General features: G+C 39.9%; 1 protein-coding gene and 1 pseudogene across 1 annotated transcript; one reads left to right on the top strand and one right to left on the bottom strand.

Annotated features, from left to right (window-relative positions):
- The first annotated feature begins 28,571 nt into the window (after positions 1-28,571).
- Positions 28,572-48,743, top strand: cnpy1 (canopy FGF signaling regulator 1). The gene is made up of 6 exons (XM_054596051.1): positions 28,572-28,678; positions 32,390-32,492; positions 33,997-34,112; positions 45,854-46,066; positions 47,901-47,997; positions 48,564-48,743. Exons 2-6 carry the CDS (start codon positions 32,399-32,401, stop codon positions 48,602-48,604), a joined length of 561 nt encoding a protein of 186 aa, XP_054452026.1. The 5' UTR covers positions 28,572-28,678; positions 32,390-32,398; the 3' UTR covers positions 48,605-48,743.
- Positions 48,744-60,631: 11,888 nt separating this feature from the next.
- On the bottom strand, positions 60,632-63,964 carry LOC129089222 (homeobox protein engrailed-2b-like; annotated as a pseudogene).
- Positions 63,965-72,089: the final 8,125 nt, after the last annotated feature.

The raw sequence follows: 72,089 nt of genomic DNA, 5'->3' as shown, positions 1-72,089 counted from the left end.
AAGTCTTATTTTTGGTTTTCCAAGATGTTTTAAAGCTGTCGCAACATCCTTTAGACTTTTTCCAACTCTGAGTGTCTCTTCTTTTTTCTTTGTGCGTTGCCTCACGGAAGGCCATGTTACTCTAAAGAGTTAAAGAGAGAACGGGGAAATGTGAAAGTAACGTTCCTGTAAATGTAATTGTGTGTGTATGTTTCTCTCTGTGTGTGCGTGTGTGTGTGTGTGTGTGTGTGTGTGTGTGTGTGTGTGTGTGTGTGTGTGTGTGTGTGTGTGTGTGTGTGTGTGTATACAGGCCTTTGTCTGATGGTTTTGTTGGCCCTCTCATTGAAGTGCCCTTCATATGCCTCTCTAAGCAAACACACACACACACACACACACACACACACACACACACACACACACACACACACACACACACACACACACACACACACACACACACACACACACACACACACACACACACACAACAAACATTCAGAGACCTGCTGTGGTCCTAGGAGACACCCAGAGAGTAGCAGCTGCTCTGTCTACACACACACACAATTCTGCCATGCTTGTTTGCTATTTGTGAGGGTTGGTAAACATTGATACGCATCCCTTCACACAACTGGTATTGTGTGATATGAGCCTCAAGGATTTAATTATTATGTTTTTTATTGGGGCTGCTATATGTGGTGAGTCTGAGGATGGACAGATGGATGGGTAGGTGCAGCTATTACACGTTCTGCTCAGGGACACTCTAGTGTAAAAAGACCACCTCCGGCAGTGACAACCTGACATTAGTAGTAAACATCAAAACTCATTTCTGGTTCTTGGCTTGGTACACTGTATGTCCAAACTCTGGGGAGTTTGTAGACATGGTGACTGTTTTCACTGGTAGGAGACAGTGTAGAGGAAGACCATTTCATCACTGAGCTTTTCTTTGAAGTCGACCCACCCATTGGTGTCTTTATAATTTTTTGTGGTTAAGTGACCACACCACAAGCTTTCTCTGGATGAAGTTCTCACTAACTCTCCACAGTTCAGGAAACAGTTTTAGATTTTTCTCTTAAATTTGAGATGATGTTTACCCTTCAGTAATTAGACCAAGAGTGGAATTTAATTAGCAAAATATGTTCAGTTCTCATTTGAAGGGGCATTGTTTGTCCTCAACACTGACCAGTAAAGCACACACCAAACAGACTGGCACCTGAGGATGAGATCACATGCTCAACATGTTAGTTCAGATTACAGACTGATGTACCAACATGGCTGCCTTATTTTCTCTTCCTTGCTAACTCACTTTCTAGAGCTAAACTGGGAAGTGAAATACTATGAAAACAACCTAACCAGCTCCATTATAAACCATTATATTTTGCATTGCATTCCCAATGCATCCGCATTTTTTCTCACTGCATGTGTTTCACATTTTGATCCATATTCAAACTAAGCACATATTTATACAGTCCCCCTTTATTCAGGTTATCTGTTACTTCCAGAACATCTTTGTTTTTAAAGACACCAGTGCCCGTAAATAAATACCGGTCAGCTCTGGTTCACAAAAAGAGTGATATGATAGACATGACTAAAAGTGATTAAATGACTTCATGTTGACAGAATGCTGGAAAACAAATTGAAATCACATTTAGAATATTATTACTATCTTTAATATTCCTATATTTTATTATGACCATTGACTCCATGAACAATCAGCACCAACCACAACACAGAGTCAATTTCAAATCTGAGTCGAGTCTCAAGTCAACTCTCAAGTCACTGTTTGTGTGACTTAAGAGCACCTCAATACCAAGTCTCAGACTCAAATCCCATTTTCTCTTCCATTATTAAATTAGCCAAATTCTGAGTTGTTTACATCAGCTTACTCACACAGGCTCTACTAAGACTCTATGGGTAATACTCTCCTCAAATCATGAGCATGCATTTGCCAACTGAAAAATGGCTTTAGCGTAGCCAACCAATCAGGAACTGCCTACGTTCCACAGTATATAAGGCAGCACACACCACTGTATGCCATCGTTTTTTTCTTCAGCACCCAGTGATTCGCCCATTGCTCGTCTCCGTAGATGGAGTCAGTTAGCTGAGTGAGCAAATTTTCTTCTCTGGGCAGGTTATTATAATTCATTGGCCTAATATTATCAGTACAATTCAACAGCAAACACTATAGTACAACACTGTACAGAACAATACAAAACTATATGATACAATACAATATAATACATAAGCACATTACAAAAGTAGCAGATTTGTAAAAACAATGAGAGTATATAATGGCAGTCCCAGAGATGAGGTAGTATGGTTATTAGTGATTGAGGGCTAGGTTGGCTTTAAGCCATCTCTTTAGTTTTTGTTTAAAGGTTAGGTAAATAGTGCTCTCTCCTAACTTATTAGGAAGACTGTTTCAGTAGTGGGTGGCTCTGACTGAGAGACTGTTGCCTAAACTTGCTACGCCTGTATTGTACAACACAGTGCCCTCTGGTATTTGCCCTCGTTCCCCTGCCGCTACTATTCTTCCGCACTATGAACTGATTCAGCGTGGGAGGAGCAAGCCCATGGAGAACCTTAAAGACGAGGCAAGCATCTGCAAAATGTTTAAAACTATAGAAATTAAATTGATTGTACTTTTGAACTAGATAACAATGTGTGTTTACAAGTGTTCTTAGTGTCTGTTTGTAAAGGGACTCAATAGGTCTGAGATTTGTCATACTTGCTTGTGACCAGCTTGTAAAACTGTATGTTATGTGGGGAATGTTCATAGCATGCAAAAATAGTTTGGCTGACTCTGTTATTAGGTATGGTCTTATTCCCTAAAGTTAGCCAGGTGGAATATGATAGTACCTGCTACCTTTTTAGCATGCTTTTTAAATGACAGATTTGAATCTAGGATGATTCCAAGATTAGTCAACACCTTGAGCTTTTCTTCTTAAACAAAAACATCAGGTTGGTGAGTCACTGTGGGTTTGCTTGTAAAGAACATGCAGACAGTCTTGTTTATGTTCAGGTGTTAACATGAATGGCTCAATCAATCCGATAAATGGGAAATGGCTGTGGTTAGTTTGTTTGCAGCTTGTTGTTTGTTTTTAGCATGCACATAAATAACTGTGTCATCAGCATACATTTAATTTTAACAGATGGACAGACTAAATTAAGGTCATTAATGTACAAACTTAACAAAATAGAGCCCAGTATTGATCCCTGAGGAACACCAATGTTGCAATTAAGGTATGTTGACTGAGTATTGCCGATACAGGAGTAGTTCATGGTTCACTGTATCAAAAGCATCTTTTAAATAAATTATTTTTCACCACCTTCATTTACTTTTAAATCCCTTTCTTATTGGCAAATTGATCAGATGAGCAATACACCTACAGTAGCATGCATTTTTCCTGATCCAGATTATATATTAACACCATGTGGAAACAGAGTCAGAGTCTTTCCTGCCCGTGAGTCATACTGTTGTTATTTTGCATTGACTTGTAGTCACTGCTTTTATCTATGCCATGTGCTATGACAGCTGCACGGTGGTGTAGTGGTTAGCACTGTCGCCTCACAGCAAGAGGGGCCTGGGTTCAATTCCCGGGCTGGACAACCTTCTGTGTGGAGTTTGCATGTTCTCCCTGTGTCAGCGTGGGTTCTCTCCGGGTTCTCCGGCTTCCTCCCACAGTCCAAAGACATGCAGCTAAGGTTAATTGATGACTCTGAAATTGCCCGTAGGTGTGAATGTGAGCGTGAGTGGTTGTCTGTCTATATATGTCAGCCCTGTGTCCAGGGTGTACCCTGCCTTCGCCCATTGACAGCTGGGATCGGCTCCAGCACCCCCGCGACCCTTAACTGGATAAGCGGTAACGGAAGATGGATGGATGGATGGATGTGCTATGACATGTTGATGATAAAGGAATAGTCTACACAGAACTGTACAGTAAAGCCATATGACATGACAAAAACTATTTCCATGTGTTTTTCTATTGTCGCAGAATGTTTACCCCTAACCTTTGAAATAGTATTTATAGTGCAGACCTTTCTCCTGCATTCCGTAGCCACCATCAGCAGATGGAGTTTGCTCAGTTGTGATTGTCACTTTCAGTCATCAACTGAGTTGCGGAAAAGGCTGAACCGTGGGTTGAGATTATTTTATCAAAATTGTTTTGTTTGAACATATTTAGGGCAAATAGGCTTTTAAATCAAATGTCTCTACCTTGTGGTCCAGTAACAGCTAAAAGCAGGTAATGGGAATAGGAAAATTAGTGAAGGAAAAACTGTAGAAAATAAGAAAAACAGGGAAATGTTGACAGAACTGTGTGGTTATATTGCCAATCAGATGGCACTCACCATGGCTGTTTCCAGTAGGCTATATTTCGTTTTTGTCTTATGATGTTGTCTCTTTCTATGTTCTATCACACACATTCGCGCACACAGACCCGCACACACACACAAATAAAAACACACACATCTACAGATGTATAGTATGGTATAGCAGTTATCATGAAAAGATTAGCAGAAGCGTTGTGCACCTGCAGGACTGAAAGCAAATTGATGACCGTGACAGGATACTGTCCTCAGGCCATATGCAGCACACTGCATCCTACACGCACACACACACACACACACACACACACACACACACACACACACACACACACACACACACACACACACACACACACACACACACACACAGGCCTCAGTGAAAGGTTCCAGTGTTTTAGTGTGTCGGATTATTGCGACAGGCAGTGAATGAAGATGTTGGGCTGTTCAGCCATGGTACAGCTTCTCCTGCTGACAGAAACACACACCGGGCACACTCAGCAGACTGCAGCGTTCTGACTGAAATGGCGTGGATAGTGTGGGTAGGATATGCAGGCAGAATGTGGAGAATTTGTGGTATATACAGTGACTTGTATCTTTAAAATATCTTCAAATAGTTTCAGTAACACTGATGGACAGACTGACATGACCTGGACTGGCCCCAGTAAGTAATGCTATTGACTCTGACTGAAATGCCTTCTACATACTTTATATCAACTCATCATCTCAACAGTCACCAATTTTTGGCCATGCCAAAGAGTTTTGGATTGATTTGATTCTAAAACTTCTGCCCCCAATACAATGGACCTGACTTGCATTTGGTTTGTGCCCTTGAAGCATTTAAAATTACATAAATAGTCTACACAGAACTCTCTAAGTTTTCATTATTGGTCATACTTTGGTTCTGAACTGTTCTTGTGACAGCATCAGGGTTTCATCCTATAGAAGACATGAGACAACTGTAGTGGTACTACTCATTACAAGTAGACTGACCAAGTGTTAAATTGGCAGAGTTTAATAAAAAAATGACCCATCCACCCCCCTCCCGCCCAACTTGTTTGGACTATCTTACTTTAACCTACATCAGTTGCTCTGAGCGTAATGCTGCGGGTGGGTGCATTGCATTACACACGCTAAATGAGTGTCAGTGTCGGACATAGGGACACTGACCAAGCATCATTATTTCACACCCAGTATCTGCTGCGTCAAGCCAACATGTGTAGTCTGACGATGGCATTATAAGCACTGTTTAAAGCTAATTATATAAAGACAATTATTCATATTTTTGTATTTTACAATTCACTGTCCAAAATATGACAAGAAATATGTCTTACTACATTTAGACTTCTGGTCTTTGCCTGATGTCAATGCTTTGGAAGCAGCAGATGAACACTAAATCTCACAGCATGTCATCATGAATCACATTCATGAAGAAAATGTATACTGATCAGAACTCTGAAGCATCTTGCATTCAGTGTTGCTTTGTGCTGTAATCCGTTATATTACATTCCAGTCAGGAGAAGCAGACCAACTTAATATCACTGGGGCAGATTTGAACAGTGCCAAGTCATCTGGTGTGTAATCCCATATACCAACATAGAGCAGGCGAGCTGACAATGGGGTTAATTGGTATTTTGTGGAAAACAAACACTTGCATCATCACTGAGGACACACTGTAAACAGAAGAATAAGCACTTGTTAAAACCATTTTTAACTCCAACTGACAGTGGGTACCGCTTCACTGGGATAAGAAAACCAAAATGGAGTAGTTTCCTGCCGGATTCAAGCACTTCATAAACCATAAACCATCACTGTCACCTGGTTAAAAGGAAGTATTGTACCAGAAGAAGATTTAAGAGTTGAACAAGCTTTCAGAATTACAGAAGCCACAGTCCCCTGGCTTTCCTCAGGCAAACATACAGTTCTGGCCACCATTAGTCAACACAGTCTCACTGCAATTCGTGAAATAATCACAAAATAAAATCTACTGGTTTCGTGTTCAGGGACACGAATTGCGTTTTTTTCCATGTCCCTCGGAACAACTTTCTTTTCGTGAGGACTTGGCGTAAAGGCAACAAAACCACTTTGTTAAGTTAAGTAAAAACATCATGGTATGGCTTAGGTTAAGGCATGAAATCCACAAACGGTTAAGTTTAGGCAACAACAAGGTGTAGAACACCGGTCTCCTGGTTTAAAGTCTTGGTTGTTGGTCCCATCCACCTCCCTTGGAAATTATTAAGTAGATCACTTGCTCTGACTTTTGCTTAGTCAAGTGGATGCATTTAGTTTGTGTCTCCACCACGAATAAAGCTCCTAATTGACTTTCCATTGGCTTTATTTTCGTTCTGAGCGGCACAAAAAAACCTGAAAATTAATTTTGTCCCTATTTCACAAACTTCCATGAGACTGGGCTGCATTACTTGTTCTTTTATTTACCTGTACAATATCTTCAGAAATAAACAGAAATGCACTACATATGTATCATCAGAATATATTATTAGGACATCCAAAGTGACATAACAAAAAAAACCCTGTTGTGTGCTTTTAGATGAGCTCATGATCTTTGACCCAAACCAAGTTAACTTACGCTGGGTAGCACATATCGCTTTAAAATCCCTTGGTACTCATCTGATTTCAAGATTTCTTCAATACGGTCAAGGATCCAGTACAAGAAACCATGACTCCAGATTGTTCCTGGACTGCCTTCAGCTCTTTGGATGTTATACGAGGGGAGTCACAAATGAGTCAAATGTTATTAGTTTTTTCACTGGTTTGAAGGGTGCCTGGTTTGTGCTTTCTCGCCTCGCAGGTTCCCAGGAATCGGGGTTATATTTGGACTGTCATCATGCCACCTGCTGGGGCCTTGCTGACACCCACTGCTACGAGCACTATTATTATTAGTCACATTACTATTATTATTCCCTGTACTATTATGCTTATTGGCTTTGCTTCTACCCGGGAGTCTTTGTGCTTTCTCGCCTCGCATGTTTCCATAAATCGTGTCTGTACCTGGACTGTGGTCATGCCTCCTGCTATGGCCCTGCTGACACCAACTGCTACTACCATTATTATTATCATCACATTACTATTACTATTACCTGTATCATTACGCATATTAGCTTTGCTTCCACCCTGAAGCCCTTTTGCTTTCTCGCCACGCAGGTTTCCACAAATCGTTGTGGTCCCTGGACCATGGTCGTGCATCCTGCTGTGACCTGGCTGACACCCACTGCTACTTCGATTATTATTATTAGATACATTACTAATACTATTCCCTATATCATTATTTTAATTCTACTATAGTTATTGCTGCTTTTATAAGTATTCTTAATTTTTCCTTTGTTACTCTGCTTACTACTGTGATTATATGAATCATTTATGTCATATACATTGAATGTGTTGTATCTCTGTTATGCTGTTCATTCTGTACACATGACATCTATTACATTATGTCCATCCTGGGAGAAGGATCCCTCCTCTGTCGCTCTCCCATAGGTTTCTTCCTTTTTTTCACCCTGTTGAAGGTTTTTTTTAGGGGAGTTTTTCCTGTGCTGATGTGAGGGTTCCGGGACAGAGAATGTCGCATGTGTACAGATTGTAAAGCCCTCTGAGACAAATTTGTAATTTGTGATTTTGCGCTATACAAAATAAACTGAATTGAATTGAAAAAATTGAATACCAGTGTCATGGCAATCTTTCAGAGTTTTGTCTTGTTAGCTGTTCTGTACCAAAGAGGAGAGTGCCTGTAGACCAAAGCTGTTTCACTAGATTTGTTTTTTTTGGAGATGTTCTACATAATGTACTTAAATTTCATGGGTGCCAATATTGGTGACCAGAATTGTAACTACCCTAAACAATATAATGGCAACTGAAATGCTTTAGGTAGACATGGAACAATTGGGAGCTGACAGTACAGATAGATTTTAGGTGATAGAACAATACATTGGAGGTTTTTAAGCTACTTGGCCACAACAGCCTGCAGTAGTGGAAGTCGAGTTTTCTTTCTGTGGCGGGATATTTGGTCTTTGAGAACCATAATCAGTGGATTTCATACCTTCATTTGTTCATTTGAGCATGGATACCCACAAGAGGTTAATTCACCACATGTCTGTGGAGTTACATGTCAAGAAAGGCTGGATTAAGTCAGCATTATTTCCGTTCTAAAAACTCCAAAACTATACACACACAACACACTTCTGTATGGAAGTTGAACAGTGGTGTACTGATAGTAATTCAAAGAGGGAATTTTGTACTGTAGCCTACAGCTGAACTTCAGTCATTTTAGCACAGGGGGAAAAATGTAGAGACAGTATCGGCTATGCCTTCTGCAGTGTGCAGCCGTCCTTCAGCTTCATGGTTAAGTCCTTTTAACTTCTTACAAACATGAGTGTCAATCAACTTATAACCGACAAGCGCATCAAGTGGCTGCTCGGAGTCAGAGCCTCCTTAGACTTTCCCCATCAAGAACCTCATATAGGGCACCTTCTCAACATTACACCCCAAACCATGCATACAGTAAAATAGTATACCGATTTTGTTTTGATTGCTGTCCACGACCAGTACTCACAGTCGTGGCTGTTCAGATGCCCGTACCTTTTCAGTAACTTAACTTAATGTAACAGGGGAATTAAGTGTCGACTTGCTGGGATAAATAGCGTTAACGTTTGTTGATTCAGGAAATTAATTGATCCATGGTACACCTTTTAAATGACATACATTTAATCTTTGGGCTTGGGTGAAGTCGAAAGGCTCCATGTGAAGTTAATCATTGGTGTTAAGTCTTCAGATGTAACTTGAGTCTAAATCGAGTCCAAGTCATGTTACTCAAGTCCACACCTCTGGTATGAACTGTATATTGGTTAGTGTTAAATGGGGAGGCAAGTGATATTGATGAATGGGGAGCAGCATCTGTGAAATTAATCTATTTGGTTGTTACTTGATGCTAATTGTCTTTCTGTTGAAATGTACTCAGATAGTAGAAAGTGCCACTGGGATGTTGAGAGGTTATTTCTGTCTTCTCCAATTAGAAAGATGGTCATCAGTGAATGTTAAGGTGGTTTGTTCAAAGGAGAGACTTGAATGCTGTGTTGAGGATATTTTTTGTGAAATGTTTGTCCAGAATGTTTCAATGGGTGGGTAGAGCCAAATGGCACATCATCTGCAGAGTTTAATGTTCACTGTGTACAGGTGTCGCACTCTGTGATCTCATTTTATGAGTTAATATTTGTGTGAGGTGAACTCTGTATACACTAATAAGTTTGGAGTTATGAAGTAAAAAAATTGTATATGTGCAACAGCAGTTGCTATCAGTGTTGACAGCTAGATCTTTTTCCCAATCGTGGACTGGTTGTTGGGGTTGTTGTCTGTATTTTTAACAGTTTGTACATTTTTTAAAACACTTTTTTTTGGGTGGCTATGAGTTTGACTTAATCAAACACTGGGGATGGTTGCAGAATGTTGTTTGATTTGCTGATTTTTCCTTTTAAACTGTTTCAGATGAGAACGCAAGAAGCTGTCATGCCCAATATCATTGTACTGTTTTAGTGTTTTATAAAGCATTACACATGCGTAATTATTGCTCTTCTCCCTGAATTGAATGCTATTGGTTTAGTTTTGAGAATGTATTTGAAGATGTGATTGGAGTCCCTGCTATGAATGGGTCTTTTGCTAGGTGGCAAAATCGGGTTTTTTGGGGTGACTAGTCCTCAATGGCTTTTAATTTCTGCAGAGAAGATAATTTGGTTTGTGGTTTATTATCTAGCAGCATTTAGTTATGATAGAGTCTACAGTGTAAAACCAATTGGAAACATTTTGATTGAACACATCTGCATATAAACTACTGTTGTGCATGAGGTTTAAAGAAAAAATCCCAAACAATAAATCAGAGTGGACACTCTTGTATTGCAGTGTGATTATTGGTTAGAATTGATGCAGACGGTGAGTTGTAGAAACACTGCAGTTGGGAAACTGGGTGATTTCTTTCTCTCTTTATATTTTTTTTTATAAAAATAAACAAGACAATGAAAATTAAAACAGAAAACTAAATCTAACATACCTATACATTTTTTCTCTCAAATTTTTAGGCCTATCTCATATTGGGAACAGATATTTGGGAGGATAGGGGAGGCAAGGGAGCAGCACAAGCTGTTACAGTGGGATGTTTGTATTGTTTTTTGTTTGTGTATGCTTGTTTCTTGTGTTTTGGGTTGTTGAGAAAGTTGTTATATTAAAGAGTTTTGTTTTCTCCATATTATGTTGTGATTACGTATTACAGCATCTCGTGAGGGGGAGGAAAATGCGCTAGCAAGTATGGGATTCATATTTTATGATGTATCAGAATCAGATCATTAATATCATAAATAATTTATCATGTATATTGTTCATAATCAATTGTCAGTGTTTTTGTTGAAATAGTGTTCAATAATGTTAGCACTCCTCTTTACTGGTACAGGGGTATTTGGCTCTGGATTTTTAATTGCACGGTTCCACAAATGTTGCTCCAACATGAAGCATGGTGTATGTAGCACCAATAAGATAGGTGGGACCATTCACATTCATGCCACGAGACTGACATGATTTCTGCTGCCTGTAGGCCAGTATCTGATAGTTGCTGTACAGTGGTGCTTTTGAAGCAGTGGTTGGTGTAGATTCCAGCAGTCTTTACAAATTGATGGAAACATTGAGCCAGGGAAGTTCTGACCCATGGGCTATAGCATAACTTACGTTAGGAGAATTAAAAAAAAATGTTCTCATTATGCAGCTACATTATGACAAAATTGTTTGTACCATCGGCAACTACAATGCTCACGTCGCCCGAGAGGTTGGGACTTGCCAGTGATGCAATTTTGTTAGCTGCTGGCCATTAACTACATAAATAGAGAAAGGTGAGTATCATAAGCTACAAATAAAAACATGCGAGCTCGCTGAGGTAACATTGTTAACTTACCATAGATTGTCCGTGAAGTTTTTCTGCTTTGTTGTGAGATAGAAACCGGCAACAACAGCTGTTTCTCCATGGCTGCTCAAAAATAAATCCTTGTAGGCTCTCTTTGTTTCTTTTGCAGGCAACTTTTTGTTTTTTTGTGCATTAATTGAATGACAGTGTATTGTACTCTTTGCTGTTCTCGTCCAGGCGAATGATCAGGTTTGAAAACAGGACACAAATGTTCTGGTGATATACTGTTTCCCCTGAAACAACCCTATTAAAGAGGGGCGCTATCATTTTAACAGCAGGGAAACATTAACTACAGCTTTTCATTTCTTTCTTATTAGTAGGGATAGGTATCTTTAGGATTTTGTAGATTCTCAACTTATCAATACTCCTTATCAGTTTGGTTGTTTATGAATAATTAAAATTAATTTATATTTCAAATATAACTAAATGCTGTTTCTTGAGTACAGTAATGTTTAGAACAGAAGAGTCACAACCATAAACTCAATAATATCTCACTGTAAACAAATCTAAAATACCAAAAAATAAATAATGTTACTGAGTAAAGTCTAGAAAGAATGAAGACCACAGATATCAGCCAGTATCAGTCCTCCTGTCCTCTGTCCTCCTCTCTTCTGTCCTCTTCTGATGTGACTCAGGTACCGCTGGTAGAGAGAGCTGCTTTGTCTCAGCCAGCAGAGAAGCTTATCAAATTTTAAGATACGTAGCAAAATAGCTAAACAGTAGACAACATCAGACAACTTTTGGTTAAGCTTGTTTTTAACAATTCATTATTAGCCAAGTTAGCGTGCAGTGGTTGTGTACACTTAGCTGTGGTGGATGAGAGATTGAAATATGGCGTTATGACGTTTTCAAGATTGTTGTATTTTACAGTATTGGCTTGTGGAGGAGCTATAATACTATCCTTTTTATAATATGTAGTATGCAAGTGGACATGTTGGAGGGTCAGGGTCAAAAAGAGCAGGAGTGCCCAGGACAAGGCATGGTTGCACCCCAAAGGGAATGGGCCATGGCTCAGTTAAGAACCCATATTGTCAACCTGTGGTCCCCTGTTTACAGATAAGGTGGAAACCATCTAAGAGCTGCATTACTCTTTCCAAGTGCTTTTATTTTAGAAAAAAAGAAGATCATGTCAACTCTGACCTGCTTTTTTGCAGATGTAGTCAAATCAAATCTGATTCAGGAATAAAAATGTTAACTTGGAACAAGATTTCCTACATAAAGGACATTTTGTTTGCCAGTGTACCAAATGTTACCTCAAACAGCTCCCAAACACTTAATTGTAGATGGAAACCCTGGAGTATGTTTAGTAAAAAGCTGGCACTGGATCAAACCTGACAGGCAATCTTTAACGCTGTGAATCCTAAATTACAGCCCTGCTACTGAATGTCAAGGTTAATTCCCTCACCCAGTGTAAAGAAATGATTCCAAATGACACCTCCAATTGGTGCATTTGGAAGGCTGCCCACCAGAGCAGCTCCCTGTTATACAGGCTTTAAAATAGACATGAAATGGAAAATAAATTGGCAAGGCGACATTCAATAGGAAAATTACTTTTTTGTTGCAAAAATCCCTGCAGCTCTGTGTCTTTGTGTTATTATTATTATTATTATTATTATTATTATTATTATTATTATTATTATTATTATTATGGTGATCGAATAATAGACATTTGACAAAAAAGAGACTCAATATAAAAAGTCCTCCTTAAGATGTCTCAAAATAATAAATATGTTATTCTCATTTAAAAAAATGTAATGGCACTTACAGTTTGCTCAACAAAACAGTAATATTTGGATGATGAGACACAGGAAATCTGGTCGCAAGCCAGCTGTCATGTTTATGTGGCAACCAATCTGCCATTTCCCTGCTCCCCCTCTCCATGCTCCACCAGTTTAAGTGCCCCCTTACCCCTAACCATCCCCCCAAAGCCATCCAAATACCCTCCCTCCTTCCAACACCCCCCTCCCCTCAGCTCCCTCCCTCCCATCATCCGGTGTCTTGTGTGTTCAATGCCATCAGGCAGATAATGTCACAGGCAGCCAGCTTCATTGGCTCTGTACCTGAATATAGTTTGACTAAGATCAAATCAATTTACAAATGTGTCTTCTCTCTGTTTTGGTCTATCATCCATGATAAACTGTTGCTTTATACCTCTGTATGCTAGTTGAAACACTCTCCAGGGTGGATTCTTTTGAAAATGTCAAAAACAATGTGGAGTAAACTGGGAAACGTGGATGATGGAGCACTAAGGAAAGATTCAGTATTTGAACTTCACATGTGGAGGTCCAAGTGGTGGATGAGCATGTAGCTCGTCTGACTTTCCTGCAGGAGACCAGTGTCCCATCACATACGTGTAAGTTATGTAAGTGTTTTAGACCACTAACATTAACCATAGTTTATTTGCTGCAAACTAAACATAATTGTGCTGTTGCTGCCATGTGCAGATATTGTAGAAACTGTGAATTTACATGAAAATTGAAATGTAAAAAAGAAGGAAAAACAGAAAAATTAACATAATCCAGGGTTTTGCAGAATCATTAAACATGAACAGTCTTGTCTAGCAATAGAGGTATGGTTACCTATATCAACCTTGTTTTCTAAAAGTGATGCTTATAAATGGTTCCCCCCAAACCTTATTACTGTCTGGATTATGTTACCTGGCAACACTTTCTACATATCAGGAAAACACTTTTTCTAACTCTACTGAAGGGATTTAATTCAAATTAAAACTTTATGGTTCATCTGTAATTTGCAAACACAAAACACATCCAATGTCCGTTTCTAACAATTGATCATGTAACATAATTTTTTGATGAAGACCATGAGATGTGGTTGAAAGTTACAAGAGTTAGTGAACCTTTGTGAATTTAATTTAATCAAACTATTATTATATTATATGCTTGACAAAAAATGCTATAATTTCTTATCAACCCTACTGTTACTCTGCCATTACCCAGCAACCTCACGTTGTCCACACATGATATAGAAATAGAAAAGTCGAAATAGAAAATGAGAGATTTCAAAACTGCTGTTTGTTGCTGTGAAAATGACCACCATATTACGTAGTGGTGGCATGTAATGTATAAAATTAGGTGAGGGCACCACAGAAACAAAGCCAATGGAAGATCTAAAGATCCTTTGTTGTGGTGGATACACAAATTAAAATGATAAAATATATGTCCAATAAACACAGGACTATCAACCAGGAGACCGTTGTTAGTGTCCTAAACTGTTGATGAGTTATTTTGTAGTTACATTCGTGGTCTGCTTTACTTATTTTAGGCCAACCATGATATTTTTCCTTAACCTCTGAAATTGTTTCCATTGTGGTGGCACGTCATTTTACACATGTTCCACCACCATGTAATGCGATGTTTGTGGTTGTGGCCATTTGGAATATTTATGTTACACTACGGTACCTGGATGTAGAGTTAAATGGCCACAACCATAAACATTGCACATTATTTCTAATTAAAAAAAATGTTTTGCTTATATGTTGTAATTTCAAAGAAGAAATAGAAAATATGACATGGACAGTAATAAAGGCACCGTTGGTTAATATTTGGTTGCACACCCTTTGGCAACGATGACTTCCCACCAAATGTTTCTTGTAGCTGTCCATAAGCTTGTTGCACCAGACAGCTGGTATTGTCTCCACCACTCCTTTTGCTATTTGTTCAAGCTTTTGAAGGTTGCAATATTCCTTTCACCAATCGCAGATTTGAGCTCCCTCCAAAGATTTTCTATGGGATTGAGCTCATCACTCATTGCTGGCCAGTTAAAAACAGTCCATATTTTTCTTTTCAACCACTGTTGTATGCTTTTAGATGAGCTATAAGAACCCATGATCTTTAACCCAAACCAAGTTAACTTATGCTGGGTAGCACATATCGCTTTAAAATCCCTTGGTAATCCTTTTCTAAGGGATTTCTTCGATATGGTCAAGGTCTTGAATACCAGGGGCAGCAAAGCAGCCACACACCATTATGGTTCCTCTACTCCATGCTTAACTGTAGTTAGAGTGTTCTTTTCCTTAAAAGTCAACAAAACAATCCCTGGTATGCTTAGCCAAAAAGCTCTATTTTGGTTTTGCCCGTTCACAGAACATTTGTCCAGAAAGATTATGGTTTGTCTAGCTACTCTTTGGCAAAGTTTAGTGGTTCCTTTTCAGTGGAGCCTTCAGTTCTTTGGATGTTATACGAGGTGTTTTTTTCCACAGTTTTCACCAGTCTTCTCATATGGATATTCCTCTTACCCTCAAGTCCAGGGAGGTTCTTGACAGTTGCATGCTAGCAAACTTCTTAATAACATTGTGCACAGTTGAAACCAGGATACCAAGGTCTTTGGAGATGGCCTTGTACCATTTAAAGGTGTTTGGTTTGGTGATAATAGCGCTTTGGATGCTCTCAGACAGCTCCCTTTTCTTCACCATTATGGAAAAGGAACAGGAATAACAAATGTATTTTTTTGGCATTAAAGTAGTCATTCATTGACTAAAGCATGAAAGTCATCCTTTATTGGCTCATTGACATTTTACCCCAAGTAAGTCAAATGTTATTAGTTTTTTCACTGATTTGAACAGTGCCAATACCAGTGTCATGGCAATCTTTCACTTTCTTTTGTAGTTTTTTTACTCCTATTGATTTTTTTTTAATAGTCATTGTTTAATTTGCTGTTCTGTACCAAACAGGAGAGTGTCCGTAGACCAAAGATGTTTCACTAGAAACACTAGTTTTTTTTAAGGAGATGTTCAGCATAATGTACTTTAATTTCATGTGTGCCAATAACAGTGACAATGCTTATTTATTTTTTGCATGGACGTGGCTGAAGCTCACTTCTGAATCAATTAAAACACCTGGAATCAAGCTTTTCTCCTTGTTGCCAAATACAAGGATTTCCATCTTGTCCGTTTTTAAGGGAGGGACATTTTTAAGTGATATTTGACCTGTGCAGCATGATAGTGCCTTACAGCAAGAGGGCTGTGGGTTATATACATATACTATATATATGTAACACAGCTGGCACCCTGTATGGTAGCCCCTGCCATCAGTGTATGAATGGGTGTGAATAGGTGAATGATAACATGCAGTGTTAAAGCTCTTCAAGTGGTCGAGACACTAGAAAAGGTCTATACAAGTACAGTCCATTTACCAGTCCTTCTTTTGTCTTTAAGTTCATGTCTAATTTCAGAAATCATAAGTAACTCATGAGAGCTCCTCTTCTTGACTGGTGGAGATCAAAGAATCATCTCAACATTGTCAGTCCATTTCAACTGTCAGACTCTATGGATCCAGTTAGCAAAGCGGTTACTCTGAAGCTTCGTAATAATATCCCTGTCTGTATCAGGAATATACAACATTAACATCTGCCACTGGCCCAAATCAGTGTCCTATCTTCTACTGCAAAACATACAAAAGGAAAACAATTATCTTGTCATGCAGGCACCTCATTATACCCCACTGAGGAGGTCAATAATCCTTTCAGTAAGGCAGAGTTTATCAGAGCCGGCCTTTAGTTTAGATTGAGTAGCTTTGAATTAGCTGTCACTGATAGCTGTCACAGCAGATCACAGACACACACAGAGCACACTCTGCTGTCAAGGTCACATTGTTACAGTGATACCTACAATAATTATGGATTCATCAGCAGCTTACAACACAAGATATTTGTGGGTTTTTTTATCATCTTCTTTCTGTCTATCTCCGTGCCTGTTTGTACACTGGATTTCCCACTAAGGAAAGGCTGTGTTCAGCATATACTGTATGCTGCCACATTCTGTAGTATGTTGAAGTGGACGTTTTGGTGTAAGAGTGGTGCTGAAGAAAAGCCCACAGGATCAACACTATCAATAGAGTAGATCCCTTGGGGAGTCTGGCTGTGACCAGTAAAAGGACAGAGACAAGCAGGTTGGACAATGGACTCACATGTGGTTCTGCACATGCTACACTTTGAAACCTTGAGTGGCCTTTTCACATGGTCATGAACAAATAACAAAATTTACGTCAGTCAGGCTTTCGGACCCTCGCAGCTACCTGAATGTGTAGAGCATGATTTGGGCTTTAACCTGCCGAGGTTAGGGTAAGTATTTGTGAAGCCATCTGGAGCAAAATGTTGGACGAGTGGACTGGCCCTGGACTGTCATGGCCATCCTAAGGCTTTATCACATTGGGGCAGAATGTAGAAACTGAATACTAATGATGCAGGAACATCAGACTTATTAAATATATATTAATATATAGTAAATCATAAATAACCACTCATAATAACAAACTATATTAATTAATAATAATGTCGTTTAAACTCAATATAGGCTATAGCTCAATAATTACACATCTAGTTTTTTATCTAAGATGATCTGACAACACCATGGCTAAAGTTTGGTTATGTTATCAACAGGACTTGGTTAGGTTTAGTTATCAACAGGACTTGGTTAGGTTTAGTTATCAACAGGACTTGGTTAGGTTTAGTTATCAACAGGACTTGGTTAGATTTCGTTACCAACAGGACTTGGTGTAGGGAGACATCTTGGATTGGGTTTACTTAGTTAATGTTATGGAACTTTTGTTACAGTGGTTACAATAATAACCACCTGGTTAGGATGGAAGGATTGTGGTTAAAATATGGACTGTCTGAAAGGAAACAAGTGTCTCATGTGTTAAAGTCTCCACTCTGACCTCTAAAATAATGTCACCCGACTCCCTCCTTTGCTCCCTATGGACAAGAGTCAAAAGACTGGTGCTGTTGTTCTTCTTGAGAGGATAGTTTATAGTATTGTTACACCATCAGCTGCAAATGTTGTTAAATTATATAAATGTAAGTCTTCACAGGTGGATTTGCAGTGAATCACAGGGATAGAAAATAACTCTTTGTTCCAGTCAGTCCACACCAGGCAGAGCTGGACTACACTGACCTGGGTCGACTGGCTTTGTTCACTCAGTGTGTGGAACTAATCTCAGTGGTACAGCTCAGAATATGTATTGTGTACTGTATCTATCCTGTGGCATTTGTGTTCATCCAAAGAGAAAACGTAGCCAGAGGGCAGTGGAAGAACTGAGGCTGAACAAGTTGTCAGTATAGACTCTCTGCAGGAGATAATGAAGCCAGTCCCACCCAAAGCTCCTGCCTCCCCTCACCCTTCTTATCTGCCTCCTTCCCTCCTCTGGGACGGGTGCATTCAAACAGACCAAATAGATATGCTGAGAAGCAGACTCACTTTCAAATTCATTGACAGACTCATTGATTTAGGTGTCACAGACGCGCAGCTACCTCTGCTTTTGTGCTGTTGTTTTTTTTGTGTCTGTTTTTTCTTTGGGTTTTAAAGACTTGAAATATTTTGACAAGACCAAGCCCAGTGTGACTGAATTATTTTTCACTCATTTCTTTTAAATACATCTTCATGTAAAGGCTCCACTACATTAATGCTGTAACTTGCTCTGGGTCTTGAATCACTTCTAATCATTTAGGTGGAAGAACTTTTAAGAAGTTTAGAATTTCAGGATGCTAGTAACTAAGGAAGTAAGAATGAAAAGTGGTTTATGTATTTGGAAGAAAGCTGTATATTTATAAAAAAGACAGCCTTATATCAATCTGTTAAATAGCAGTTATGTGTAGCTCTGTTTTTATCCAAAGACGCCAAAGAATCATCATTTTGTAACACAGGAATGCACTCCTGTACACAGCGTAAGAAAAGGGCCAACATAATCAAACCAAACAAAGCTTATGTCCTTATCAAAGCTGTAGGTTGAACATTTCCTTGTGACTTAACCAGACAGGCTGCTCACCTTCATGCCAAGATATTGATCACCATTGTTGGCAAATCACATGTGGATGTCGATAATGATAGCCTTAGTACTGCGTTTATTTCATCATTAAATTCGAATGGCTTCTGTCAGAGTGTACATAAACCGACTCACTGTTTTAACCATACCCTCAACCTTGTTCTGGTATATAGTATTGAAAATGAAAATGTAGTTGTCTTTCCACAGAACCCTCTTTTATCGGACCATTGCCTAATAACTTTTGAATTTTTACTACCAGAGTGTACGCCATTAGGCAAAAGTTTCTACACTAGATGTCTATGTGATAGTGCTGTAGCTAAATTTAAAGAAGCGATTTCATCAGGGTTTAATTCATTAACATTGCTCAGATTGACCATCTTGTCGATAGTGCTGCATACTCACTGCAAATGACACTACACTCTATAGCTCCTCTAAAAAAGAAGCTAATAAAAGAAAGGAGGTTTGCTCCATGGTATAACCCTCAAATCCGCGAAATTAAAGCAAATATTGCGAAAACTTGAAAGGATATGGCGTTCCACCAATGAGGAAGAAGCGCGGTTAGTCTGGCGAGACGGTCTTAAAATATATAAGAAGGCACTCCGTAATGCTAGAGCAGCCTATTACTCAGCATTAATAAAAAAAGATAAGAACAACCACAGGGTTCTCTTCAGCACTGTAGCCAGGATCAGCCAGGCTCTTATTACAGAGACTCGAGCATCTAATAGGCATTAAAGGAACCGCACTTAGCTGGATTAAGTCGTATTTAACAGACCGATCTCAGTTTGTATATGTAAACAATGAAACCTCAATTCAATTCAGTTTATTTTGTATAGCCCAAAATCACAATTCCTCAGAGGGCTTTACAATCTGTACACATGCGACATCCTCTGTCCCGGAACCCTCACATCGGCACAGGAAAAACTCCCCTAAAAAAAACCTTTAACAGGGAGAAAAAAGGAAGAAACCTATGGGAGAGCGACAGAGGAGGGATCCTTCTCCCAGGATGGACAGAATAGATGTCATGTGTACAGAATGAACCACATAACAGAGTTACAACACATTCAATGTATATGACATAAATTATTCATATAATAAGAGTAGTAAGCAGAGTAACAAAGGAAAAAATGAAGACTACTTATAATAACAGCAGCAATGACTATAGTAGAATTATAATAATGATATAGGAAATAGTAATAGTAATGTGACTCATAATAATAATTCTGACAATTCCTTCTGACACACACTGCTACTTCCATTATTATTATTAGTCACATTATTATTACTATTCCCTATATCATTATTATAATTCTACTATATGTAGGTTTCTTCCTTTTTTTCTCCCTGTTAAAGGTTTTTTTTAGTTTTTCCTGTTCCGATGTGAGGGTTCCGGGACAGAGGATGGCGCATGTGCACAGATTGTAAAGCCCTCAGAGGCAAATTTGTCATTTGTGATTTTGGGCTATAGAAAATAAACAGTGGAGTGTAGTCATGGTATGATGTTGTCAAATAGATGTCTTTGTTAGTCAAACACATTTCATCATGAATTATGACATTTGCCATGCTAGCAGCTATGAGTGGTAGATACTAAGCAGGTTTACCGCTTGCCATGTTCAGGATCTTGGTTTAGCATGTGTAGGAGCCAAAAAAGTACAATTTAATTTATTGTTAATACGAGAGTTTTAACAATACATTTTTTGTTGGGAATGTCATTGGTTTTGCATATATTTAGTCATAAAATAATTAGATAAATTGATATTTTGATAGCAGTACATGATAAGCAAGAGGATCACTAAAATTATTACACTTCATCCTGACGGTAAAATGAATGAATGAATTAATCTATGGCACCGAATGAGGAAAAATGATGAAAAACTTTGACCTGCTGGTCTCTTGAGGAAAAAACGATATCTGTACCACATTTAATGGCCCCGACATCATTCCTCGTTAGTGGGGGCACATATTGAGTGAGAGGCCTGAGGTCTTTTCCCTCAGATACTTTTGAGTGTCAGACACTTCATGTCCTGCATTCTGTGAATTGTATTCACCAATTTATGGTGGAAATGTCATTTTTTATGTAAAAAGTAAAATTCAGTTTTAGATATACTCAAATATAACGCAGAATCTCAGGCATTATGTATTGCTTTTAAAATATGAATTCTCCTGTTTCACTTTTAATGTTATCTCTGCTGATTTAACACACATGTTGATTTAGTCCTCCCTCCTCTTTTTGTCTTTTGGAACAGCAGTCAGTACAACTTGCAAGCAATGCTCATATATAGAGTGTATACACATTCAGAAACATAAAGGCTTATGCCCAGCATAAGTCCTAGATATTTGACCTCAGGGTTATACAGAGAAAAACCATATGGACACTTTTTCAAAAATATTAAGAGTCAAAATCGAGTTTTTTAGCCAACGGGCTTTTGCTTCCAGGTGACTGTTTTGGTCCTGGCACCGATCTCTGTGGGATCTATTAAAAAAAAAAGAGGATGTTTTGTCGTTGATGATAACACATTGTTTATGATTCAGAAGATATGATTCAAACCATGACAGGGTTGTATCTGAGCAACTTGGAATGCTTTATTAAGGTTCAGGAAGACTTCCCCCATCAAGGTCCCTTTATCCATGTGTGATTTTAGTTTTTCCCAAAGGTAGTAGTTTGAACTCGAAAATTTCAGTCTGGACCCAAATTGTAATGGGTGCATGTTAATATTATTTTCTAGGAAGTCCATCAGTTGCATTGCCATGACTTTTTCCAAAACCTTAGTAAAAACAGTAAGGATGCTAATTGGCCAATAATTACCCACCTATTCAGCTGCTCCAAATTTAAACTTTTGCTCGTTTCCACACTTCTAGGAACTTCCCACTAGCCATGGATCAGGTGAGTTAACATTGCAGCCAATACATCACCATACCTTTTAAGGCATGCAATATCCAGATTATACAGATCTTTAGAGTAGGTAATTGTGAATTTTTCAATTATTTCACTAACTTGCATTTTAGTAGTCGCTTTTAATTCAAACAGATGTTCTATCTTTTAATTTATTACAGCATGTATTCAGATCATTGCTTTGCAAAACATTGTTCCATGTAATCCACCTAAGATCATTTTCTAGAATAGGCAGATCCTGTTTTGGTATTACAAGTTCTCTGATTTCGGCAACGTATAGTTGGCAAAGCGTGTCTTTGTTAGTTATGAGATCGTAAATCCTAAAAATACGTTATCCCAGGTTAGAAAATATCAAATTAATTTGGGACTGGGTTGATCTGGTGTGACCGGTGTGGCTCAGTGGTAGAGCGGGTTGTCCTTCAATCAGAGGATCGGCGTCGGCTAGTCTATGCCGATGTGTCCTTGGGCAGGACGCTTAACCCCAAGTTGCTCCTGTAGCTGTGCCTACAGTGTGTGAATGTTAGTTAGTCCTGATGGTCAGGTGTCACCTTTCATGGTAGCCCCTGTCATCAGTGTATGAATGGATGTGAATGGGTGAATGTCATGTAGTGTTAAAGCACTTTGAGTTGTCAGAAGACTACAAAAGTACAACCCCACTGCTGTGGAATCCCTGGGCCATCGGTCACCCCACCTCTGCAGGGCTCCTCTGGCAGTGACTAGTCAGAGTTGTCCCATCGCCCTGCTTCCCCCGCTGTCTGCGTAACAGCACCTGTTTCGATGCAGTCCAACCCCGACCTGAAAGCCAGAGCTCCTTGTGAAGTGCCGGTCGCACGAAACACAATGGAATCCATGGCTCCACCAGGAGGCCGGTCCCTTTGCTGCTGAACACACAGCTGGCAACTCTCCGGTCTCCCCCTCTAGCTCCTCACAGAAGATTATAGCTGCATATATATGATTGCATTTCTTGTTTTCGAGTTGTTGGCGGGTGGTCTTTCGGTCTCGATGTGCGGATTCTTGTGAGGCCAGTGTCATGAATGGTGATGAATATGGTACAGTAACCAAAGCCAAACTTTAAAGGCTAAAGTTCAATGGGAAGAGTTGATGCGTGTTTCAAGGCGTGGCTGTGGTGTGTAGGCAGGTGGCTGGTGCACACGACATTTGCTACAGCTTAACCAGTGCCTTTTGAAGCTACACACATTTGGTTGAGTTGGCGAGTTGTTCTTAAAAGGCGTAGGACTTTGATAGGTAGAGACAGCACATTCAGCACGGAGCCCAACAAACCACAATTGTCGGATGCTGACTCCATTGCCTCAACCGCCTGTGTCATGTTGTAATCATCACAACATCCTCTATGAGGCACTTAATAACCCCTAGACATTAATAGCTCATATGTGCTTCGGCAAGATTCATACTATTTCAAGAAAAAATCAACTTGCCCTGTAGTCTGCTGTGGGTTTCAATATTTCTCTGCTGATACGGTAAACACAGAGCCCCCTTCACTCTGGCGGAGACAAAGTTGAGGGAATAGGCTATACGCTGCTCTTCATCAGAGGCGGAACACTGAAACTAACAATAAACAATTCGCCTCAATGTGCTATTTCTGATTCATTCAAAACACCCTCCAGCAATCATATTGCTGTGTTTAAAGGACGCAGGAGCAGAACAAACAAAACCAATAGAAACATTCTAATCCAATCCAATTAAATATCCTATATCTAATTAACATGAAATTAGTGGTTGGGACACCTTCACGCTTCCAGAAGAGTGGTAGGGCAACACGCTTTGTCAGACTCCTTGGCATCACTTTCTAACACACTGCTCAGCCCAGCACACGTCACAGTGAAAACATGATTACCTTTGTGAATTCCAACAACAACACTTAGATTTAGGTAACAAAACCAATTTATTAAAAGGTAAATAACGCAATGTAAGTATCGAACACCAGTCTCCTCGTTGAAAGTCCTGTATTTCCTCCCATCCAGTGTGTGTTTTTTCTGTCTTTTCTCTGAGTGTTGTTACAACCCGGCTCTCAGGCTGCAACATGTACGAGACAAGACAAGTGTAAATCTAATAAATAGGCACATTTATTTAACAAATACTATTAACAAATAACATAAACTAAACTCAACTAAACAAAGCCAACAAAACAGCAGCTGGGTCAGCCAAGCAAGAGCCCCAGGAGGAGAGAGCTGAGATCCCTGTTCAGGTGGTGAGTCTTTATGACTGGGACTCTACGATGCTCAGGTGTAGCTCATCAGCAGCAATCAACAACCTGGAAGACAAAGAACCAACAAACCGGACATAGACCCCTACTGGAAAGGAGGGGTCGTACATTGTGCATCCCATCCGCGTGGCAACCTCCGATGCTGAGTTCCTCAAATGGCCACTTGACGCTGGCTCCAAGAGCAAGTCAGTCTCCATAGACCCCCATGTTACAAATGCCAGCTTTACAGTAGAAATAAACATGTTTACAGCCTTGAACTATATAGCTTATTTCTGTTCATGACAACCGTACGGGGGAGGGGGGGACTTTTATATATCCCACCCGTTACATTTACATCAAGGCTTAAAGTTATGCATAATTGAGGTTGTGGTTGCTTTGAATGACAGGGAATGAGGTTCTGGGTAGGGACATATCATCACCGTCCCGTTAAATTAAACCCATGCAATACATTAGCACGGTACACAAAAACAACAACAACTAAGGTACATAAAAAACAATTCCAGAGAAAACCAGAGAGTTATGAACTGCACAGTGTCAGAGTGATGTTTCCAATCTTGTTCAAACAGTCACTTCATCTTTGTTTGCCAATTTTTCCGTAGATAGATCAACTCACACTTGTATGTTCACCTTCACCCTGATATTGCTCTCGTAAAGAGAAACATGAGCCTTTGTCAATACTGCAAACACAAACACACACATATATATATATATATATATATATATATATATATATATATATATATATATATATATATATATATATATATGCAACATGTGTTCCTTGTACAGTCAGTGCTGACAGCTCATGGTGATGTGGGAAAGTTCAAGTCACCTCTTAGTTTGGTATGGATCCTTAGTTATAGTTCAGCATTCAGCTCTTATCTCATCTGACACACTCCGCTGATCAGTAGGCTTTCAAATGAAAGATGAGCTAATAGACACAAATATTATTAATGCTGCAATGCATTCTCCCATGGTTTCCCACTTTAGCCTACTGATGGGGAAAACTGTCTATTCTGGTCAATCTTCAGTGAACAATGGAACAAACTTGATATGAGTTTATTATTCACAAATCTGAATTCAGGAGGAGATCTTGGTACAGCATGTATGCATGGACACAGTCACCACATATTTCACTTTATATCACATTTGCTTAACTTAATACAGGTTGCTCCACACCATGCAGAATCCTATATAATCACCATCAGGTAGAAGGCAAAACAGTGTGTGTAACCCCTTGATCAAGACTATTTATCATGGGAGTAAGAACCATCATCAAGGGGTTCTTTGTCTTAACCGCCAAGTGTGAAGGACTCTGAGGCTTCTCAGGATACCAAACTATGACATTGCACAAATCATACATTCCTTTATGAAAAAACAAGTATTCCACACAAATGCCGATCCCAAAGTGAGTAAGTGTCCCCTCTTTTGTTTCTAATGCTATTGACCATTCCACAGTAAATGTAAATATTCCAAATGTTTCCCAGTTAATTTCCTGTTGCATTGCAAGACAGCCCCACATTCCCCTATCACCCTGTGGGACTCTGTGGAGTCCCTATGCTTCCTGGGCTCCCCCATAACCCAGGACTTCAAGTGGGAGCTTAACATCAGCCCCATCACAAAGAAGGCTCAGCCGAGGATATACTTCCTGAGGCAGCTGAAGAAATTCAACCTGCCAAAGACAATGATGGTGCACTTTTACACTGCCATCATTGAGTCCATCCTCTCCTCCTCCATCATAGTCTGGTATGTTGCAGCCACCGCCAAGGACAAGGGCAGATTTGCAGCGTATCATTTGTTCTCAGTGATTGGCTGCAATCTGCCGTTGTTTGCCTGCAGGACCCTGAGGCGGGCTGTGTTCATTTTCATGCACCAATCACCGGGTTTAACTTCCTTGTATGTGCAAAAATACTTGGCAATAAACCGTTTCTGATTCTGATGCTGATTTTAATGTATAAAAGAGGGAAGTGTTATTACGTCATTGTGACATAATTCCAATTTTGCATTAGTGCCAGATCAGTTTATTAATGGCTCCGATTATAACTGGTTGGACTCGATGATATGGCCTGTATGTGTTAGGTCAATACAGGACTTGACCGTATGCTACAATGCCTGTAGTTTGCCTGAGTGGTTTACTTCATAGGTCTTACCAATATTATTCGCTAGCAAACACGTAAGTCATGGCAGAGATAAAGCTAGAGAGGCTGTACATTTTGTCGCCAAACTTGAGGCTTCAAAACACCAGTTTACCAACCAACACGGCCACGTCCACTACTTATATACAGTCTTTGGATGTTACAGGGCAAACATTTCCAAAGGAATGTTTAGATAATGACTGAGATATGTGTAATAAAATAATTATTTAACTATATCAAATTTAGTCTTTAAGCTTTGTGGGCTTTATTTACAGTAGAAATAATGGTCCATAATGATGTATTTGCATTGTTGTAAGTCAGAAACCTTCAACTTTTCTTGGGCACGGAACCCTAAAACCCAATATCTACTAGTACCTTTTATTCACCGTAAAAATTCAGAATGTAGGCTAATAATGACTGCTAATACCAGCCGATTCACCTGCCAACATGTAAATAAGGGGAGTACCGGCAGTTATTTCTATCCACTTCAAGAACTGGGCACAACGTTATAAAATGTTGTGATTGGCTGCACCTCTTGACAAGAACAGAGAGATGGCTAACATTAGCCTTCCTGAATATGATTAAATATCATGAAGAGTTTGATGTTTGGTTAGTCACTGATAACAAAGGAGCTATATTACAGTCAAATACATGTAGAAAACTTCCTGGTTGGCACCAAGAGTTCACTGACATTATAACCTTTGATATAATCCTTGTTGCAGTGTATATGATTGCCATGAGCCGACAGGAAGTCAACGTAAACCCAAGCTGTTGCATAGCAATGCCATTCCATTGAAACGTTATATTGGCTAAAAACAATGTTTTTCCGATTATTTAGAAAGTCATACTTAATATAAAGTTGGCTTAGCATTAGCAAAGAGTGCAAAAATAAGGGGAGCCTCCAATTTCATCGACTCTTATTTTGTCAAATATTTGCATTTGCAATTGTTGTTGTTGCACCTGGAGTGTTGGATGTTTGCATGAATAAACATCACACTTAACACAGTGACTGATCTGCATAGGGGTAATAGTAAAGGCATGTGGAAACAGCTATTTTTATGTTAAATGTGTGCCAATGAGAACAACAAAACAAGCACGTGTGTTTTCCTGATAAGGGATACCATAAGGGATTCCCCCTGGTGGAAGATTTTGTAGTGTGATCCATGTTAAAAGTGAACGGTAGAGTATTGTAAACAGACAAAGGTCATGTTTACAATCAGTGTTGCTCAACAAAAATAATTGTGCAATTTCCTAAGGTCTAACAAATGTGTTGAATGCATTCTGTTCTTTTAAAACATTTAGATTACCTTGCCAAACTTATCTAAACGTCTCTAATGTATATGTATCGAAAAGACTCCAGAATGCTAAACTCTGATCACAATTCATTTGTATTTGTTCTCAAATAGAATTTCTAAATCAACATTCCAAGTGACAATCCTATAAATCTTAAACTCTAAAGCACACTTATGCAAACCTCTGCTAAATATTTTGTGATGCACTACATACACCGACAGCTTTTACCCAGCTTGGATTGGTCAGACTCTACTTTTCAAAGCACTGCACGTCATGTTGTACCGAGGACATTTTCCTCTACCTGTGCAATGAAGACCTTGATGTCATGGATGACATTCAATTAGTAGGAGGGAAACCAGGTCAGATCCCCCTGTGAAGACACCACCTGGCTCCCACACACACACACACACACACACACACACACACACACACACACACACACACACACACACACAGTAGTTATTCAATGAGATATTTATTTATTTCAGGTTTATTTAATTTGCTTGCAACCGTTATTGCGTAAATACAAACTCTGATGCCCCTATTCTATAAAATTCTGGAGCAAACCGCCTGAGACACGCAGCTGTGTGATTGGTCTGTGCTCTGTGAGCTCGGAACATGATTGGTTAACCGGGCCGGTCCCTCACTGAACGTGGCTACACAACAGCCGGGCACGTAATGATACCAGCTCCACTGAAAGCCGCATCAAGTCAGACAGAATAAGCGGAGGGAAAGGGGAAGTAACCGTGCCTTCAAGATTAAAGTAGAGCTCGTGTTGCATGGAGTAGCTCTGTATGATAAAGTAATGGAGGAAGTACATTTTGGCAAAGACATTTAGACTTACTGTGACTTACCTTCTCCATGTTAAGTGTGAGCTCAATCCTCGTGTATTACCGTAGTCAGTATGGTGTATTACTCAAGTATTTCAAAATGTTGTTCAATAGAGATTTTACTTTGAAAGTCCCGGCCGGAACGTCAAAACCAGTATAGCAACGTGAGTGACATGTCAGTAAGTTGTGCTGAGATACTCATCATGTACAGAGAGAAGTAGTTCATGACCCAACCCGCTGCCAGCTGACCGCAGCTCGCTCAACTCTCCAGGTAAGACAAGCTACCTGCTAGCCGAGCAGCTATCCCACTGCCTGGATATGTGCGAATATACAGGCATTTAATTTGGTCTTGGGTATTGGCCAACAATCGTCGCGGGAAAAAAAAACCTTAATGACATATGTTAAAAGTTTTGTCTCGAGGCAGCCCACATTTCGGCATTCACCCAATACACCAAGCACTACGTGTTAGAGCTACTTCGTTCGGTTCACCTGTTATTCTCATTCGACCGAAGTACAACACCTGCACTTCATTGTCAAAGTTGTACGCTCATTCGCTTAACTTCCCACATGTGTCCCCAAGGATTTCTCCCAACAGAACACGTGACGCACCTGACCTAACCTAACCTGAGCTAACCTAACCTAACCTAACCTAACCTAACCTGAGCTAACCTAACCTAACCTAACCTAACCTGAGCTAACCTAACCTGAGCTAAGCAGTGTCTCCTCAATGGAGAGGCTGAAGGTGCGTGACCACGGTGTCACCTGTCCGCGTTCAAGTGGCAAATGAGGCCACTTTAAAGTCGCCCGACATCATACAGAGGCGACAACTCGGTGGAATCTAGTGTAGATATTTAACCTCAGCCTTTATTCATATTTGTATGCATTTTGCCATATGTAGTATTAACAGTTTTGATTGGACATTTCCTCAGGATGTGACAGAGCGGTGTTGTGTGATGACTGAGTTGACCTGAATTTAAGCATCAAACACTTTATTTCCTGCTTCCTGCTGAATTTTTATGCACCAATTTATGGTAAAAATGTCTTTTATTTATGTTAAGAACAACAGAAAATTCTGTATTAAATACATCTCTGCTCATGTTATCTCTGCTGCTTCAGCACACATGTAGTCATGGTAGTCCTCCCTCCTCTTTGTGTCTTTTGTTTGGGGAAGTAACCCCTTTCAATGTGCATGTGGCACCTTTTCTTGTCAATGTTATATAACTAGGTTATAAACTCCATGACTAAAATTGTATACAGTTATTTGTTGCTCCTTATTTGAGGTGGAAAAGCAAAACTATCTGAAAACACTTCTGGTCAGGAATAAATCTCACCATTGTTTGTCTCATTGTCTACACAAATGTTGCTGGAGTCTGGAGACTGTCCCAAACAAAGCAAAGAAGTCTATAAGCGAAGGGGATGAGGAGACAGTGACACTGAGCTACCGGTCAGAGGAAACTACTCAAAGCAACCTATTCTATTACAATTTAATATAACATTTTTTTCTTGTAATATTATGATTTTATTCCTGAAATCTCAGCTTTTTTTTTTTTTCTTCTAACAGGGGCCAAACATTCCATTGTAGTTGACAGATTAGATTTTTGTGTATCTCATCCTTAGGCCGGTTTGCAGCTTCTGCTGTGTGTCCGCCAGTCCTCATCCAGAAAACTCCTCCAGTCCTCATCCAGAAAACTCCTCAAGTCCTCCTCAAGTCCTCATCCAGAAAACTCCTCAAGTCCTCCTCAAGTCCTCATCCAGAAAACTCCTCAAGTCCTCCTCAAGTCCTCATCCAGAAAACTCCTGCAGCAGCAGCATCAACATCACTGCTTCTTCTTCCGTTTTATGGCAGATTGCAACCATTGCTATTGAGTTTGCATGCTGCCCCTTACTTTACCAGAGGTAATGTTGCCTCTATGGGACGCGTTACAACTAGGACCGAACAATTCATCCTAATGTTATCACAATATGAGGACTGGAGGAGGACTCAAGGAGGACTTGAGGAGTTTTCTGGATGAGGACTGGAGGACTCACAGCAGAAGCTTCAAATGGGCCGGAGGATGAGATACACACAAATCTAATCTGTCAACTACAATGTAATGTTTGGCCCCTGTTAGAAGAAAGGCAGAATATTTGTTTAAGGCAAGATGTGTGTATAAATACCATTTTGGAATAGTGGAAGAGTGTTGTCCTGGCCTTCACATCATGTTCTACTGATTAATGGAAAGATCTTTGTCTGGTACAGAACCCAGCAAAAATAATACCCCATTGTGGGACTAATAAAGGCTTAGAATCTACTTTAATGAATATGTTATGTTATTATGAGCATAACAATAATGATGTAGAAATGATAATTCTCTCTAATATCACAAATCAGTCAAAATAGACATTTAAATGTAAATGATAATGTTCCCTCAGTTTAAATCCTAATTACACCTTCATGACTGTGTCCCATCTTTACCCCAGCCAGCCACTGCTTACACGTCAGAGCGAGGTGGTTGTTTCAATTCAAACTGCCACCAAAGGTACAGACGCCTAATGATGTACACAAAAAAGCATGCTGCAAGTGATATATGAGAGAACACACGGTTTCTTAAGAATTCAAGGATCATTTATTGTCATTATGCACCACAGGGATGCACAACGAAGTGCAGTTGTAGTCCGTTTGAAACGCAACAAACACATGACAAACAAAACAAAAACAGTAGTGCATTCTTGTAGTGCATTTTTTTTAAATTGAATCATAAGGAATGTAAACGATAGCAGCAAAAACAATTCTCTGGTCAGAGAATATTGCTGAAATCAAACATAAAAAATTCAACATGAGGAAAACATTGTCCATCTACTTTGACTGTGTTTGTTCACCAAGCATCTAAAAAGATATAACAGATACTCATAATAATGATATTAATAATAATCTATAACAAGATAAACCCATATGATCTGTGGTTCCATCCCACATGTAATGGGAATGCTAGACAGCTACTCATGTTATTAAGATTAATCAATTAAGTTGTTAATTTCTATGCTTTTAAACTGAATTTTAGAAGCTGGAATTCCTTCAAATCTCAAACATTCAAACTTTTAACCTTTTAGCAAAATCTTCTGTTTTTAATCCAAAATAGGACCCCAACGTTTAATGTCCATCCAATGAGTTTTTGATAATGAGGGGGGTTCAAATCTGAAAAGCCTCTGAACAATGACCATCCAGCCAACAGGCCACTTCTCAGGACTATGTGGACATGTACACACTGAGCTTTAAGTCCACCTGTTAGGGCGGGACAATTTACACCTTTACTGGGGTTTGCTGACTACAAATTACAAAGGATTCCTAATTCATTTAAATTGTAACTGGCTGTTCTCTTATAAGTCAGAGAGCTGTTAGGATGTGGAAAGATAGTACAAAGTTAAAGGAGCCGCTGGTTCCTGAAGTGTTTCTCCGTTCTGTATTCCCATTTCATTTTTGTTCTTTAAATGAACACAGACAGTCTAGATAACGTAATGTTCATAGCAGGTTAAACTAGGCACACTTTATTTCTGACAAATCAGGATTTGGACTTTGGCTTTTTTGGGTGATGGCTCTAAAAACTGAAATACCCATGAGCCTCTGCCCCAGTTGCTATGGAGAAGAAGTCAGTCAGAAACACAACTCTGAGCAGCAACAAACGCTTCCTTGTTGACGGTGTGATGATTCCTGAATTTAACCGAAAGTGACCCAGAGTCAAAAAGTGAATTGATTTCAGCTGCAAATTGTAAAATCCATTTGCTCCAATCAGTGAGCCTCTGTTTCCAGCCGTTTGTTAGTGAAAGGCACCTTGGGAGTTGTAGTTAAGAGATCCGTTGACCCACTTCATGTGCTGGCGAATAATTCAGTTGGAGAAAAAGGCTATTTTGCTCATTGAAGTCCCTTTATTAAAGACATCATAATGGGATGTCATGTGCTACTGTCAAATCTCACTGTCAGCAAACTGTTTGCCTGTCCTCTTAGGTTATCAATATGGCCTCATGGATTATTCAGATGACTGTGATGGTGCTGTCTGTCTTCACCAGCAGCAGCCAGGGGAGGAGGGACAAGGAACTCTACTGCTCTGGTAAGTCCCCAGTGTTCTATCTGAATGATGATTCTGCTCCTAATGTGGCCAGTCTGCTTCAGAGATATTTAACAGATATTCAACCTGTCAGGGTTGTAATGTTTGTTTCTCACCCTGTTTATAGGATCTCTTTTTATATATCAATATAATATTATTACCACCCTTAAAGCTGTTGGTTTTAAGTTTGTTGATACATATGAATTTTATCTGGGCATTTGACAAAAATCAAAATTTTCAAGCATCACATTGGAACTATAAGTAAAATGCTTCATTTTACTTAGATCTTTGTCTGGTTCTGTACCAGACAAAGATCTTTCCATTAATTGCTTGTCACACTACTTTGGTCTTACTTGACCCACTTTATCATGCTGCTTTAAGATATACTTTAAACTCAGGCTACAGGACTCATCACTGCAAATTGCACAATCTGGTCGGTCGGTCCTAACTTGCTATGCGCAGAATGCAGCATTGGTATATTTTAATGACTAGTAAGTACCCTCCCTCGCCCCCTCGTGGTGCCGGGTCCGTGTTTATATGCTATGCAAAGAAGACAAAATGTTGTTGCCTTGGCTCAAACTACACTTGTATAATCCCAAACTGCGATCTTGGGATGGGGTGTGCTGCCTTTTTTTAAAGTGTATTCGAAGGTCAAACTGTAAGCAGCTGTACCTAGATGTCTGCAATATGCTCAGTATACACACTAGCACAACGTTAAAACAGGAAGTAGCTGTGGAGGATCTAAAACATACAGTTTACTGTGTAACATCAGACAATATTTTCACAGTTTTATTTTATCAGTGTATACATTGGTCAACAAGCAGAAATAAATAGTGGTGTAACGTGCCCATAATCAATGTCTCCATTCAGAAGTAGTAGAAGCACCGATAAGTAAACCAATGTCGTGGTCAGAGTCCTTTTAATAACCATATTTGAGAGATACTTGAAATGCTATGCTTATGTGTCTATCTTAAGTGATGAATTTATATTATTATATTATTATGGTTCATTTTTTTAACTCAAATATTGATTTTGGTCTTGGCCTTAAAAGTCCCAAATCAGTAAACATGATGAAGCTTTAGAGTAGTAGTAGTAGTAGTAATGGTAAATGGATAAAAAAAATAGACTTGTACTTATATAGTGCTTTTCTAGTCTAGTGTGTCCAATAAGAATGACAAAAAAAACAAAAAACGATAAAAAGACAGATGTTTGTATTCAATGCTTAGTGTGCTTTCATTACTTTCAGCTAGCATTTTGGTTATTATATTGTATAAAATATTTTCAGAAACTCAATGTCATCTGAAGTATGAGTGTATTGGACAGACACCTTTTGCAGCTCATCAGTCAGAGTTAGTCTGTTTAGTTTATTAGTGACATGTAGCAGGAATGACCTTTTTTAAATACCTTAACATTTACTGTATCCACTGACGTTCACTAGAATCCTCACAATGAGTTGCAGCTTGTCTTGTTGCCATCACTGACTGTCAGGTTTACCTGTGTTTCCCAGCATGCAAGGCAATCGTGGATGAACTAAACTACTCCATCAGTCAGGTGGACCCAAAGAAAACCATCAACGTCGGCGGATTTAGACTCAACCCTGATGGAAGCATGAAAGACAAAAAGGTACAGCACACTGATGTGTGAAGTTAGATGTAGTGACTGAAGTATAAGCGGGTTCACACTTGGCTAGCGTTTTACTCACAGCAGTTCAGTGGCACACATACAGGCGCTAATACACAGATAAAAGCGTCTCAAATGACTGTAATGTAATGTAATGTACAGATCCCTCAGGACAAATCATATTCAGAGTAGAAATATTAACAAAGAGAAAATGCACAACTACAAAAACTTGCAGAAAAAGAAAGTAAAATCATGGTGTACGGGTCAGCTGTTTAGTATTTCATCACATAGTTATTCATATGTTATTAGGTACCCAATACATTCAATTTTTGTCTAAGATCACATGGCTTGTTGGAATATCCGTGAGCTAAGCTACCTAGAGTTTAAAACATTATTTAAAAGGGGCACTCCACAAGTTTCACATGTCAATTCACTCACAGAGGAGTACTATTGTAAAATAGTATGATGTCTTCTGTGGCTCTGGAGGATCTTTTGTCTAGTCTGACCAACTATGATGTCCTAGGGATGTCTTCTGGGTTATCTCATTTTAACATGTAAGAGACTTTAGGTGTGGAGTTTAACATGCAGGGAAGGTCTAATTAGAGATGCCATTTATTTGCATGATGGGGAAATGTCGATTTCAGTGTTGACCATTGTAGTGGTAAATGCCTTCTAACTGTCCAGATAGGGCTGATGGACTTAGTAAAGTACGCTGAAGGATACCCGGCACATACAAAATACATATATGGAAATAAGATTAAATGGATTATACTCACAAGCAATATTAAATGATTCCTGACACATTTAAGTTGAAGACATCACTGACTACAGACAGTCACAAAATCTAGCATTTTTACTTCATCATCATTACTACTGCTGCAATTTTCACAATAATGCAAAAATGTGTGTCAAAATACCATTTTATAAATTTTAGTCTGCAGTGATGTCTTGGCCTACACATCATATTCAACATACTCAGCAAACCTCTTTGATTGGGAGAAATTCCCACAAAAATGTTTTTTCAATGAAACTGAGAATAATGATGAAAATATATCATTCCCTCTAATTATGCAAATCATATAGCAATTGCAATATCAGTTCAAAACATCACATTGAGTTACTTTTTCATAATCGTTCAGCCCTTTTATGCACACACTGGGCTTGAAAGACTTGTACTGTAGTCAGTGATGTGGAGCCATCACTGCAGTCCTTTTCTCCTCTGAGTAGATTGATCTCTGGTGTAGCCGTGGCTGTGTGTGTGCTGCTCTGTGAGCACAGTGAGACTATGGATCCAGGTTATTGTTCCTGGTCTAATGAGGTCACATCCCACTGGAACCTGCACATCATCTATTGCCCAGGGACCAGGCTATCATGAGAGGGCCAGCTCTGCCATTGATTTCCTGGGCTTTAATCACTGGTAGCTGCCCTGAATGTTGCGTGCAAGTTGGACAACAGGGCTGGGTGAGGTTCCACTAGGCTTACTATTAGACACCCCTCTGGTATGAGAACCTTGTTCATAAATCGTTGTTGTTGTTCTGATTCACAAACAGCATGTACGCACAAATCTGTGCTTAAACTTTGCGTACGAGCATTTAATGCACAAATCTGGGATTCATCAATATTTTCGGACATGACTTTGTTCTTACTCTGTGAAAAAATTTAGAACCGCTTCAGACCATGCGTACACACAAATGATGAAGGCCTGTCCGGCTGTCTTTATGTAAACAACCACCTTTTGAATAGATGCATATCATATGAGAACCCATTCATTTAAAAGGGCTTTAATAGATACAATATTAATATATATAAACATCAATTTACACTTATTCACAGTTAATTGAACATCCAGACTCTGCACGCTCCACTTTGGATTGTAGCAGAAGAACGCATGTTCGGCTTTCACCCAAGAAATGGTTTTTCACTTGCTAATCTGATTAGAATGATACAATGCATTTATGGAACATCTGAGTTGCATTTAAAACCTCAGTGGAGATAAAATTGTGGCTGAAACAACTAGCGGCTAAGCTAATATATTTTTATATTCTATGTGTAATTTTGAGAGATGCACCGATGGTTCTGCTGTTAATCGAAACAAGTCAGTTTCCAGCAGTGTGTAAACGTGTGTAAATGTGACAAGCAAAAAAATCAGTCTAAAACATCTGTTCTTTTAATAGTTTTATGTCACGTCACAGCCACACAAACTACATGTCGTCTGTGTAGAAGTGCTGTGGTGTGAGAGAAGAAGACATCTCGCAACTTGTTACAACAGCTAGTCCGACATAAACCGTGGCGGAATAACTATCTTAATCAGACACTTATTCTCTAGAAATGCTTCCCCTTCATGCTGTTCGGAGACTTCCTGAGAACTCTGTCATTTTTCCCTGTCCAAGATTTTTTGGGGGCCGTTTTTCCTGATCTGAATCCAGGGTCAAGGACAGAGGAGGTCGTATGCTGCACAAATTGTAATGCCCCTTGACGCAAGTTTGTGATTTGTGATTTTGGGCAATATAAATCAATATAAATCAATTGACTCGACTTGACTAAGCTAACGTTAACGTTTACAAGCAGTAGGCAGGCACGCTGCAGCAGGAAGGGATCTCTAGTCAGGTGCTGTGGCAGGACTTAGCTAATTACTTCATTCTGCTCTCTGAGGGAGTAGGTTCCCAACAGAGATGTGTTAGAACTACCACAACAGGTTCATCGTACCTACGGATGGTTGAACATCAGTAGAAGTGCTGAGCTAAGCTGGATGGTGTTTATTTGTCAAGGGACATGGCCTGTTTTACTCTCTGCTATTGTTAAACATTAACGTTGCTGATTGTTGACTTCTTTAAGCATTAGGGGCCCTCCCAGCTAACATCTAGCACTGCTGCTGGGAGGGTCGGCTTGTGCCTGGTGCAATTTTCAAATCCTTCGGTCTGAAAATATGAATCAGCTGTAGTGTTAACTGCCTGTAATGCATTGATTTGATCTAAATGTCTCTTTCAAATAGACTGAAAGAGTTTACTCTGCTATGAAATAGACAAATAATTGTTAATTAATAACTATAATATATTATACAACATTTGCTACAGACTGCGCAGTCCATCTTGTAAATTAAATCTACTAGATTGTCTGCTGAGGTAAATTCAATTGCTTAACTTGCATATAAAGTACAACTCAAACACATGACTGAAAATATGGTTATAGAATATACATTCGGACTATCTACTTCATTACTTAAGCTGCTAAATGACGGAGCTTTATTGTCCCTTGATTGCAGAGTGCAGATGAAAGCATGTTGTTGAAGGTTATGATAATATATATCAGACTTCAGTCTGGATGCCCTTACTCTGATTTCATCACAGAAGAAGCTTGCATTGTATGAAATTTGTTCCCTAACACATCGTTTGCCCTGCTGGCTAGATTGCCTTTTGGCAGTACAATCTAATAAATATGTAAAACTAGAGATAGATATTCTGGGAGATAGTTTTGAATTGCATTGCAGACAGTTTCCATCTGTTAACTTTAGTTTCTCTGCTTTTGATTATGTGTACTTGGAATGCAAAAAACGCGTCAGTAACAGTAGAACCATAACACCAAAACATCAGTATATGACACACTATCCCACATATATCAGAAATACAGGTCCCCAACAAATGAAATTGGAGACAAAGTATACCATAGAAACCTTATTTGACTCTAGTTGGTCTGAGTGGTGCTGATAGTGGTGAGGTGCTGGCAAGTTTGCTAAATGTCAGCATGCTTAAAGACATTTTCTCAACCAAGCTGAATTGGAGTAAAGGAAAAGCCTGGTCCTCTGCGGTTCCACTGGGGCTGAAGTGCCAGTGTTCTCTTAAAAGAATGATAATACTTTTGGTACTAGAGGTGGACCATATAGGATTTTATTGTGGATCGCAATATAAAACACCATGGCGAATTGCCTTTATCGGCATAATCATGAATATCCTCAGATGAGTGACATAGAAAAGCTGTCTAGCTCGCTATCTACCATAATACAGGTCCAAAATAGAGCCTGTTTTAAAATAATACAGGAATATCATGTTAGAAAAAAACTGACTCACATAATGTTTCCTTATTTAAGATTGTTTGTTTTTTACTACAAGAATGTTCACTAAAGAAAGAGGTCCTCTCTGATGCAATGAGAAAATTTGTTCTTTAACAAAACATTTTGTAAGGTGATGCTGGTATGTTTGAAGACTACTTTGGAGTTTTAAGCGTATTTAGATGGATAACGGTATAATGTTCTGAATTGCAATTATTTTGGCCACGATAATGGTAACATGACATTTTTATATCGTCCCATGCCTTTTTGACACGCTCTGTTGTCTACTAAGTTGTCGATAAGCTTCTGATTGACAGTGAACATTGTGATGTCTACAAAGTCAAATATTAAACTTTAAATATTAACAGAAGAGAAGAAGTTATAAAAACTGACAGCCTGCCGCTTTACAGACCTAGTGCATATGGTTCATATAATTGCTTAAACATTTTCCCTTTGTTCTCACTTCTATTTGCACACCTGTCCACATCATGTAAAAAGTAAGTAAAAGTATTTATAGCCCAATATCACAAACTTGTCTCAATGGGCTTAACAATCTGTAGAGAATAGATCACCCTCTGTCCTTAGACTTAAAAAAAACAAACTGTGTGCTATAAAATTACACATTAGTGTTGATTATTTAATGAGTTGATGTGGTAATAAAATCTCACTGCGAGGTATTGTGAAATGACACTGTGATACTTGTGTTGTGACACAGTGTTAATTTAACTCAGACTAGTGTAGAACATTTAGAGACCTAATTAGTCAATGAGTTGACTCCTCCTGACTATGACTTGCAGAGGGTAAAGTTCATGTGGTAGCAAACACTCTTTAGCTGTGTCCCAATCCAGCGGCTGCATCCTTCGGAGGGTGTATTTGTAGACCGATTGCATCACAGCGGCCAAGAAATGCAGCCTCTTTTCCCAGATTTGGTACAACTGATGGATCCTTCACGGCCCAACATATCCCAAGATTCATTGCGTGCCGGTGAAGTTGACTTTTTTTTTTTTAATGACATGGCGACTAGTGGACCAGCAACGGGAGAATTCACATTTAAATGTAATTATTGTGTTTTAACTCAAGTGTTAAAACTAAAAACAAGGGACCTGATCAGATCACACTTATGTTAAAATGATCGGTTAATTTACGTGACGCTAATAACTAACCAGCTGACGATACCGAGAGCCACTGCGCTGTTGAAAGCAGCTCTTCCATTATAATATTTTAACTGGTTGCTAGGAGATGGGAGCGGCAAAAGGGTGGGCGCGCGAAAAGCTGGTGACGCAAACAGGAAATCCTCTGTAGACCAGACCGTCTCATTTCGGTCCAGCCTTTGCGGTATTCAAAGGACCCGGCCGACGTAGACCGCGAAGGCTGGGTCCTCCGAAGGCTGCAGCCGCTGGATTGGGACACCGCTACTATCTTACTTGGGTTGTGTAAATGAAACCAAAAAAAGCCAGGATAACACTCTTTGTATCTCTCTATGACTAAAGTATCCAACACACATGAACAGCAGCCCTGATGGTGTTTGGAACTTTTGTTACTCTCCATAATGGAGACTGCATTGATTTCATCCAAATCCAAGTGTCCTTCATGGTGCTATTAATGCTGCTATCTGTGTCATTCTTGGTTTCTCATTAAGCAGTTGTCTTTAGGTGGATTAATTTAGATATGAATGCTAATTACTCTTCTTGTGCCCCCTGTGGGTCCTGCTTAGATTTCATTTAATTTGCCCCCTAGCTGTGTGTGTGTGTGTGTGTGTGTGTGTGTGTGTGTGTGTGTGTGTGTGTGTGTGTGTGTGTGTGTGTGTGTGTGTGTGTGTGTGTGTGTGTGTGTGGGTGTGTGGGTGTGTGGGTGTGTGGGTGTCCTTTTAAAGAAAAAGCAGTGTGTTAGCAGTAAACTCAGACCGGCAGAGGTTATGCTTACATGCTAACGATATTGCTGCTTGTGTGATATATATTGAAATGGAACTTTGCAACCGATCCACATGTCTAAACACGGCTCATGGTGATGTACCTCGCGTTGGTCCCTCATGTTGTATGGCGCAAGCCAACACAAAGACATTACATCACATACTTGCAGCAGATATGTCATACTAAAAGCAGAACATGATGCATGCGAGACATAAAGTTGCATGCTTGAAAGTTGATAACAACATGATAACTTCTTTCTAGAGCTGTGATTTTACACTGACCCTCAACAATCATACAAAAAGAAGAATTTATTTTATTATTGTTACATGTTATATCAACGCACTCCAGTGATTTTTATATTGCACTGCCATACCGTTTGGGACTCTCTGAAGAAAGTTTTTGTTTTTTAGAAAAGTTGAAGCTAAGCTTTTGTCAGACTTGTCAGAGCTCCTCTTGAGCCACAGACCGATGACAGGTTGTCCAGGCTAAGTGCTTCTCCTCACGCTGACTAAACTGAACGTAGCAGTGGAGAATGTTTCTTTGAATAGCTTACTATAACTCAGCTCAGCTTTCCTAGTGAAACCAGTTTGGGTTTCTATCATGCTGTAGTCACCAGGCCAGGATAGTGTGGTTGCTCCAGAGAGGAGCTCCTCCTCCGCCCTTAGCTGACACTATCCTCCACCTGTTTTATTGTTTGGTCAATCAAATGTTACTGAGCCACAGAAGAAGCCAAACCTTGATCCCATGCCCTCCCGGCTCCCTCCTTTTCAGAAGCTTTTGACCTAGTGTGAATCGGAGAGGGAGGGATGTCACAGCTTAGATGCCATCAGTGAGGAGGATTTGCAGGTTTTAAGTCTCTGCTCTTTGGCCTCCTCACAGTAGGACTTCCTGGGGGCATGGGGCTGCTCTGTGCCACAAAAGTTAAACCTGCCTGCTGCAACAATGACACATTTAAGGCCTCCAAAGACATTGAACTTAGTTGGAGCGGTGAGCTGATCTCATGGCGTCCGGTGTGAAGTCATGCATTGAGAATGAGAGGATGCACAATGACACGCTGACACAGTGACACATAATATCATGGCCCAGATATGTGACTGAGTGAAGTGACGTGACAAGTTTACTGAATTTGGTTTTTAATCCAGAGAGGTTTTGGCTCTCAATTGGGTCCTTAAACAAATAGTTCAACAGAGAGAGAGAGACATTGTAATTGTTCAGCTACCAGCATGCCCCATTTCTTGTTTGTTGAATCCATAAACAGAAATGTACAAAAGACAGTTTGGGGTTTTAATTGGAGTTATGTCCTGGAGGCGTATTCAATAGGATTTCTTGGAAAGGATCATGTCACTGACAACAATTACATGCATAAATATTCAGTTATTTGCCCATATTCTGAAAAGGACAATATTCCTACTGAATGAATATTCCATAAATATTCCTGTTAGCTGCAGTCATGCAACATGACTCGGGTGTTCCCTCGTTGTCGGCGTTCTGCAAGTTTCTCAAAATAAAAGAGGCAGTGTGTCATAAACTGCAGTAAAAAAAACCCAAATCAGACGCATATTCTGAATGTGCTGTAGACATGTCCAAACATGTCCCTCATGTCTTATGGGGAAATAATACACTAAGAATGAGTCCTCATTCGGAATATCCAACAGGAATATGCTGATTACATGACCTGCATCAAATTCACAATACTGTCATAATCAGAATAAAAGTGATATTAGGGTCATTGTTACTGTGGGGACAGTGTGGTCCTCTGTACACCCTCCAAAGTTCTAAATCACCCTACCAACACTCTAAAGCTCAATAGTTAACACATAGCTTGTGTGTTTGATGTGTACACAAACAGAAATGAATGGTTTAGGGGGGGAGGACTACTTCTTGACGAGCAACAGTGTATCCATCCACCCAGTACACTGTAGACTGCCATGGTGTGATGAAGGTAGCCAGACACGGGTGAGTACAGGGTTTGGTACACACAGTCACTGTTGTTGGTCCAGAAAAAGTTCCAGAAGAAAACACAGTTAGAAATAGTTCCAGCACGTATCTCCTCCCAAAACTACAATTATTATTATTTTTCTAGCCAGGCTAGCAGTTTCCTCTTGCTTTAGATCCTCATGCTAAGCTAAGCTAACCAGGTCCTGACTCTGGATGGATGTTGATCTCGTCATTGGACTTATGGGGAAAAAAGCAGCCTCTTTCTCAAAAGGAGGCCCTATCACTTCTAAGCACAGTGCCTGGCGTCACCTGCTCTCCATCCTCTTCCTCATTCAGACATTAACAAGCTCTAGGCTATGACTTCATGCTATGCTAAGGATGCATATCATTTACAGTCAGAATTGCCAGCTAATTACAAACGGCTTCACTATTTCTCTCTTGCCACAATGAATTGATTTTATCATCATCAAACCATCATTGTGAACTTTCTTATTTACTAATCCACGCTTTAAATGGCATAATGGTCAAAATGACATTTCAGCTTCTCCTTCCACTTGCCGCTTTGATGACAATATCATTATTATTATTAATTTATGGGTCTTCATTGGCCCATAACATCAGGACAATGAAACTGAAAGGCCCCTGTCCACAGCGGTGCAATAATGGCTCCCTATCCAATGGGAATTGAATGGAGGATAGCATCCCTGAGAAGCCTATTCTCTGGCCCAACCGGTCTCTTCCCCCCACACCAACACCGCCCCCAGCCCCATTCTTCAAACAACACTGTGACTGACAGCTCCCTTTCACAAGACTCCGACTGGCAAGGAAGGGGTTTAATTCCAAACCATTTTGCAGCATGGCATGATAAAGACTCAGACCCAAGCACCGCCTGAGATGGACCGACGTGGTTTTATTGTCGGGCAGGGGGAGTTGTCTTTTTTTTATTTTATTTTATTTTTTTATGGGGATTGGATGAGATTGAGGATTTAGTTTGAGTTTAAATTTCAAATTTAGTGGAATCTAATTAATATATTTGATGAGAAAAAGGCACCTTTTGAGTTGTTATGATGTCCTATAGTTCGTATGTATTGATGATGGTATGATTTCAGACAATAAGAATATTTGCTTATTAAACAAAAGGAGTACACTTTGTACCTCACTACATTTACCTGACAGCCATAGAACCAGCTGTCCTATTGTAAAAATGATGCATTGTTATAGATGAAATAAATAAAGTAGTTGAGATTAGCTTCACTTTGGCCGACTGCAACATGTAGATGATACTCGCATAATAATGCATCAATAATAATTTATCATCATATATATCCCTGAAAAAGAAAGACATTTTCCATTTGATTTTTGTTCCCTTTTCACACTTAATATATCCATTTTACTGATTGACATGTGTTTATTTTTTATTATTTTGAATGCAGACCCAGGCAACTATATATATATATATATATATATATATATATATATATATATATATATATATATATATATATTTGTAATCCAAATCAAACTAGTTTAACAACGATATCTCTTCCATTTAATCTGCCTAATCTTTCAAATCTGGCAATTACTTTAGCAATTTTCCCAAAACCTTAAAATAAAGTCTGAGGCTGTAATCATACCAATCACAATAAGAGTACATCATTATTTGTATGTAGTTGAGCTCTGTTGCCTGATTTAACTAAAATCAGGAGTCAAAGGGATGCTGAACCAAACGGAATAGAATCAACTAATAAACTTTATTATTATTATTATATTCCTTTATTGATCCCCATGGGGGAAATTCGGGTGTAAGATGACAGAAATAGAACGAAACCATTGTTCAGTAGTTTTGGGTAGAACATTGTAAATTGTAGTTTGTCAAAATAAACTTAATAAATAGAAACAATAATATGAATGAAAAAGTAAGAAACAAATATTGGCCACTAAGCCATCTCCATGACTAATAAGCAAACCAAAAGATGTGGTTTAAAGCCTCAAGAAAAGCCAGTAAGCAGACCTTCTTGTGTCCTATGTTGGTCCATCCAAAATGGATCACCAACAGTAACTTTTTCGTTGAGCTGGTTCAAGCAGTGACGCAGTGACTCACTGCTAAACATTTTGTTCATTTTCAAGACCAAAAGATTAGTATATTGATCGAGAAAGTCGATAATGAAAACAATCAGCCCCACTTAAATCTGTCCCACAAATATGCTAGACCAGACATAATCACTAATTTCACCCACTCGGTGGATGAGATGTCACCACTGGTGTCAAAGTCATCACAAGCAGATTTTGATTGATAGGTGAACCTCATCTTCATTGGCCTGCGTGACCTACATCCCTCGGTGCTCGCCCTCCAACCTTTGGCCCTGTGCTGTAACACATTCTGTTGACCGGCCAACTTCCTTCCTCCTCAGCACAACAGTGTTGTCAAGCTCAAGGGATCTCCTGCTGAATGAATCCGAAGTTAAAGAGGTGGGGTGGACCGAAAAGACGGAGGGATTAGACTCATTTTTACTAGGAAGGAGCTATGCGTTGAGCGGAGGAAGAGGAAGGAAAACAGATGGCGGAGAGGCCCTTTGTCACTTTGTGACATCTCGAAGTGTGTGCGTGTGTGTGTGTGTGTGTGTGTGTGTTTGTGTGTGTGCATGTGTGTGTGTGCGCGTGTGTATAATGTAATCAGTAGGCTTGGCCCGGAAGGGAACACAGTCAATTCTGAAAAGAGACAAAGGGTTCAGGGAATAATAAATCTGACTGTTACAAAATCCAGTTCATCTGCAAGATGCCCTCCAACCCTCCCCTCTTCCTCTCTGTGCCTTACTCCCACAACCCTCCCCCACACCCACCCTGCCACCTTTTGACCAAAGAAGACAAGGAAGATTTCCTCCTTTGATCATTGGAGGATGGAGGGGGGATGAATGGGCCCAAAGAGGCAGCAGAAGCAGTGGAGGGGCTGAGAAAATGAGCTGTTTACCCTGCACTTGGCTTCTGTGGAGGCCTCCTGCTTCTCCCATCTCCATCACTGACCCCACCCCTCTCAGGGAACAAACCCCAACCTTTGGCTTTTCTCGGCCTGCTTGGAGGTGTAAAGAGCACCCCCCCCTTCCGCCCTTTTCATGGCCCCTCCTGGCCCCCTCATCCCCCGGGCGTCACCCCTGTCACCCAATCTCCTTCCGGGGATGGTGGGAGCAGGGCGCTGCACCTGTCTTGACCCGTCTAGACACCACCGCCTCAATGTTTTGTCCTCAACGGGGGGAGAGGAAGAGGACGGTGGAGTTTGTACGGAGAGGTGGGGAGTGTGCGCTTAGGTTAAAAGTCAGAGTTGGAGGGCGAGGTTTGTTAGTGAGGATGGAGAAAACCCAGCGGAAACAGGAGGTCAGCCTGCTGACCCACACAGAGCCCTGTGGTGTAACACGGCTGACACCAGGGCAGCCCAACCTCTGTGGACTGTCAGCATCACAGTGCTTCATAAAGACTTTTTATTTTCTCACCATTAGCTAACCGTTTGTGTTATTTGGTTGCCCTGACAGGGTCACATGTGCCATCTCAGATTTGGAAGTGTATTTTTTATGTTTCAGGTTAGGTTTTTTATTTTTTTACTATACCTCCAGCTTGGTCTTCGTGTGTTCACCCAACATTGAGAGGCATGTGATGAGTTAGTATAGGAAACAGTGTGGAAATGAGAGGAATGTCATAGGACAAAAGATCCAGACCGGAACACAGGACGACGGTCCACTCAGACCACCAAACAGCTCAAGTCTGGTCTTCATGTTCTCTCTCTTTCTCTCTTTCTCTTTCTCTTCTCTCTCTCTCTCTCTCTCTCTCTCTCTCTCTCTCTCTCTCGGTTTTGGGGCCAGGTACCTCTGGCTCGCTCAGAGTCTCACCTCAGCGAGCTCCTCGATGGGGTGTGCAACAGCATGAGCGACTACGCCCTCCATGTGGACCCCGACACCCAGCTCAAACAGTACAAGAGGTTTGCTCCCAGGAGCAGCGGGGGCACCGGGGACTTCCCCGACTTTAAAAATTTCCAGTTCGACGGACCAGAGACATCAACTGCACTGAAATTCGCAGTGAGTGCAAAAGTGCAGAATGGAAGTTTGTTTGTGATGAGCTGTAATGTGGACTAGTTTAAGGACATGTGTAGGTTGGAGGCTTTTGCAGAGCAGGACTGTGTTTCACCAGCTCAGTCCTTCACTGTCTGTCCTTCCTAAGTTCTTACTAACTACTAGCTACTTTCAGCTAGTCGTTTACTAAATTGGGTTCCTGCATAAAGATTGAAGGAATGTCTGAAAGACCCTGTTTGGATGGGTCGGATATGTGGAACTGTTCAATCAAAAGCAATCAAATGTGTACACAGGAAGCATTACATATATGTGTTTATATATGTATGTATGTGTATATATGTATGTATATGTATGTATGTATGTATGTATATGTATATATGTTTATGTATGTGTGTGTGTATATATATATATGTATGTGTGTAAATATGTATATATATACACACAGATACATCCATATATATGTATATATATATATATGTATGTGTGTGTGTATATGTATGTATCTGTGTGTATATATATATATATATATATGGATGTGTATATATATATATGTATATGGATGTATCTGTGTATGTATGTGTATATATGTATTTGTGTGTATATATGTGTGTGTATATACATGTGTGTATATATATGTATCTGTGTATATGTATGTGTATATATGTATATATGTATATATATGTATGTATATATATATGTATGTGTATATATATATATATACAATTAATAATCTAGACTTAAAGAAAATCAAAAGAGAAAATAAGGTTCACAGAAATATTGGAACAACACATATCTAAGAAATTAAAACTCATAAAAATGAACACATCTTTTTTTTAAACTTTAAAGTCTCTGGAGTCATAACTGCATAGTTTTAGTGCCCACTTGTTTCAGCATCGTCCACAGTTCAATGACTATTCTCACTTTAGAATGACCTGAATACATCTTGAGTTCTGTGCTGTTTCATTCTGAAAGTTCTGATCAAATGACGTTGACAACCGAGAGCAGTTGTATTTATCTTGTATGTGACATGCTCAATGTAACAATCCATTCTAATTCCATTCTTGTCTAATACATTCATTTGGCCAGGTCTCGCTTTGAAAACGTCCCTTTTTACAATGAAGAATGTCATAAATCAAACAACTGTTTAAAATCGTGTTTGATCAAGACAGAGCAGTGGACCAGATAAAGGTTCAAGAACAAAGTGAAGTAGCACATCACCTCAAATGCTTTAGTTAGTGTTTTAAAATCACTCTTTTTATCATCTTAATTAGGCTTAAAGGGACTATGTCCACATGGTGTTTGCTGTACTATACATCTGTATAATCTGGTTATTGCAGACAGACTTGAAGCTGATTTAAAAAGTCCTGAATGATCTTGAGCCAGATTTAAAACGGGAGCTCTTGGTTCTTTCTTCAGGAATCATGATGTATTCAGCTCTAAGCTGGTCTTGCTCTCTATTCATTTAATACATTAAAGCTAACAATCACATCACATTACGTTTACACATTAATGGTCACGTTGCTGCTTTCTTTAGCAGGTGCTTCTCAAAAAGAAAGGTCCAAATTCTTCCTAGAACTACCTGGTGAAATCAAGTTTAAGTAAACTAGTATCCGGTTGATGTGAATTTCAGTCAATCTGAGGTGTTGTGGCTTAGCCGCGTGACCATCGACTCCTCAAAATGGCTGAACAGTTTGGCAAACAGAGAGGAAACATGGCCACCGCCCTGCAAACGGCGTGACCACCATTGTGCGAAGAGACTCAGTGTGTGTTGTGAATGCATGGCCGAGCCTCAGCTCTGTTTCCTCAGGCCAAGGCTTTCTTTCTTGTGTTTTTCTCTCAGTGTGAAACCGTCGTGGAGGAGCTGGAGGACGATATTGTCTCTGTGTTCAGCCAGGACATAGAGCATGCACACCAGGAGTTATGCAACAGAGTCTCAGGTACCGAGCTGCTACAGTGCACACATTCTCTACCTGAATGATTTCACACCTCACAGGACATCTAAACCACTCCTCATATCAAGTGGAATGTGTTTCATTAGAATAAAGCTGTGGAAATTCATAGAGAATTTATCTGAATACATGAATCTGGTAATATTCAGAACATTGATAGATTAGCTCACAAGCTTTGTTGCTGCTTGTTTGTGCATTTCAATATTTCCATCTTTCTGAAAGCATTTCCCTTTATCGGAAATACAAAGATGATTTGTAAAATGTATTCGTCTGTGGTTGGGTTTGTCTTCCACAGCCTTATGTAACAGCAGAGATGAGAGCAAGGCAGTTTGTTAGGATGTGACTCAGGTGAAATCCACAAGACCGATTTATACTGAGACGAGATGGGTTAGTGGCGTTTCACACAAACGGAGCACAAAACTGTTCCCTTTTTAAAAAGAATCCCGGTGAACTGTACAATGCAACATAATACAACCTTTTCACTGATATATTTATTAATGTCATTAATCTCAACACGACTGCTTATATGTTTGTCTTTCTGTCTTTGATTTCAGACTACTGTAAAGACAGCAGTCACACAAACGAGGAGTTATAGCGTCCCAGTTTTTTCACTGGAGGAAGGCGGGACCAGTTTTGTAACAGAGATCTCAAAAAAAGAGCCTTTAACCACATCAGTTTTTCACAAATAATTGTCAAGCTTTTTAAATAAATGAAAGAATAAATCTTTGAGAGACCATTTTGTTGACGTTGTTATTTGTCTGCGGCTTGATATGGCTGCTCCTGCTCGCTGCTCACTGGAGTCAGAACAGGATTTCTGGTTTTTCTGTCCAACAACAATCTGGCACACGAGTGAAGACGGCGGTGTTTCTGCTTTCTGTTTGCACACTTTGAGTTACTGTGAATCCATCGCTTTGAGCTGCAGGAGAAATTGAAATTTCAGAAAACAATAATTAGCCAACCCAATACATTTCTCAAGCTAAAACATCTTCTGGCTCAGCTCCTCCAAAGGTTTATATCACAGTGGGACTTTTGTGTATTTTCTAATGTTCTGTAGACAAAATGATAAAATCAAGAAACTTAAAATATAAAATTGAGAAATGATCATTTCAGTTTGTTTAGTTCACATTCATTTGTGTTATAATTATATAATAATATTAATAATAACAATGTTATTATTATTATTATTATTATGAATTAAGTGATAAAGTCCTTTTTTGGTTTGAAAATGATTTTATCTTTGTTGCTCTCTAAATGATTAGGGTGAGGAGCGTACAGCTTTGGTCTGTACGACGAGCTGCAGCTGTATGTGAACAGTCAAGTGTGTTCTCATACAAACGAGCAGGTCTACAGAATGCAGCAAACGTTGAAGAATCCATTGTCTGATTGGGCTAGATGAAGCAGCAGCTGCTTGGTGATTGGCTAGCACACTGTGCATTGTTATGCTAAAGGCTGCATGTCCACAGAGAGAGCATGTTCAATGGCAGAGACCGGGACATACTCCAGCTCCTCTCAATATACTCAAACCTGACTTTCAATAGACTTCTCAAATTATCCGCCAAATCTCAGGAATGTAACACCTTAGAACAGTGTTTCTGCAACCTTGACATGGACTGAATTTTAAGAAAAATCAGCGAGTCTCACCTGTTCAAACAGCCTGGCCTGGAAGAACACGTCCCCCAGCCAGCAGTAGCTTATTGAAAGCATATCTTCACATGAAGAGGCTGCTGTATTGAGGATTTGGTTACTGTATGTGTTCTTATCGAGGTGTGACGAGCTATTCCGTCTATTTAGAAGAAACATCTTTCACACTTTGAAAGTACACATGATTTCACGGACGTCCCAGATGTCCCAGGTTTTACACCAGCACTTAAATGAAGCATGCATTTGTGGATCTGTCTGGAGCTGCAAAAATAACCTGATCCGTGCACACCCATTTCAAATCTGTAAATAAATACAAAAGAATGTCACAAACGTTTCAGACTTCTGTAGACGCAGGAAGCTTTTCAAAGGCTAACTAGATCAGATCTGTGACGATGATGTGAAACATCTTTATGTTTAATATTCATATTTATGTGTGCATTTGTGAAACTGATTTCAAATTGCTTGCTATTTGTGTGTAGATTGGAACACGCATTCATGAGTACGCAAAATTACACACAAATACCATATACATATTTGTAAATGTTATTTTTCATTTTTTTGATGGGCCAAGGTGCAGACTGACTCTTTACTTCCTCCGTGTTTATCTTTCTATGTGAAGACCAGTGGGCGTAACCAAAGCTACGCTCATATGAGGTCACATGTAAACAGGTGATATCTATACACATTAATGCTGTGGAACTTTCTATGAGGCAACCTTAGTGCTTCCTAGCATGTCGTGTAGCACTGCTATGTAGCACATGGTTAGCCTTCTGTGTTAGATCAGAGCTGGGATCTCCATGATGGTCTAACAAGCCATCATGCATGTCTAACAAGCAGTCCTCAGGCTGTCCCGGTGATTAAATACATCAATGACAGCAAAATCTAGATTTACATCAAGCCCAAACCTAATGCAATAGGAACAGCACAGTACGACGGACGTTATAGAAATGATTTTCAAAAGTGGATTCTAACATATTCCAGTTTTGCTCCTAAATATGACAGAGATTGATGTGGAATTGTGGGAACTATATGCTTAAGTGTAATGCTGAGTCATAAGAAGCACAGCACTGACTGGTGATGTTCTATAGTATTCCTATCATTCCATGTGCAGAGTCAAACCAACAGTAAATGTATCTTCTAACATGTATGTGTGTGTATCAAAGCCTGAAGTATCTTCCACCTCTGTGCCATAGAGCTGCATTATAAACACATCAGTGAGCCACACTGTTGCACTTCATCAGCATTTACTGCTTATTTTGACACAATCCCACACACACCTGCCTTGCTGCCACAAATGCTAACTAGAGCACCAAATGTGGATTAATCTGTCGCTGAAATTAGTCCCAAGTAAATGCACTATTTCCTGCTGTTTGGGTCAGTGACCAGATTATTCAGGAAATGACTGCATCTTTGTTACTGTGTTACCCTCTTAGCTAATAACACTAACATTGTTCTCTCTGTTAACGCAAAATGAAGGAAAAACTCACTAGTTTCCTGGCAACACTAGCAAACTAGTGAGTTATGCTGCACAGATGATCATCCCGACACCAAACCGTCGGAGAAGTGGTGTGAAAATATATTTTTATTTTAAATGGATTGCATCCAAATTAATTTGAACATTTAGTCGGATGTCCATATAACATTTTATTTTTTTGCCAGCTTCTGTTCTGAATTAGTCCCAATAAGAAGAGAGCATTTGTGTCCGCCTGAAGAAAAATCATCGCATCGAGTGTCCTTTTTCAGAGCGCTCAGATGCTTTTTGTGCTGCTGCTTCAAGTTGAAAATCTCTGAACTATTCAGCTTTTCAGCTCTATTGCAAAATTAAGTGATAGCGTTCAGCAGCTTGAGGGAGGCTGGAACAAACAAAAGCTAAAAGCAGTTTGATTTTGCAAACAGGTTATGTCTGTGGATCAACGTCTTTCCCCTGTATCCTTTTTGCACAGAAGATCTACCAGCAATTCCCTCCTTTTAACTAATGAAAATACATTTACAGTAAATTTACATCCAAATCCCTCTCACTCCAGAATGATGTAGCATCCTCCAACAGAGAAGACCCAGCTGCACCCAGCATACCTTTCTACACTCCAGTCATACTTAAACAAAAAAAAACTGGTTCAGATTTTCATAATTTTTATGCAAAAACTGGGTAGAGTTACTAGAGATTTTATGCAATTTGACATTGAAAAATGTAAAGGGTCTGGGAAAATCACAAGCTTTTGCTGTGGTGTAATTATATAATTGTGCAAATTACATGGACGAATTCCAATGTTGGTCTCATGCAATATGTACTTTCAGGCATTACTGTTCAAAGGCACAAAATATGGAAGAAGGGAGCCATTTATTTGTCGCAGCACAGGTTAGTGCTGTTATCATTATATATTTTTAGCTTTCAGGGGTTTATTGTCACTAAGCCTTTTGGTCGTACCAGCTACGAAGAGCCTTAATGCCGTGGTTACCAACATTTAAAAAGATGCAGTCTTTACCTGAAGCCCTCATTAGATGCCCTGCTTCCTGCAGTCGTTCCATGCTGCCCCCACTGACTCGTCCAGCTATCCGACCCGGTCAGCCCACTCCGATCCTCGTCTTGTGTTAATAACCGTGCACTGAACTCGGCCTCCGTTACATTTCATTTACATTAACATACAGAAATGAAACCAAAAGACAGTCATCATTCATGTGCAGTCTCAACAGGAACATCTCTTCTCTGATTCCTCAAACAGTGTTTGCTATAGTGTCTTTAACAGACGACATCACATCACCCCGATCCTGGCTTCTCTTCATTGAATTGATTTTAAGATTTTACTGGTCACTTTCAAAGCACGTGTGGGGCAGGCCCCAAAATATATAGCAGAAATGCTGACCCCTTTATGAGCCAGCTTGCAGCCTTAGATCCTCAGGTGGGGCCCTTCTGGATGCTCTAAAGTCAAGGCCAAAAAAACTAAAGGTGACCGTGCTTTTGCCATCAGGACCCCTCGGCTTTGGAACGACCTGTCTGATAAGGCCCGCAGAATCAGTAATCTCTTTTAAATCACTTCTTAAAACACATTTTTACAGATTGGCTTTTATGTGATGTCGTCGCTTTAATGTTTTATTTTATTATTGATTTTACTAAATTATTTTACTAAATTATTTTTCTATATTATTCTACATGTATTTTTATTGTATATTGTTGAGCTTTCTGTTGTTTTATTGCCTTGCTTTTTCTGCTTCGTCTGTCAAAGCACTTTGTAAACTCTGTTTTTTAAGGTGCTATATAAATAAAGTTGTTATTATTACTATTATTATTATTATAAAACACTACCAATAAGGGCTCACCAGCTTGAAGGTTCTGCATCTGACATAGCACTGCACCTGCTCATTAACACGATAGAAATCCAGTATGAACAGGACTCTGCAGAGCACCGTTAGTCCACCTTCACGTTTCCAACTCTCTGTCTGCCTGTTGTCTCCACCGGCCTCCCTGCCGGTTTGGTTTCCTGTCTCCTCGGTGATTGGAGTCACAATAGGACACATACGATCTCATGGTGTGGCTGCCTGACAGATCAAGGGTTACCAGCAGCCCTCTCATCCGTTACATGCTCATTTCCCACAGCCCATTGATTGACGATGGAGCTTTAGATTCAGGTGTTGGGGTGTTCACAACCATCTGACTTCTTTTCATTGATGTCATTGTGTCCCCAGATCCCTGCAATTACTTTGGTGGGAACAATATTATCAGGACTGATAGGAATTATGGTCATAATCATAAATTTGAATTATCCTCAAAAATAAAGGAGTTGTCTTCTAGCTCACCTGGACAGTAGTCAAACATGCTGGGAATGAATGATTCGTGGCTCTCTTGCTGACCTTCCAACATGATAAAAATCTATTTTGCTTTGTTATTCATATATATATTCATATATATTCACATTTGACTCGAGATCTTTGATTTGGATAGTGAGCTTCTGTTCTGCCCACTGAGAGTGCTTAAAAGAGACACATTTGAACACTTGGCTGATGTTTTCTTGACTATTAACTATATATTTGAAAACTATCATGATTGGATACATCTTCAAATGTTTGCTGGGTTTAAATGTGGATGGGAAAACTAAGTTTTCAAAATGGACCAGCTTAGTGAGGACACTAAGAGATTCATCAACCTTATAACTAGACCAGAACATTGATGTTAGATGATTCTCGCTTCCTATAGTATTGAATGATATCTATGGTAAGGTTAAAGAGAAAGCCTTTTTAACCTGCTGTGTTCTATCTGAGTCGGTGTAAATAACAGCAGCTGCTGCAGGGAGGATATGGTCGATGGGGAACCTCCAGAAGCACAGCTGCCCAGAGCTTTTCATAGTCACAAGCTTATACTTCACTCAAGGAACTTTTGTATTTATTTTAAACAAAAAACCAGGTCTATTCCTTAACCTAACTACGTAGGATTGTTGCCTAAAACTAGTTCCCTGTGAAAACAGAAGTTTATTTTGAAAAGACTGCATGCATGTAACAAGCGGAATTTGTCCGAGTTGCTAGTTTTGTAGGAAAACACACGAAAAAAGTGGAGTAACTTTTCATAAGATATCATGCAAAGCATTTTATGAAGATACATTGATGTGTTATTATATACATGAAAGCTTTCCTCCTAACTAGGACAGAGGTGAGCTGGAGACCTGGCAGAGAGGCAACTGGGGGATAACTACGTGTAGAACCGGCATATTTTCATTTTGCTCTGTGAATTAAGGATTTATTTCAACCAAACCAGAGTTGCTGATGTTGGTACAGTGGAAAGACTAACCAAGAAGTGTCATAACTGAGAGGTTTATCATTACAGCCATTGATGGCACAGCTAGGTCTATCCGTTACTTTAGGACATGCACTAACAATGTCTGGAGAGGACTATGACAGAGGTATGACTACTTGAGAATTCCTCAACTAGTTTTTCTGAGACTCAACATTCCCTTGTTGAATAGAGAAACCTTGGAGACAAAGTGTGATTTTGTGTTCTTGTATCCTTTTGCTCTTATGGCATAAAGTTTGGTCACTGAGCTGCGGCATTAACTTGTATTCTAACAAGATTAAAATATATTTGTCCTGGAGATTAGCATAGTTAAGTCTCCCCTTTTTTTGGCTTTTGGGGCGGCTGCAGCAGGCTTTGATCAGTGTTGCGCGGCGAGGCCCAGGCTTGGCCTGGCCATCCGAGGCCCGGGTGTGAAATTGGTCTGATGTCATCCCCCATTCTCCTCCTTCACCAGCTTTTAGCTGCCGTAATTATATTTCCGCCACAAAGCCCCCGTCCCCTTCATTCCATATTCCAAGTTTGACTAGGAAGCATTTAGAGAACTATGGCTAAATTACTCAGTGGGGGGAAGGGGGACTGGATGGGCCGTCTTTTGTCTGACGGAGACACAGGGGACATCAATACTTTGTGATATGTACTTTTCTTTTATCTGCTCGTCTGCCCTTTGCCTCTGCCTGTGGGAGGGGTTAAGTTTATGACAAGGAGATGGGTGAACTTTGAATAAATAAGATGTTTTTTATGTTTTTGCCCTTGATACTCTGTTTATGGCCAGAAAACAACAGGACAGATTTAGCAGCATGTGTGCCTCAACAAGCAGACAAGACACTGGTGCTTGTTTTAACTGTTACTGCTCTCCAGAATAAAAAGGTGCCTGCAGATTGATGTGTTGTTAGCTGTAACCTGATAGATCGATGGATAGCAGTGTCTGAATGTTGTTGCTCCGTTTAGAATGTTCCAAACGATGCTGCAAAGCTTGGAATTTCATTGTAGAATATGGGATCAGTAAGAGAACTGCACTGATCTCAACTCATGTGCTATTGAAGACCATGAGACGCAGTTGAAAGCCATGTAAAAGCTAGTAAGAGGATAAAAAATGTAGATTATTTTCCCGTTATATGTTCTAAAGAGAAGTCAGGACATAACTTCACAGATATACACAGATGTGGTTTACAGCAAGAAAAGAGACATCAAAGGTAGACCGGAATAGTTATTGCCTAGGAAGTTATTTATATGATTTATTCTGAAACTTAGTGAGGTGATAATTGAACATCTTTAAAAGTGTGCATACATTTTGATAATCTTAATAAATCTAAAAATTTGAAAAAGATTAGATTCTTTTGAGAACCTGTGAAATTTTCAAAAGAAGTATCTTTCAATCTGATGGTTTGCAGCCCACTAGAGTGGAAAACAAATTGAGGACCACATCTCAGAATCCATTCCAGTCCTAATGTACTCACGGAACGTACAAGTCAAAAATCATGTGACCACATCAGCCTTTGATACCCAATTAATGCAAAACCATGTGCACGTCCACTTTCGAGTATCTAACCGTTGGTGGTCTGGGATGTAAAACATCCACCCACGAAACCAAAGCACACATCCCAGACCAGCAATACTTGTTTGTTTTTTTAGTTTTTTTACTGTAACCACAATCTTTGACTTGCAGCATTGTGAACCAGGGAAAAGAAGAAAGGATTCGGTCCAAATGGTCTCATCATGTTTCATCAAGAGGTTGTATATGAAAATTCTTGACATTTGGAAAGTGATCAAAAGATTTCAGACCCAATATGAGAAATCATGTGAGAAATAAATTTAATATGAACAGAATATAATTCATGCAACATCAGAGCCGTGATGAAAAGAAGTAATTTAGTACCGGGAATGTGGATGATAATTTCTCAACATTTCTTGGCTGTAATGTTGTCACCTGCTGCTCTTTGCATGGAAACCCAAAGCATTTTGACCTTCATCCAGGTTCTCTGGCCATTAGAGCCCCCCAACCCTTTGGACTGACAGCCCCACACTGTGCATAGAAACCCAGCTCGCAGCTTTTCTCCCCCTTTCCTCTCCCAAGTCAAGAGTGGCTCAGCTCATCAAGTCAGCGGCCGTTGGGCGTTACTTCCACATACAAGTCAGCTAAGAAAGGAAATGCAGATGAGGGCTCCTGCAGCCATTCACAAACCCAGGTCAATGCTGCTGCCAGTGGACGAGTCCCAAAAAACCCTCTGGATCGCCTTCTGCTCGCCATGTTTATTTCGCTGTTTTTATTTTTCTCCAGTATTTCTCCAACTCGGTCAGATCTTCAGGTAAACAACATACAGAAAGGAAATTTCTGTGATGCTCTAAGATACTTGGTGTACTCAGTTAATTCGACTGCTGGATCATTTTTTGGGAGGAGGCTATCTTCTGACAGACAGTTTTCCGCTTTCAGGAGTCGGTCCTTAGTGCTGTATGTTTTAAGTTCTATCTATTATGTAGCAGACTTTGTTACTGAAACTTAGACAAACTGATGGGGAAAATAAGGTCACAGTAATGACTTTGAGGCTAAGTTTCTAAATGTCACCCATCTTTCTACCACTTTATCCAGGCTAACAATCAGAACTATCAGTATTTTGTCAGTGGTTTGTGTCAGGAACCCTCAGTTTGTAAGGATGCTGCATTTTCAAAAACAAAAGACTCCACAAGCACGATCTTAAATCCTTTGAATGACTCTATAGACGGACACATGCAAACTTATTATCAAAGACTACATGGTTTGTTTGGTACTGGCTTGTTTTTCTGTTCCTAACTTAGAAAATGATCTTTTGTTCACTGTCTTCATATCAATTCATCAGGAAGTCAATATGTAAGGTTATTAGTCTAGTTGAGTTATGCTTCCAGAACTCTGTTCTCTTTGGGCTGGTCAATCTTCTGTTTTTGAGAACCTCGTAGCCGTTCATATTCACTGCAGTCTTATGAGAACCTGGTATCAACTCATTCTAGTTAATACTTGATGCCTTCTTATTCTCGGATCATTCCTTTGTGACCAGTTCAGTTCTTCCAAAGCGGCTTTCATATTGTGTTGGTGTGATCAAGCAATAAAAAAAATCCTGAATTCCACGTGAATATGATACATGGGGAAAAAAAGTCATAGATAGAGACTGTTGTTTCTGGGTGAGATAGTTTAATCTCTACTATACACACTGCTTTACAATCATAAAGCACAATATATCTTCATACTTGTGTGATAATGTCATTATATCAGAGAGGTGTTGGCCCAACCGGAGCAGAAGGGCAGGAGGAGTCATCTCTTTAAATGAATGTATGAGGGATGTCTTATCCACCTGTTCTTGTCCTCCATCAGTTTGACATTATGGCCTATGGTGTACTAGGATTTTCAGCCTGAATTACAGTTACTCAAATTTTTCTGGTTCCATTTAGGGCTCCCATAACTTTAGACCATCAATTATGGCTGGAAAAGACTTGTGAATATGAGTAAGGCATAATTTAATATTCTGTTTTCAACAATACGGGGGAAGCTCCAGACATTTAATTTGTCTTTATTTAAAAAAAGAATATAATTCAAGTGTTATAAATCTCCCTGTGACCTCGGCTTCTTATCAGCGTCCCCACATGGGGTTGAGGCCTGTGGCCTAAATGTTATGTCCTTATCATACCGTCATGTAAAAACCTTGTATCTCCAAAAATCCCAAATATCAAGATTAGGAGCATAGAAAAACTCGTTAAAATACACCTCCGACACAATATAGTCGAGATCAAAATGCTTTTGAACCGAGAATGTTCTTCTTTTAGAGAAGCACGCAGTCCTTCATTGTCATGAACCCTGGTATCATTTGAACAGTTCTTTCCAGCCTGCATAAACACACACGCTACAGTAGATGTTGAAATCACCTCTCTGTGAAACAGCCTTCTGTGAAGTCTTTTAACAGTGAATGTAAAATAGAAGGCTGTGGTTCTAGTAGTGATAGCTGGGTGAGCAGACTAGAAGTGTCCTCCATGTGTCTGCGTCCTCAGTCTCTCTTTGTCATGCTAATCATTAGGGAGATATTTCAATAAAACCACCCGCTGACTCATCAAATCAAATTCACAGCAAAATATTAAATGTTTGGCCTATGTGACTTCATTTGTGTGTGTTTGAGGATATGTAATAAAATAATCTACTGTAAATACACATTTGCATCGTTGTCTTTTATTTACCATCACATCGTTATGATATAAATTATTTACATCATATAAAAGAGACCCTCAGCTGAGAGGGGTTAAAACAACTAAATATGTTCGTTATTTAATTTTTCCAAAATCCTGATGTCAAATTTCATTGTAGAAAACACAGCTGCTCTTTCTTTAAAACACAGTAAATATTCCCAGGCTGTATTTACTAAGGTGTAAGGCAGAGGCTTTTCCAGGTTTGTGATTGAATGCAAGAGAAACTGACCTCCTATAACACAGTAGAGAAAAAAATAAAGAGAAACATTCAGAGCATCGAAAGACCACGGTTTGGTTTGGATCCACAGTATTTAGACCCGAGAAGGCCTGACACATGTAGCGTACTAACACACAAGTTATTGCAGGAAAAAAATAAGTTATGTAAACACTCCAGAGCCCGTTTCCACATGGCCACAGATGTTCTTTGTATAAATAAAAAATATAAATGGTCTTTGTTAACACAACACATACACTTTGCCTGTTTTTCTTGAACATTCAATAGGAGTACATGACAGCCGGCACTAGAGGTCCAGGGTTGGGCCGGAGGCTGCAGATGAGTGGGGAAGAGAGTCACGTTGACGGAAGCCCGGTTTTTAGGACACAATGCGAATTGTTTCATTGTTCCTGGGTCATAGGATTAAATCTGAGCGTTCCGGGCATTTTATATATTTTTTTAAATTAGCGTTGATAGAAAATCTAAATCAAAACGAATGTGAGGAGAGACCCATCCCATTCTCCATTCAGTTGGGCTGTTTTGTTCGGTGTGCGTTAATGAATTGCCTGCTCTTTTTGTGAGGCCTTATTTTGTAATTAAACAGACAGCTTCTAAAGTACACCTTTAATTCCAGACATAACACGTGTCGGTACATTCCCCCCCCACACTGTATTGGACCGTACAGGGCCGCAGAAGGCTGTGTGACACCGGAACCAGCACACCTGCAGGTCAACATTCACTTACACGCTAAGAATGAGGAGGAAAGAGCGGAGAAGAGCCGGTAAAGTCAGAAAGTACAAAACACAGACAGAACACAAAGTCGGCTATTTTTTCCCCTCAATTCACAGTTCCCAGAATGCAGCAGGAAAAATCTTTGGATTTCAGCATATAGTTTTCATAATCAATAAAGTTCCTCAAGCACAACAGTGGAGCCTAACGGGACGCCTTCTTCGGGGCTGTAGTGCGCGTGACTGTCTCCTGTCTCGAGCTCGTCGTCTTCTCAGCTCGCGTTTACTTTTCTCGGCTGGATGTAACGTTCAGTGTGCCTACTGAGGCCGTCGGTTATCTGTCAATTGGTTCTTCATGGGATGTCGGAGGACACGGGGACACGTCAGGCGAAAGTTCCGTCCACTGTCTTTTGTCTATACCTGACCGTGATATGTACTTGGTGTCCACAACTTTTGGACTCTCGTTTGAATTCTAATGTTTAAAAAAATTTCAATTAGTCCTTATTTTATTAGCGCATCATTCTAATCCCATCAGTGTTTTAACCTTGATGGGGAATGGTAGCCTATCAGAAATGAACTGCACTGCGGCTGCTATCATTGTAGCTGAGATTTAAACTTGTTTGTCCCAGCAGCCTGTGAATGGCCCATAGACTGTGTTTTTCTCAATGACATGTTGAAGAGTGTCCCCTATGAGACACACTCGTGGGCCGTGGATGTCGCACGGTAACGTTAAGGTTAGTGCGCACGCACCCATAGCTGTTTGAGGGTTGTTGTGTACGATGGGAAATGTCGACTTCTAGGTGTGACATGGACGCAGCAGAATTTTTGACTCGAATTGGACATCGTCATTACTACAGCCCCGAGGACGCTTAGCCTGCACACACACACACACACACACACACACACACACACACACACACACACACACACACACACACACACACACACACGCATACAAAAGACAGAAAAAATGTCACTATATCGTCTCTGGTTGAGTTTTAAATATGAATGCTGGTACTGGAGTGATTTTTATTGCATGGTTCAGAACCCCCTCTACTCGCTGTCCGACTTGGCGTCCTTGGCCCCGGCGTGGTTGTACAGTCCCTGCGCCATGAGATGCTCCGCCAGAGAGTTTTTATTCCCGGTGGCTTTCTTGATTTTGGCCCGTTTGTTCTGAAACCAGATTTTGATCTGAGACTCGTTAAGGCCAAGGTCCAGGGCCAGGCTCTGCCTCCGCTGCTCGGTCAGGTACCGGTTGTTTTGGAACTCAGTTTTTAACCGCTGGAGCTGCTCCGCGGTGAAGGCCGTCCGGGGCCGCTTGTCCTCTTTACTCGGGGTCGGGGCTTTCTTTGGCTTGCGGGATCTGGGCCCTTTGGTGAGGGGGGGGGGGGGGTTAAGACAAAACACGTTAGGACTCTGAAAACAGCATCTGGTCACATTTTACTTCATATAGGCACACTTTACTATATAATAATAACTTTAATTATTAGTACTTTAGTTATTACTGTAGTTATTAGGTAGCCTTTCAAATTATTTATTTATTTATTTATTTATTTATTTATTTATTTATTTATTTATTTATTCATATATAGTATTTATTTATTAATCATTTTTAAAGAGTCATAATGGATAAAGTACCACTGAGCATTTGGGGTAAAACACTTTGGATCAGGAGGGTTTGCAGAGTTCCTCTGCTGCATTTACGGACCTTTGAGGTTTTGAATTTAACTCCATAAAGTTAACTCCCAAAAAAGTTATAGAATGTAAGATCATTTAAATTATAGTTGCAGACAAGGATTTACCTCTCAATAATGAATAACACATCAAAAGGTTTCGATCTGACTTTCCGTGGTCAAACATGGAGTTGTCTACTTCTTGATATACTCTATCATACTTTATAATTGTGTTGTACCTGTAAGTACATATTTTTTTTGAAAGAGGAGGTTATGTCTATCTGAAGCATAATATTAAAAGGTATAACTTCTAGTCAGAGTTTTTCGTTCCAACCCCAACAGGACTGACATGGAGGACTTTAGAGCAACAAGCCACCAGGCTGCAGGCTGCGTGTCCTCCAGCTCTGCTGCAGCCTTCGGTGAGACCGGGAGGAGGAGGGAGCAGATGGGGGTGGGGTTAGGAAATGATGGAGGATGGGGAGTAAGGCGCCTCTTTCCCTCCCTGTTACCATAGGAACTCCTTCTTAAAAAAAAAAAAAGTAGTTTCCTTAAAAGAGTGATTCCCCTTTTGTTTCTATAATAATATTCAGCCGGTTCTATCATGATGAAGTCAAAGGGCAAATACATGAGACTGAACCGAGAAATACATGTCAGCTTTGGTACAGAAGTGAAAAATATAGTAGGCCTAATCAATTGTGCCATCCCACATTTAGAAGTTGTATATATTATCCCATTAGAGTAAAGGGCTGCGTTTGGTTTGACAACAATCTTTACAAGTTTATACAATCTGGTTTATGTCCTATGGATAATCATACCCTAGAACATGAACGGCTTTACTAATTCCTACTAAGTTGTGGCTCGTTTAACAGCAGCCACCCTGACCTCTCTGAAGGCCCTTTGTGGTCATTTCCATAAGCTCGGCCTGGACCTCGATGGAAACTTTTTTTTTTTGTTTTCCATACAACAATAAACACAACATTTTGGACTGTTTTTCGACTCGTTTTCTGTTCCTCAAACGCTCCCTTCGATGTAAAAATGCAATACATTTTCCTCCCGTTTGGCTGCTCGTCTGTTTTAGAAACAGGATTTAACAGTTGAACGCCTTTTCGAAATCACCACAAAGGAAAAGTCCAAGTGCACCTGCTTCCACTTGAAACTACTCGATAAAGCAACCGTTTCAGTTTATCTTTTAAAAACGGAAACCTGTTCATCCCAAAGCTGTGATAAACAGCCCAAAACACAGCGGTGCTGCGACAGAACAACAAGCTTTACGGCTGAAATAGCAACTGTTTGAGACCCAATCGTTTCATATTACCTTCCTAACATGGCCATGTTGTCAAAAATCGTTTTTTTATTTCTCTGGCGGGTGAAAAGGCTTTTAAGTTCTGATGAATATTTCACAACGAATGGTGCTTTTTTTTGGGGACACACGGCCCTCACTTTTTAGACCCCCCATTGTCAAAAAATATGCTAATGGTACATCAACAAAGAAGACTGAGGAACAATGGCGTTAAACTTGGTTTTACTTCACTTCTCCGTATTTTTTTTACTTTATATTCGACTCGTATTTAATTTGAACGTCATGTTCACAGCAGTGATCGACAGCAGCGAGTCGTTTTGTTCACTTTTTCGTGTTTTAAAGCCAAAATCCAAATCGAATTCCGCCCAAAAAAAACAACTCGAATTACTTTCTGATTTGCGTTAAACTTTGTTTTATGTAAATATGTCCGTGTCTTTTCTAGGAATGTTGTATTATTTTTTTTTTTATAGATATTGAAATTGTGAAACGATTAAGATAATAATAATAGTGATGATGGTGCAATCACTGCTTTGTCAATTGTTACAAGTGATATGTCTATTAAGTAGGATTGGGGGTCGCAGGGCTCAGAGAAAAAAAAAATGTCTGTCTCTTTTTTAGAAATGATCCTCTGGAGCTTTTAAATTGGTAAATGATGCATTTCTCTCTCTGAAAGAACGAGCTGCTTTCTGCCATTCACCTCTTTTTTAACGGAGTCACTAAATTTGAGTTGGCTTTCTTCATTTACCTTCAGTAATTCATTCATTTATGTATTTATTTATTATTTCTATATTTATGTATCCATTTTTCTTTTTCTTTTTTCTTTCCATAAACAAAAAAAAAGTGACCAAACAATATCCCCCCACCACCACCACCAACCTGCTGACGGACGGTCTGAGTACCGGGTACAGTACACCCAGGCTGGCCACAGCATCGGCTTGGACGCAGGGGCCGAGCCGGGCTGAGGGCTGCGACATCGGTCCCCGCCAGCAGCCCCCGACCCTGCACGGCCACATCACCGGCTATCAGGTCAGGCCTCCCAGCCTCAGTGTCCGGATGCTGGTCGTCGGATGCTCCCGTGTCCTCCTCCTCCTCATCATCATCCTCCTCCTCCTCCTCCTCCTTCTCCTCCTCGCCTCCTGCTCCACCCTGCTGCGGGTTGCCAGTTTTGGAAGTCTTTCTCCCCGCCTGCTCCTCTCTTCGTATGATCACTCCCAGACTGTCTCCATCCCGGACCAGAGTCCCGTCCTTCCTCTTTCGACCGAAGTCCGGTCTCAGAATGTTTTCGATGTAAAAGTTGGTGATCCGGTGGGACTGCTGGTTGCCGGGTGGCTGGAGGAGAGGTAGGATGGCCCGGTTTGACTCCTCGCCGGAGTCCTCTGGGCTCTCTGGGTCTCGGCGAGCATTTTCTTCCATGATGATGAAGCCTGATCACCCTCAGCACCTCTTTCTCTGCAAAGTAGTAATTCCAATTTCGTGTTGCCCCGTGCACTCTCTTATGGGTTAATCAGTTAATTAGCCTACTATATATTTCTGACTCCAAAAAAAACAAACACGTCGATGAGCTAGACTAATTGTTTTTCGGGTAGAATAGATGATATTTCTTTTGCTGTGAAAACGCGCCTCTTATGATTCTGACAAAGAAAAATCATGCTTGAGTTTCTGGTAAAAGCCTTCTCCTCATGGCTGGACCTGGCGGTGAAATATTTATATTAAAAAAAAATGTAGAGCGATTTTTAAAAAAAAAAAACAGAGTCTAGCCTCTTTAATTTGTCCGGGTCCTTGCACACAATTTGTGTGATGCTTCCAGCAGAACTAACTGCCCTGATGAAGACGCCGCTCAAATACTTTCACTACTGATTTTGGTTCTCATTTATGATTGGCTGCGAGACACTGTGATGACGTTGTACTACGGGTCTCTCAGACACGTGCCTCGGACCAATAGAGCTGGAGAGTTGGTGTCATGTGAGCTTCCCGGAATTCCCTGGAGATGCAGATTAATCCAATCCACCCAGCCAGTGTATGATGCATTCAGGTTACAGCGGACATTTCTCATTACTTGAACATTGAAAGGCACAGATTGAATTTTGAATAAGGTTACGGTTGCTAGTTGGAGCATAATGTTCAGCCCAGCTCTCAGATAGTATGTGATGGCCTGCTTACAGTCATCACGTGGACATTAAGAGACATTTACACAAGACAAAACAGAAACGCAGGTGCACTGCCTTGAATGCAGCTCAACATTGTATAATTCCAAGTTGTTGTGAGAGCTGGTGTCCTGCCAACATGATGTATAGGTCAGGTTACCCAAAACAAAGACATGAAAACAGTCAATGCACTTCATTTTTCATGCAACAGGCTGTGGTTTCAGGACAGAGAGACTGTACTGATGTTGGGGTATATTTCCTGGCCATTGGGCCCCAAAGAGTTGTGAGCAGGTTTGCATTTTAACAGTAGGACTTGTTATTTTACAACTTGACTGAGAGGGAAAAAGTAAAAGGTTGAATTCAGTTTGTGGAGTGCAAAACCAGGCTCAGCTACAGTGTATTTGCAGGTTGCCTGTTCACCACTCAAAATGTAGAATATACGTTTAGTTTGTAGGCTGCACTGTACTGTGGTGACCTGCTGGCTATTCTCACCTCTGCTGCTCTATCTTTCACGTCAGTCATATTAGCAGAGAATAAGCTATGGATCATAACACAGTGACTGCAGTGTCTCTGTCTCCTCACACTCATTCTGTCATTTTGGAATATTATAAACATTCATCAGCCAGTTTTCCTGATTTAAAAAATATTTAGTAGTTTTTAATCTACCTTTTTGTTAATATTTACATTACACCGTGGACTGTGTCTGTAAACTATAACTGCTTTAAATTCCTGGATGAGTTTGTGTCACAGTGACGTCAGAGGTCTTGGTGGCCTCTATGGCCTATGCTGGGGATCGCGTGGGGTTTCTTGTAGCCATATGAGAGGGAGATCTACCTCTTGTTTGCATAATCCAACTGTGAGATCATCATTATATCAATCATTATATTTTCATCCTTTGAAAATACGAGAGATAAAAAGGGTTTGCTTCAACCAGGATTAACTTTGTTTGTTAGATCAAGTTTCCTTTCACAAATAGCACACATTTATTAGACCATGAATGGGATATATTTATATTGTTTCATATGTAGTTATTAGTATATGGTTAGTTTATAATATAGTGGTCACATGTTACAGTGTGCCAGTTTGTGCTTTCTTACGCCAAATAGATGATAATGAGGTGAATTGTGAACATTTTGTAGCCTATTGGAATGGAGAAGGCGCGTTACAAACCAGCGCGTGGATGCGTGCCAAGGCGAACAGAGGCGGCTTCACTGGGCTCAGGGTCTCTAATGAGGATGAGTCCTCTGTGAAGCGTGGACGTGGAGGGAAATGACGCCGTACGTGCTGGACCAGTGTGTGTGTGTGTGTGTGTGTGTGTGTGTGTGTGTGTGTGTGTGTGTGTGTGTGTGTGTGTGTGTGTGTGTGTGTGTGTGTGTGTGTGTGTGTGTGTGTGTGTGTGTGTGATAGTCCGATGTGTCAGCACACTGAGTTGGTTGAGTGAAACATTTGAGTGGATGTGTTTCGCACTAAACTAAAGCCAGAGGAAAATGTGTTTTTGTTGTTGCACCTGAACGCAGCTCAGAACAAACCTGAATTCTGCCGAACTGCTGAGAGTCACGTTTAACCTAGTGACACCCCCTCAACACACACACACACACACACACACACACACACACACACACACACACACACACACACACACACACACACACACACACACACACACACACGGAGAGAGAGCGAGAGAGAGAGAGAGAGAGAGAGAGAAAATGTATTATTGTATTGTTATTTCGTTTTGTATTTCGATGCTTTGGCAACATTGTTGTTTTGAAGCTTTCATGCCAATATTCCAAATGAATTGAATTGAGTTGAAATTAGTTTCAATTAATTTCAATTTACTTCAATTAATTGAAATTAATTGAAATTAATTGAAATTAATTGAAATTAATTGAGTTGAGTTGAGCTGAGCTGATCATCGTGGGCTTCCATCCGTACGGTTATAAGCGAACACAACGTTGACGTGCTGTAAATGAACGGCTGTCTATCGCGTATCCTCTGACATGTAAACAGATCACGCCACTTAAAATGTTACTTTTCACGTTGGTATGCAGTAAAATATTAAGCAACGAAGTGAAATAATGAAATGTTGGACTGGCTCCATGCATGACTATAAATACAGACTGTTCACTTACAAAAGCCGACCTCTGAGTTAGGATGCTGAGATCACTGATTTTGGCATCATTTGTTAATATTAATATATATAGTCATAATAATGTTCTTGCTGTTTAATGTGGCCTATGAAACAGGCCCAGCGGTCGGTTCTGCTGCTCTTCTGATGCTGATAAGTTACTCACTTCATGGAGATAGGTGTTCAGCTTTGATGCATGTGTGTCTGCTTTAAAAAAAAAAAAAAGGAAGGATGCTTATCTGAAAAAAAATGCATGATGAGGATCCAACTCTTCACAGTCAAATATTTGGAACGGAATTTCTTATTTTGTTTGATTTGATTTGGTCTTAGGACTTCATATTGGGCCGGAGCTCCATCAGAAACTGTGGAGCAGCCTCTGTGTGTCACTGAGCACACAGAGGAAAACCCTGTATCTCCACAACTTGTTTGGTGAAAGACTTGCTTCAGCTGGACTGTCGTTGTTGAAGAAGAAGAAGCCCCAACACTTTGAATGAAAGCAAAGAAAGATCAGCAGTAAAATAGGCTCTGTGGAGAGCGTCCCTCTCCAACTACAGCATGCTGGAGGTCACCTTCCTCCTAACAGGCTCCTTTAGAGGTGCTTTTACACCAACATCACCAAGCTCAAGTGGACTTTAACAGAGGTCATTTATGGAGACATTATCGCGTGCTGAATGTAAAACTGTAACGCAAAGTAACCATCGAACTCAACGGGGTAAAAAGTCCCCCCACTACTCGAGTGGTTTCAAATGAAACATCTCAGATAAAATAGTGAAAAGTGACAAAGCATTTGTTTCCATGGAGCCAAGAGGGCTCAGGATTAACGACAGCAACTACAGCACAACGATAGATGAACCGATGAACGGATTTCACTTAGTGAAGAAGATGAAGCAACATCCTACCAAACGGCCTGATTGAATAAACCACACAACCTATGTGAGTAAAGGGCCGGTCTCTCCAGCAGCCTGCTGCATGGTCCTCCTGTAAACCCACCCTCCGCCTCTGTGCCTGCTGCCCCTGGCCTTTATTAAGACAATCCACATATTTAGTGTAGAGTTTAGACAATACATGACACGAGCCTATTCTATCCCAGTTTAAAATTGCTAAAAAATGGTTACTTTATGCAACATTCCTTTTTTATTATTAGATACATATGAACATTTATTGTCTTTATAATTTAGTTCACTTATTCAACTCAGGTGCTGATGAGCAGGAAACCATTTAACACGTGAGTCAAATGTTTCCAATTTGAAAATGAGACCAATAAAGTGACAGCCATCATACAATCAGAGAAATAAACCCAATACACCAAAACAGGAAGGTCGGAGAGTCACCAGAGTCAAAGCTCTTTTTTTACTAAACGAACGAACTCAGGCGTCCTCAGTTATGAATATAATGAGACACACTGTATGTTTCTATATCTGACATCAGCACCATGATGGAGAAACACATACGGCTGTGTGCACAATATGCTGACATATCAAAAATATATAAATAATATATATCATACACAAACTCAAATTCATTGAAACATTTTTAGGACAAAGGTACCCTGAATATATATTATATACATTGTTATAATATATATATATATATATATATATATATATATATATATATATATATATATATATATATATATATATATATATATATAATATTATGAAATATAAAGTATAGTCTGATATTCTTTATAAAACAGGAGTAGACCCGGTATAGTTACCCAGTGTATATATATATATATATATATATATATATATATATATACGCATTCATTTTTAATTATTAGTTTGCATGTAATGTATTGATAATATGAATGTATTGGTATTTAATGTGCCCTATAAAATGCACGTGGATCGGTAGAATAAGACACATCCCGTTCTTATCATCGGATCTTGATTATTAATTATTATTAATAGTTTCCACACGTCACTAACAGAAACGGGAAGTTAAAGCTGAAGCGGTCAACACTTTGCTGCGTCATCTGAATCAGTCAGGTTGTACATGTCTGAAGGAGCGGCACAAAACCATCATGTCCAAATAAATACAGCTTTCAATAAGTCATTTTTTAGAAAGCTGGAATGCCGCCGGGATCTGAGGCGTTTTTTTTTTTTACCGTGAGGCGTTCACAGTCCTCTCCTCTGCTCCTCACAACGGGACGACTCACCGTCTCACTTTCAGGCCGCGCCATGACTTGTTTGATATAAACGGGGTATCATCTACATAAGGATCATACTATTGATCTAATGGTCCAATAGTATGATCTAAAGAGTGTATTTACTAATGTTATGACAACAACGAGTCATATAATTCATATGTGAAAATAATAAAAACATGAATGTTGTTTCTCTATTCAGCCTCATTAAAACGAACACACTTTGACAAATACTATTCCATGAAAGTTAAAAACCTATATTTAAAAAAAAAAAGGTATAAATAGTATCCTTGTGTTAGATCCCATAGAGAGGTTAAGGTGTGGTAAATCAGCAGCACTGTGACAGGATCCTTTCAGAGAGCAGCAGGAACATTTCCTCCTCATCATCGAAGAGTATGGGAAGCAGCATGGAGAGAAAGATGAGTGGAAGGATCGTACAGGTTTTATACTATGTGAAATAAAACCCAGGACGGATACCTGATGACCACTGACAAAAAACAACAACAACATCTCTTGTATCATTTCCATATCTCAGCCTCTGGAGAATGAGAGACAGGCTTTGTGACACTCTGAATGCTGCTGTCTCCTACATTGTGTTGGTGCCCAGATGTGAGATGAGCCGGGAGACAAAGCAGAGGTCAGCCGGGCCCATCAGCTTCCTGTCCGCTTTACAAAACCTCCCTGAGGGGGAGGAGGGACCAGGGGAGCTCTGAGGTTAGGGGACACTTCCTATTCCACTCTGTCTGCTCTGTTTACGCAGGGACGGGGGAATTAGTGCGGGGACACACACTTTGATGAAAACGCTGGTTGAACTATGACCACGAGGCAAAGACTAACTAAGACCAACAGAAAGCTTTTGTGTCAGTCAGGAACCTACAGTAGAGTATGATTTGTATGTATCGTTTATTCTCTCATATCTCTAAGAGACCGTCTAACTGCAAGAACAGCTGTCTCAGATAGTCTTTTGGTTTTATTCCTTTAAAACTTATTTTTCTCAAACAGGAAAAAATGCCCAAAAGTCACTGAAGAAGATTACTACAAGAGAAATACATTTTGAAACAAATGCTAAATAAAATGTGACTGCGGGCCGAGCCAGACGTCATGTCATCTGGTGGTTCAGGCCTTGTCGGGCCCATAAATGTTAAAGAGCAGACCTAAGACATGGCTGAGACATATGGACATTAATGTCAGAAGACTAAGGACATAGTTGTTGGCTCTTTATCACCTGAATCCTATCTGGATACTCATGTTGATATGAAATTAAAAAGATTCATGCTGTGTTTAAAAGAGTCTATTTCCTCAGGAAACCCAAGTCCTTCCAGGTCAAGAGGAAGTCCTGTCTGATGCAGTTGTACAGTGCGTTAGAGGAGCAGCAGGACTGCTTGTGAACCACACTGACATGTTGACCCAAAGGCTGGCTCTAGAAGCAGTTTCAGGAGAAAAGGTACAGATGGAACAAAGCTCCTCCCCTGAATAGTTTTAGCAGCTTAATGCCGTCAGACCACAAGTGTTTCCACTCACATACACTCTCTCCTCATTCCGTCTTTCAGGCCTAATGGGTATGTACAGTCGTTACTTTTTGTGTTTAGACAGTGTTTTAATGATACACATACATATCATTATAATTCTGAATGACAAAACTATCAAAGTTAGGTTTTTTCTGAAGTTCTATCTCCATTTGTACAGCAGTTAGCAGCCGATTTAAAACCAGTCAAGGTTCTGAGATCTATCTGATAACTTCAATATTGACTGTCCAAACCTGACAGTTATTTAACTACTTATTTGTCTATCTTTTTTAACTGAACAAACAAAATTGAATTGAAATATAGATAAATATGAACCTCCACCACCTTGGTTTGATGACTTTAGGTGCTCTTACCCTCCAATATAACAGCATAAACTCTTACTGTAACAGTCTACTCAGTCCTACCTGGTCCCAGTCCTAGTCCCGGTCCTCAGCTCTTCCAGCTCCACTCGGCTGTGTCTGTTTCTCCTGGCCTCTGACAGCATGTTCAAAAGGCCGTGAGCAGCCTTGTTGCTATCAGTTACTGCTCTAATCCTCCTGATCGTCGTGCCGTGGATAAACCCGGCTGAAAGCAGCCTGTAGGTCAGACTGACGGGCCTCTCGGGCTCCAGCGGAGCTTGGCACCCCGGACCGTAGCTCGGTCCTGCATGAGTTCACAGCAGTGCTGGATGACAAAGGAGGGTTTTGCTCCGTTGCTTTTTTAATTTTAAAGGGCCTCTCTTACTCTCCCCTTTTTAAAAGAAAAGGATGCAGCACCCAGGCCTGTATAGCAGCAGACTAACAGGGACGTGTTTGAAGTGGAGGAAGCGCTTGTTCGGAAGGCCCAGGGTGAGCTGCTGTTTGGTCCTTCTGGGTCCTGAAGGAACAGGACAAGGTCTTTAGGACAACAGAACCCTTAATGTGCTCTGATATCCACGTCTGCCCTGCCTTGGATCCAGTCATTTCATATGATCCTAAAAGATTCGTGGTTATGAATGCAGATTTGAGGAGTGTTGCTGATATAACCAGAGGCTGTGTTATTAATTCTTTCCATGTTTTATGTTGAAATGATTCTTTCATTAGTCACACTGTCTGACAAAAGACCAAACATGGCTAGCGTTGAGATGGCACTCATTTAGTGTTGCTTTAAACTCATTTGTGTTATCAATTGTCGTTTACTCTTGTTATTTCATGTGTTTATAACATACATATCTAACACAAGATAATATAAGTTGATAAAATGACTCCTGATCACGTTGAAAATTTCAATTTACAGTTTTTCCTAATGGCTTAGGCTCATTTTTGAAACAGTGTAACCATCACAACTGTTTGATGGGATTGATTTCAACTCTATAGCATGTCTGTAACTCACCCCAACATTCCCTTCATGCTTTAGAACCTAGTTATTGTGTCAGTATATTAAAGAATGAAAAGATGAAGATTTCTTCACCAGGTGAGTGAAATGTTTCTTATATACAACTCTCTGTTTTGTGCTGCTTACTGTACTACACTAGAGTGTTGTCCAGCTCTAGTCTTTTTCATTTCATATTTTCACAGTAGTTCAGAGTTCACTGGGAAAAGTCAGCGCTGTAAAAAGGAATAAACGTTTG

This window comes from Anoplopoma fimbria, chromosome 3, assembly GCF_027596085.1.
Source record: "Anoplopoma fimbria isolate UVic2021 breed Golden Eagle Sablefish chromosome 3, Afim_UVic_2022, whole genome shotgun sequence".
Classification (NCBI taxonomy): domain Eukaryota; kingdom Metazoa; phylum Chordata; class Actinopteri; order Perciformes; family Anoplopomatidae; genus Anoplopoma; species Anoplopoma fimbria.
Note: the sequence above shows the minus strand (reverse complement) of the source record. Positions and strands in the feature narration are given on the sequence as shown.

Excerpts from the sequence above, each read along its gene's own strand:
- cnpy1 (XM_054596051.1), top strand. The coding sequence starts at position 32,399 with ATGGCCTCATGGATTATTCAGATGACTGTGATGGTGCTGTCTGTCTTC. Across the intron at positions 46,067-47,900 it reads CAACTGCACTGAAATTCGCA|TGTGAAACCGTCGTGGAGGA; the intron begins GTGAGTGCAAAA and ends TTTTTCTCTCAG. Across the intron at positions 47,998-48,563 it reads GTTATGCAACAGAGTCTCAG|ACTACTGTAAAGACAGCAGT; the intron begins GTACCGAGCTGC and ends CTTTGATTTCAG.